The sequence below is a fragment of the Amia ocellicauda genome, chromosome 4 (genome assembly GCF_036373705.1).
Source record: "Amia ocellicauda isolate fAmiCal2 chromosome 4, fAmiCal2.hap1, whole genome shotgun sequence".
NCBI lineage: Eukaryota > Metazoa > Chordata > Actinopteri > Amiiformes > Amiidae > Amia > Amia ocellicauda.
Window position 1 is genome coordinate 27759448 of NC_089853.1, and position 52570 is coordinate 27812017.

The 52570-nt window shown below is 37.0% G+C and overlaps 1 protein-coding gene across 1 annotated transcript; it reads left to right on the forward strand.

Moving 5' to 3' along the window:
• Positions 1-922: 922 nt before the first annotated feature.
• Positions 923-44624, forward strand: cspg4 (chondroitin sulfate proteoglycan 4). The gene is made up of 10 exons (XM_066701695.1): positions 923-1041; positions 24800-24963; positions 25549-29100; positions 30995-31462; positions 33301-33477; positions 35993-36191; positions 37182-37313; positions 37563-37723; positions 39079-39262; positions 39646-44624. Exons 1-10 carry the CDS (start codon positions 972-974, stop codon positions 41541-41543), a joined length of 7005 nt encoding a protein of 2334 aa, XP_066557792.1. The 5' UTR covers positions 923-971; the 3' UTR covers positions 41544-44624.
• The last annotated feature ends 7946 nt before the right edge of the window (positions 44625-52570 follow it).

The following is a 52570-nucleotide window of genomic DNA, read 5'->3' on the forward strand; positions in this document are numbered from 1 at the left end:
CCTTTGTAGTGATACTTCCATTGTGTAATTTTGGTCAACTTTATTTGTGTATCAAGGGAAGCAGGTTTAAAAACTATTTGCAGCTCAACTGAATGAAGACTTCTTTGTGCTTTCAAACTACAAAGCAGATTGCTGTCCGAATTTAGAGGGAGGATCCTCAAAATGTGTGTGAGTTTGGCATATATGCTTGTGGGAAAGCATTGGTAAAGAATTCACGGGCTCTTGAGCTAGTGAAAACTATCAGGTATCAGCCAAAAATTACAGGCTTCTCACTTCTTAAAGCAACTAATTAAAGCATCTGAATCTGCACTCTGAAGTTTTTTGAAAAACACTCTAAGTGTTTGGGGAAAAAAAACTAAACTTTAATAAATAAGTGAGAAGAGAGGACACAAAATAATTTAAACAAATATGTTTTTAACAACTTTCAATCAGTTTTTAGACTTTTTGATTAAAGCTTTCACTGTGAGCATAATGCAGATGACTGCTTATTTCTAATGATACTTCAATATATATTTGCCTAGATTTTGTGGAAAAAGTACTCAATTTTATTAATGTATTGCCTTATTAAACAGACAAATGTAACATGAGAAAACATGTCTTCATTGGAAAAATATGGAGAGCATATTTTATCACTTATTTAAAAAAACTTTATCTGGTGAACTGCATTTGTTTGGCATACTTTTCTAAAACACATTTAAAATTCTCCAAAAGGAGAAAAGGAAAATCCCTCTACTTTAAGTGCAGACAGACTGCATAACATGTGAGACGGTATTTTCTGGCAAGTTTCTCCACAGAGGGCGGTTCATTGCTCGTTTCAGAGGAGGGGAGGGAGGTGAAGGTGGGGTGTGGGGGGGCGTCACTTCTTCTCACTCATATCCAGCCCCCTTCATGACTGAGCAGTAGTGGCGCTCTCACCCCAATTGGAAACAAGTTCTTTGAATGGGAAATGATAGTTGGAGTTACATGCTAGCATGAGATCCCTGTGTTTCGTCCTGTGCTTCCTCTTGCTTCTCCTCTCTTTGGTGGGGCCCAGCTATGGCGGTAAGTGCATGAAATTAGAAAGGCAGTTGGGATCTATTACTGTGCCCTTGTCATGGGGGAACACAGCTGCTGTAGAGGAGCACTCTGCACCATATATATCTGTAAGGCATTCATACTCTGTACTAAATAAGAGTTACTTACTGTGCTGGAGGCAATTTGTGTTTTTGAGTTAATCATGTATTTTTAAACAACAAAATAGTCATTTGTCATTCAAACATGTTTTAATGCTGTTTTCAATACAAAGTCCCTTAACCTCTCCTGATACCTGAAATATGATGTTATGAATTATAAATATTATTTAGTTGTTGTTGTGTGTGTGTGTTTTTCTTCTTCTTTTATGTTTTAACCAAGGAAGTAAAGATCTGATTTTCAAAACAGTCTTAGGACAGGCTCCAGTGCATGCATATAAATTACTTTCTGTCCAGGAAACTATTTAACTGGAGTCAGTTGTTGGTACGGTGGGGAAATATTCAAGAGGGAAATGAGATGCTCAGCACCTGGCTTTCAAAGGTTCATTCATTGAAGCAGGCAGACATTGGTTATAGAAAAGTTTAGTGTTCAGTAACCAAAAGTTTAACGGCTCTCTCTTTGCAAGCACAATAACATGTAGTGTTAGGTGTGATGAAACTGATGTTTTTATTTCATTAATAGCATTTCCTATGAGGGTTTTTAAATTACACATAGCATGCCCACACTAAAGTGACTGTATTATAGGTGGGTAGAAAAAAAAACATGCAATGTGTTGCAAAGTGTTTTCACAGTAAGCATCTCAAAAAGATTGCTGTGTTTCTGAAACTGTGAACTGTGTAATTTAGTAACTTAAAACATGTTGTCGAGCCATTTTGCAGATGTTCTGTCAAAGCCTTATGGTCTTAAAAATGCATTAAGAAGTTCTCTCCAATTAAGCATTGACAAGTACTTACAAGACCACTCTTACTATCAATTAGCTGAAAAGGAATGGTATTTACATAGTGCTATAATCTGCTTGGTGGAGTGCATCAGTGTTACTGTGCTTTTACTTTGATTATTGTAACATACTGCTTAAATTGTACTGTTTTGCAGGTTGGTAATTTCATATTGTACACCTGAATCCCACTAAGATATTGTTTACATTAACTGTATAACTTAACTGTATCGATGAATACCAGAATAATCACATGATCTGCAATCATGGGCCCTAGATTTCATAATATTTAATATATAGATTAGAATGAACTACATTTTGAACAAATTAAACTGAATTTATAGTAACCACAATTTAAACATGTCTTATTTTTTCCTGATTCCACACCTGCTGCTTAAAACATTAGTACATCACATTCTCACATTTTGCAGTGACTGCCAGGGCAGACCTATAAATGAATGGATTATGGGAGGGACCTTGGCCAAACCTGTCAACACTCAACAGGCAAACCGATTCCCTGCCCTGTGAAGTTATATTTTCAAACACAAATGTACATGCTATTTTATATTCCAGGAAGGATAAATTAAGGACGTCATTGTGTACAAAGACATTAGATGGCTCTCTGACTTATAGTTTATTTTACTCCTCTCCTTCTGCTCCCTGAATGTTACTCCACCATGACTTTCATGAGAGCTTTATTTAAGTCACTGTGGACTACCCCAAACTTCCCTGCAGGATAGCCCATGTTTCTTTTGATCTCCTTGAGCTTCATATCATAGTTTGAGCATAATGTGGAAGCAGGCTTGCTCTACATCCTTACATTGGTAGCAGTGTGTGGACTGGCCATTGCTGCACTTGGGTGTAATGTATTTATTTTAATTGTGGATGGCAGCCATGCTTTTAATTCAATACAGGTACATAATTTAATTTTGCTCAGAATGGGAATCATGCTGTTGATTATGATGAAGGTGAAATGATACCCCTGTTCCCATATTTTAAATACGGGCTAAAAACAATACTTCAGAGTGTGTGGTATAAACTCATGACTCTGGAATTAATACACTGTGGAAGAATATCCATAATAACTGGACTGCTGAAAGTGTAATGTAATTTACAACTGCTTCAAAGGCATTGATTGTTCCAAACTTGCAAGTGCTTCTTTAGCACCACAATACCATATAGGATCCAGCTGTTATCTATTTTAATACGCTGTGCTGCCAAATTAGTACAGTAAGCAACTGTTATTTAATTTTGTTTATGAAAACAAAGCAGCAAAAGATTCACATAAGGAAATCATATGTGCCAGAACAGGCAATAAAAAACTTAACAGAACACCAACTGTGCTTGAGGGGGCCATTCCATTCACATAAATAGAAATCAATGGGACAGATACAGATACATAAACCCATTCTTGTGATGGTTCTGATGATCCAGTTTTACAATCTCTGCGCTTCTGGAATTAATACTTCTTTGCTTCATAAATATGCTTGAGGTTGCTGCAAATAGGGTTTCATTGAGAGTCAATCTATGGGCATATACTTGGCTCTCAAAATATAAAAGGTCTCTTGCTTGTTACAAATAGATACATAGTTGAAGAGAGATTGCAAGATTGCACTTTAAGCAAGATATTAGACTTCTGTGTGTGAGGAATGTATTCCCCATGTCTCCAATCACATTTCTGGTGGATTCAGTCATTTTCCCACCAGATGTTTAATGGCATGATGCTTAGTTCACACAATGAGTTTGTTAGCTGTCAACGTTAGGAAATAGAGCTGGCCTTCACCACCTCAACTGGAACTCTGCCTATATTTTGAGGCTCATAATATTTGTGTAATAATAATACAACTTCTGATTCAAAGCTGAGAGTTGAGAGGTGAAAGGTCAAATGCTGGTATATCTACAAATATTTTGTATTGTTCATTCTCTTGATTGAAATAATCTGCCCCCAGTTGCACACAGTAATTGTTAACAATCAGCTGAATTCAAATCATATTTTCTCACTGCAGATCTGTTATTTAATAGTGGCTTGGCTTTCCCAATGTAGAACAGCTCTACTAAGTTTAATGGCTAGGTTAAATGCTTCTATTGGACAATCATTGGGTTTAGAAGTGCATATTAAAACCAAAGAAAGAAACAATGAAGCAGAATTGTTCCAAAAGCTTTTTTTTGTTTCTTATTGTGTATATCATACAATGACTTTGTCTTTAGGGGATTGTTAAACTCGTTTTGCCAGGCTTAGCTACTACCATAATGATATCTCTAAACCTGCGTTGGCAAACCATCTGCCCACTATATTCTAGTGTGTTGAGGGAATCACTGAGAAAACACTGGAAACTGGTGAGTCATTATATAGTACATTTAACTCAATCTGAAAAGTCAGTTTAACATTTGTAGTGTACAACTTTTTCCTACACGTCTTATGTGCAGAAATTATATTTCTTCTCTTCACAGTGCAGGTTGATATGTCATTATAACTTGAACTGGATTGTGATTGATGTTTAACAACTTTTTGTGTAAGAGTGAACTTTGATTTTTCTCTTTATCAGAACCAATAAACTCTAGAATAACCACGTTAGGATGCTAAGTAGCAAACCTATGCACTGCTTATAAAAGGGAATCATGGGTGTCAAAATAAATATATAAATATACACATTCACAATTTAAAAAGAAACAACATAGAAATGTCTAACGTAACCTCCATAAATGTGGTCCCTGGAGTTTACAGTGTTAAATTTCCTTCGAGGCTCAAGATAAATATGTGGTAAAGCAGTGGGTGGAGCAGGGAAGTGGCTGGAGACATTTGTTTTCCATGCAGAACAAGTACACTGACATTGTCTTTATATCAGAGAAGACGTTTGTTCATTGTAGAGTTTTGATCTGGATTTGAATGTTATGGGCAATTTGTAATGTCTTTCTTATTGCATATTCCTGTGGGACAGAATCAAGGGCTGAGAAAGGCCTAGGTTTTCGCAGCTGTGACAGACTTCAGTCGATTTGGTGGATAAATATAGCTGTGATATACACGGAGCTTGACATGTTTCACATGTTGCAATGGGAGGCATAGGAGAGAGGGTTACCTTGCATAAGGACTAGTGTGTATGCACGCTGTCATCACCTCCAAACTATGACAGCTTTAAATAACTTGAGGAAATGTACTCTGATATTTCCCCCATTATATCCAGGCAGTAGCAGTGAATAGTCTGCAGTATGTCTGGGTTTTTGAAATGTCTTGTTCTGCATCATTGTCGTTATTATAATGAGTTCCAATCTGAAATTATGAAAGTTGTGTACATTTAAGATGCACTGATTACTTTTCAGTTCAAATCTGAGAGACCACTAAGTATACAATAGATTGGTTTAACTGGACAGGCAGACATATGAAATGTACCCTACTATACTATATGTGAAACATTGTTGGAGTTAAAGTTGGAGAAGTTGGAGAACTCGCAGAAAAGTACTACTGGGAAGAGGGGTTTATTGAGTCTTCTTAAATCACTGTTGCAGCAGAAGGCATGCATTATGGAGCTTCAGGCAAAACAGATAAGAAGAGCAGAATTGTTTCAGTTCTCCACTTTGGTTTAATCTATAATTAAATCTTTATCCATGTTATGTCACATTAGGGGCTCAGTTAGGTGCCAAAGGAAACATGTGTACCCCCATATTTATTAGTTTCTATTAATTCACAGCACGTGTATATATATTTTTAAATGCAAACTTAAATGGTTTTCATTTAAGATATGACTAATCCACTAAAGTCACGCGAAGGAGTTGTTTTGTGAAGATGCATGCACACATAAGTCTGTTTACTTTCTGGATCTCAAATGTGCTTGAAGCCAGTAGAAGTAGGCTAAGTCTTTACGGCTATATTAGAGGAATATGATTGTGCCAATAAATTCCACTTCTCATAGATGATGAATTTACGACAAAATACTGCAGTAAAATGTGTTCCCGTTGGTTTCACCCTCTTTGCCAGATTCAGCTGTATCGTTGGATGTTTCCAGACCATTGAGGCCTGGAGGGTTCAGATGAATCTAGTATAAACCCACCCTTCTTATTGCAACATTTTAGTGGCAATACTAAGCCCTGTAGTGAGGTTGACTACAGTGCCTGTGAAAAGTACAATCAGAATTTCTAAAGACTAAATCTAGACCCTCTATGGATTTGAATATTGCTGTGCAGTGTATTTTTTTTTTCTCCATTAGACTCCTCTAAAGATAAGCCAAATCAGAGAAGTTAGATTTCACTATCATTGACCAGTATATATTTATGAATGCATGTATAAATCATAGTAATAAGTAATAATTATGATTCCCTTAGGAGACATAACAGTCACAAAAAGATGCATTCATCCTGGTCTCTCCTGCATAGAAGGAAGCTTTTAAACCATTATTTCCAAAACTTTTTAAGGGATGATCTGCTTTAATGTCTTGAAGAGTAAGGCTTTCTGTGTGAATGTTTAATTGTTTCCCTCTGCACTCAATACCAAGGTTTGGTTGTTTATTTGCTGTTTCTTCTTTTTATGTATGTACTTCTTGAAGTGCAAATACCAGTAGACTTATACATAGCATAATATGACATGTTACTTGGCAATATGTAACATAATGTGATATGTAACTGGGGAATCTCATAAAATGTTGGGATTGAATGTCCTACACGTACACTGAAGTCTGAGCACAACACATTTTATGATGCCCTTCAGTAAAAAAAGTCCATAGACTCTCAGATGCATTTTTGGGGGTTATATAACTTCAGAATTCACTGCAGCCATTCCCGTGAAACATTATGCTTATCTGTTGAGTTGTTGTTGTAATTTGTTTTATTTTAGACATCCAAATCGGTAGTGGTAAGAAAACAAAGAAAGAATTAACCAGTCAACTAAATACAGTTCTGAATCTTGATTCTGAGCTATGATTTTACTCTGTAGTGCCAAACTGAAAGTCTTGATTATAGATAACTCCTGCAAATGATTCTCCTCCACAGTAGCTCCCAGCAGTGCCCTGGAGATTAATCTGTAATTGCTGTAAAACCTGAAGCATTGGCATCCCATAGCTTTTTTTACTAGTAGACCCAGTCTTAGGTATATTGCTTGCACAAATACAGTATCTCTCTAAATGTGTTTGAATCTGTTTACTATTCCAGGTTGATCGACAGTATCCATTCCCTTTACTTGCTAACTTATTATCTTAAAATAGCAATTGCAGAGATGGGGGTTTTGGCGGCGATGTGCAGTATGGAACCTGTGTGGCCTATTCTCTGAACTGGAACACACTCACCTAATGTAAGGTTGCTCACAGCAGGCTCTGCCTAATTTACATTCCACAACAATATGGTATGCAAGATGTGAATTCCCAACCCAGATGTATTTTAAATATTTCCATGTTATTAAGCCACTTCCAATAAATACAAAAGGTAGAATGCGAGTTACTTAACTAGCGAAAAGCATAATTAACATCATGTTCACTCCTTTTAATGTGTGTGTTAATAATACAGTACTAGTGTCTGTCTTTGGTAATGAGATCTAGGTAATATGAATTCTCTTAGTGTAGCGGATTACATTGGTGCATTTTTTAAACTTGGGATCTTTATCTGATATTTTCTGCCACTTACAGTCTGGCTGTGTTTCTTCCGCCTCACATGATTGTGGCAGTAATACCTTTTAATAAACCCAAAGGCCAAGGGCATTGCGAAAAGACAGAAGTCCAAAAACTTGAACCACACCCCTGTATGAGAGCAAAAGTAGGTTGGAGAAATTAGGCAAACAGACTTCTAGAAAGATCTTTTACCCAGCCCGGGCCGACATCTAATTTTAAACAGGCTTTGGCATCATCTTCATTTTTTTTTTCTTTCTAATTTCAAGCTGTTGACTCTGTCTTTCCAGTGGATGAACTCATACAGCTTTGGCAGAACAGTACTCAGTTGGGTTTAGGAAACTCAAATGTTAATCATACAAAGGCTCTTTTTAGGGCAATTCTCAAATAAATCTGGTTGGTTATTTGTTTTTTATTTTCAGTATCCCCTACTCCCTGTTTCTCTGGTCCCTCCTGTCTGTCTGCAAAGTATCATGTGTTTCATTTGCCCTTTTCCTCATAAATTGAATGTAAGAACTGCAGTTTTATTCCTTAGAAGCCACATTAGAGTTTGCCACGTGAAGTCTGCTGCAAAGCTGAACTGTAAAATGGACAGAAACTGAACACATTCCCTGCTATTGAGTACACCGCAAAAGTTAACCAAGCATAAACTGGTTGTTTTCCTCAGTTAAAAGACTATGAACTTGTATGCAATCAAACTGGAAATTGTAGGACGCTGAATTTACAGCTTGTCAACTGTCTGGGTTTAAAGTTTAGAGCAACTTGAAGATGTGCTTTAACAGATTAAGCAGACTCCTAGTCTGGGAATCAACTGTCTATATAGTAGATCTATGTAGTTTTGGGGGTCTGGAAAACTGTAGTGCATCTAGCTACATTTTAAGTTTCTGTGCACATCTAGTGTGGTGAGGCAGTATAACTAATGCCTCGTTTACACTACCGTCCAATTAATCCAGGCCCTACGACTATGGATGTGTTTCCACTAACAAATACCGGAGCCGAGTTGGAACCAAACTGTTAATCTCTGGCCTCATAACACATCTGAATCTGGCTCCAGGCAGAAGGGGGTGTTGGTGGGGTTAAGACAATTATTTTAAGTTCTGAAAACACACTAAAAAAAGGAGTAATATTTGCATTGTTTATTAATCAGTAATTTATTCTTAACATATTCTCTACCTACAAAAATATTCCAATATACAAAATCTCACAATACAATAGTTAATATAAATGTGTTTAACCCCTCTGTGTAGTATGTTTACCTATGACTATAATATAACTAGAGCATCATGACCCACCAGAGGAGTCTTTTGCTGTCACATACATAATGCATTATCAACTTGCTACTAAACAGGTTCATTAGCAGCTCACCTTTCCCCTTTTCTATAGTGTAAATGCGAGCCCAATGAGAAACTGTCTGCTAGTCATTAATTTGGAAATCCAATTTATTATGTCATGTTAAATATTGTATTATTGCCTTACTTGTCATTATATGCATATTGTTGCATTATGTTTCTGTCCCATGGTTTAAAACTTGCTAACATCTTGCTGAAACCTTGCTGATACCATAGAGTCGTATACCCTCAGCTATTGATTGATACCTTCTGTGACAACCCTGAGTTGAGCATTGGGATAGCTAATTAGCACTTATTAAAGCACCCCCCCAAAAAGTGTCGACAGATCATAATCATAGTTAAATGCTATTCTAATTAGATTCAGTTAGGAACAGTTTTAACATTTTCATGTAGCTTCTTTAGTTATTATGTAGATGTGATTGTGAAGAGGTGGACTCTTTTATGTGTCTAGAATAATTCCAATGAGGCAGGTTCTCTTGGGGGCCATGTTAGTTTCAATAGTACATCTTGCTTCCCCTGTGAGTTATATTCCTCACATAATGGTAAAGCACATTTCTATTAAGCATGTGTGCATACTTTTGTTATCCTATGCCCATAATACTTCAAATTGAATCCCAATAGTTATAAAAAATAAATTGACATATTTAATGTTGCATTTAAAGCAGACTTTGTCTGAGTAAATTTCAATGGGTATCTTTTTGGAGGTAATGCAAGTATAGATACTCTTTTTCCATATTTTTAGCTTTGCTTTATTGTTAACAATTCCATATTACAGGAAAAGCTTGGACCAGCCTTTCTCAATGTTCAGCACTTTTTGTATGCAGATCCCCTGGGACATTTCAAGCTTTATTGTGCTCCAAATATTCATGTAAAAAATAGAAATTATGTTTTAAGTGTTTAAAAAATTATAATTTCTTTATTAGCAGACGCCCTTATCCAGAGTAACTTACAGTTTACACAAGGTGCATGCATGTGAGTTTAATTGCTGGGGGAGATTGTATGTTGTATGTTTCTTAATTGTTTGGATTTCAGGTCTTCAGAACAAAGAAAAGCATTGTGTATTTTGGAATAAACCAAGTAAACTTTGTTTTATATATTTTACATTCAGTGTTCTGGATCAGCACATTTTTATTGTCAAACAATAAAAAATGCCCTCTAACCATTCAAAGCATATTTCTGTCAATGTAGTAAACTGATGATATTATGGTTTTTTTGTAAGCCACAGACATTTAAAAAAATTGCTGAAATAACTAAATAGAGAACACAAAATTGTGGTCTTGTCTGACAACTGAATGGCATTTTGTTTAAAGTGTTAAACTGCAAATTAAGATGTTTTATCATCTCAAGTTTAATTACTGTATTTGCAAGACTTGTGTGAAGGTTACATTTTCACATACTAGGATTTAGAATTTGATATACATTTTTTAAAGGATTGTACATTTATCTGTTGCAACATACACTATGTTCCAAAATTTAAAAGACCACAGTCTAGCAGAGTTTGGACTGTGTGAAGGGCATAGTACATATTGTGATATCTGCCCACCTTATACGGCCCACGTACATTTAGTTTTATATTCAGGCACATGTTGTACATTTACCAACATAGTAAGGTGCCATGTCCATTTCCAAAGAACACTACTGGGGTGTGAAATACATTGTACATTTTTATTTTGTGTGTTCGCCCATCACATTGTTATAAAAAATTGCGAATTTGCCATTCCATCAGAAATGTTTCCCTCCCTCCCTTGCTTTCTCAGGTTTTTGCAGCAACACTAAGGTGGCCTAATTATTTTCTACACAAAAATAGAATAGTGGCCCATGTTGAACAGCATTTGTGTTTCTCTACACAAGATTGCATTATGTCTTGCTTTTATGGGGATTTGTGTGTGTGTGTGTGTGTGTGTGTGTGTGTGTGTGTGTGTGTATGTAGGAAATAAAACAAGAGTACTATTAATCATGGTAATGTTCTTGTGAGACCATGTTTGACCTTCCTTGGAATTAAGCATTAGTACAATTTATACACTGTTCAAGCAAGGCAGTTTAATTTTAAAAACTCATAAAAAGTAATTACAACAGCAGTCCACAATCTTCTGGATGACATGTTATGAATGGATAATTAAGGAAAACCATAGAACCCAGAGTCTCAATACAAATTAACCAAGTAAATTTCAGCATCTTGACTGATATATTGGAGCAACGTGAGTAGAATGGTAAGGAGCATCACTGCGCCATATTAAATCGTATTTTCACCTCGCACAAGCTGTAGCTGTGAACTATTAATCAGAATAACTTGTATGTGTATATATATATTTATGCATGCTGTTGATTTATTAGTTAAACTCTAAATGAGTGCTGGTGGTTTCCTGTGGTTTCTCTCAAATGTATTTTGAATGAACTCGAAAGAATAGGTAATGTAATGTAGCATTGTTTTCTCTACATCTTACTTTCTTGAGCTGTAAAAACCTGGGCAGAAATATACATAAATGAGAGAACCTCCCAACACAATGCCTGAATGTGTTAATGGTTCCACCTTTAAGAGAGCCTGTGAATATTCCATTGGCTTTCTGGAGCTCATAGAACAGCAAACCCTTTCCTTCTGAAGGCATATTCATCGGTAATTGTAGCCTCAAATATTTTAAAAACGTAAAAAGGAATGAGTCAACCATTACAGCCACCATTCACCTTTAATAGTATCTGCATCCTGAGTGGGCAGTTCAAGGAACTGCATCTGTCTAACCACCTGTCTGTCTAATGTCTGTCAAAACCAGTCACTTATAAATCATCTTATTTCTTTAATGCAGGGAAGGAATTAAATTAACAGTATTACATAAATTACTTTAAGGACATTAAGGAATGTATGAAACAATTTGTTTTATTTTCATGTTTTGCCATTTCATCTTCAGTTCAAAGGAAAACATTTTTTTTTTTATCTTCTTGACTGACAAAGTTATAGCCAATGTTATGCATTTGAATTCCTCCTATTGCTGATGTCTAAGTTTAGCTTTGTGACATTTGTATTTCAATGCACAGAAACCAAAGCTGCCGCTTGCATTCTGAGGTACATTTAATTTTTATTGTCCTCCAGATGTGACAATAAAGTATGTGCAACATGTGCATAGTATACACTGTAATATGCTTTAGTATGCAATATGTATATGTCAGTAATTGAGAGGCAGTGAGAGAGTGTAACGCTAGGACTGGTAGAGCAAACAGGAACAGGACGAAGACGAATGCAAAATACAAAACATAAACAAAAGCACATGAAAACATGAGAGAGAGAGAGAGAGAGAGAGAGAGAGAGAGAGAGAGAGAGAGAGAGAGAGAGAGTTTGATTTATTCCCTAAAAAAGCTCCCAAAAGACTGTTTTGTTTCAAATCATTATTACAAATTATAAATACTATCTTACAAAGGTGTACTGATCATTTATAAATAATGACTAATTGTTTTATAAACTATTTCCAATCATTTATTAATGACACCATAACATAAAGTTTTACCAATATTTCTATCAGTCAGGTTTGCTGAATCATTCTTGAACCAGCTGCACCACTTTTTCTTTTGGAAAGCTCCATTTGTGTATAAATATTTAGTATTACCGAGAGCAGAGAACATGTTGGCCCTTGAAATAAAAGGAAGCCTTCCATATAAAGTCAGGATATGAGGCTGGAATGTGAGCAACTGATATTTGCTAATGATAATAGTATCCTGTAAGGGAACGTGAGAGAAGATCCATTTATTTCACTCCAAGAATAAACACGGTTGGCTAGACATGCCCATATATCGTACTGTGTTAGAAGACTATCACCTAGTAACATAACAAGCTTACATTGTTTTAATTGTTTGTAGTCTCATATTCTAATATACTGTTATAAAGTATTGAAATACACTTACAGGTGTCCAGTAAATACTGAAACAATGTTATTCACGTACATGTAAGCTGATGTCAGTAAGAACATTTCTCATTAATCCTAACATCTATTAGTTAAAATGTTCTTATGAATTAACTTAAGTAAGACTCAGGGGTCCTTATGGAAACTATAGGCAAGCTGTTTGCCCAAATTAATTCCAATCAAAAGAAATTGCTATTCTGAAATTAGATGGTGAGAAAACATTGTGATCATCATATCACATGGTGCTTCAACCCAACTGTAATTTAGAATTTCCTGTCTTTTGCTTAGTTTTAAGTATTTATTTAGTTTAGCTTATTTTGTATTTATTTTATTTTACCTTCATTTTAGGAAGTAGGAAGAAAAATGCTACAATCTAAACTAAGTTTCCACGGGTGATATGTGAGATAGGGATTGCTTGTATAAACCTTGTCATTTTTATTTATGAGGATACACTCCTTGCTTGGGGATGCAACATCTGTTCAGTCATATTTAATTTGCCAGATTTTGTTTTTATTTCCTGAGCATTTTGGTCCATATTTACCACATTTTTAAATGTGGTATGTGCGTTTTTATTTGAGTCAGTAATTGTGTTTTATTATTGAATTAATTAAAAACATTTTGGGGCGTTTATTGCCTATAAAACCACAAAGAGTGTCTTTAATGAGCATCTTAGTAGGCTGGACACTCCTTTTTGTCCCTCTTAGTAAAAGTACTTTTATCCCAGATTATCAGGTGGAATATGTGCCTTGCCTTTCGGTACAGGGATCACAGTATCTGTTGTTTAAGTCAGGTGTACAACCTGGTGTACATCTCAACTCACAGATTGATTGTCATGCTTGAAGAGATACCGCTTTCACCGGTGCCAAGAATATTCATCAATATACGCATGATGGTGGTTTTAAGAAACTTGTTTATTCATGTTTTGTGCATTAATTATTACCCTTGCTTTGGTAAATTAGACATTTGGCCAAATGAAAGCAGCAATTACTTTCCTACAGTGAGTTAAAAGAGGAATACACATTGCCTCATTTGTATCAATACATCAGTGGGATGCTTATAAATAGATGTGTGGTTTACCACACCTCCATTGTTTGTGTTCTTAATTTTACTTAATTAACAGTTTAACAATTAAATTCATTCCTGGATTAACATCAGATAAAGTCTTCTTCAAAAGGATAAATTTGTCTCAAGCAGTCACAGACTGCATAGTGGGGACTGCAAGACCTGTCCAAAAGGCAATTGACCAAGGATTTTGTTGAGAAAAAGAGGGTGGAGATAATGTTCAGAGACTGTGGCCTATACAGTATGTAGGCTATAATGCATTAGACAGTGCAAGAATTAAGTGTTCGCAAACAGAAGAACAGTTTCTCCCATAGGAGACATATCTGCACTAGAATAATTCCTACAGTGGAGATTAATGATCATCCACCAGCTGCAGAGACATAAAGACTTCCAAAAAGCCCTTTCAGACACCAAGAAATGGAAACCATGTAGAAACACCTTGTCAACAGGCGTTAAGTGAAGTATTTGTGTGGTACAGAAGTGTAAGTACGATGGATGTGGCATTTCCAAGCCGTATGGAGTTTGGATGAAATATGTTTCATCTATAAATGTCATGCTCATTTTTAAAAATGTTAACCAGAGTATACGAATTAAAAAAAAATATATATAGTAAAAAAGAAAAAAAGAAAACATGGAAATATTTATTGATTTATTCCAACAATAAACCAAATGTATTTATAAAGTCTTCAAAGTCATAAAGAACAAAGGCATCCAAAAATGAAATAGTCAATATAATAAATTAAATGTCAGATTAAGTTACCCACTCAGAACTAATACAAAATAATTCAGATAATGAATATTTAAACAGTTGCATTAGAGACATGCATAAGAGAGAGTGCTGCATGCATAGGAAACCTGTAGGAGAATCTGTCTTGGTAGTTTTCACAGCATTTTAAACAGAGACCAAAGCATCCTTTTTCAGTCCCCCAAAAAATAAAAGTATGTAATTTGTAATTCAACTCAAAGCCAATTTTTAATGTGCTGCTTAACTCTGCTATTGGTAAAGGCAAAAGTAAGCATTTTTTCTTAAGAAATACTTGAGGGGTGGATAGTGCTTTATTTAGTCTAGGATCCACTTTGTAGAGCAACAGCAGACTGTTATTTGAATCCATGATGTTTGTGCCTCAAGCAGTGATTGCTGCAACATTTTTCAATGTAAATATCTGTGGCTCAAATCAGTAGAGTTCAGAGTCTTGTATATAAAATGTTTAACAAACTGGTATCACCAAGGTTCTCTAAAAAATAATGCATATTCATCATTAGTTTATGAGAATGACAATAGTATTTTGTAGAAGTATGCAAAAATCTGTATAACTCTATGGGGATCCGAAGAATGTGTTCATAAATCTACACAAACCAATAAAAATGTCAGCATTTGTATGTAAAACTATGCAGTTTTCATTTACAGAAGCCTGCATTTATGCATAAATATGCAGGATTCTTCTCTAGGTATCGTATTCTAAATATATTAAAATATTGAAATATATATTTTTCACAGTCATAAATTAAATTAGAAAAGAGAAGACTGAGGATCATACCAGGGCAACATGTGCTTATTATGTGAAGAGAAGAGACCAAATTATGTAAAGACTGTATTGAAAATAGACATATTGAATAGAAAAGTCACGGCACATCTTTAATCTGACCAAACTACATGGTTCTAACTAGCTTCACAGGCATTGTCCATCTGGAGGGAAATTGAATAACATTATTACAGAATACCTTTGAAGAACCAAACCTTACTGTTTAGCCATGAATGATGACAACATTAGAGCAGTTAACCTTCAGTGTGCATGTAATTAATTCTGCTGATTTAATAGCTGAAACTTCCATCCAGTTTCAATTCAAGTCTTTAATGCAATACATATTTTCTCCTCTGATCTCTGCAGTGCATTGAAGGCTAAATTAATATCTACAGTTTTTGTTCTTCACTATATCATTTTTAAATTTTGAATTGTGCTTCATCCAATATGCAACCCCTATACATTCCTCTCCTAACCTTCTTTAATTAAGGGTTGCTCTGTGGTGTTTGACATGGGATGGACTCTAAGGTATAAATAACAGGGTTGTCAGTTCATTTCAAGATGACTTGTGGCATCTAAATTGGATTACAACTTGGATTTTGTTATTGTTTTGTTTTGCTTTACTTTTACAGCTGTGCTTTGTTAAATCTTTAAGGTCTGTTACACGTCTGAATTGTTTCTAAATTGATTTTAAACTATGCAAAATCCCTGTTCTTTCCTGAAGTGCTTAAATGCAAGAAAACATGCCAAGACATAGGGAAGCATTTAACCAAATATATGGGATGTGAATGAGGTGTACACGTGTGGAAGTGGGAACATACCTTTTGGTCATGCTAACAATAACGAGTCACCATGAATAATAGATGAATAATGGCAAAGATTGTTGAGTGTCTAGTCATAGGAGACCCCCTCAGGAAACACATGTTGTAGCTATTATCAAGAAAAAAAATGGCAGAAAGCAACTCACATTTATGTTTAAAAACAAAATTGAAACTAATTTTGTTTGGGTGCTTAACTGTGACCTAATTTCCACAGTACTGCATTTCTGTTTTTTGTTGGTATTGCACAGTCATTTGGGTATTATTGCCTCAAATGAGCAGAGCATTTTGATGATTCCTATCAGTGTAACAGTCCTCTGTGCTCTATAATTTGATGTAATAAACCTGCCCCTAAGAGCTTATACAGGCTTACAGTGATTTTTGTGCATGTATGCATTTTCTTATTTTCTAGGGGAAAGAGACCATATAGGGTAAAATAAGAACACAATAAAGTAAATTAATTAGTTATTATTATTATTAAGAATAAGAAGACGATGATGAAGAAGAAGAATAGTAAGAAAACAAGACTAAGCTAATGTGCTAAGATTTTCTTTTCTTTCTTAAGTGAATCCTGGTCTCCCAGATAATTATATACACTTGATGCATACTAAGTGAATGTTGGTTGCAATTGACTCAATGGGTCAATTGCAACAAACTGAAAGCTGCGCACTAACTGGAGATGATCCCATTTTTAGTACGCAGCTCTGTACTAAATTAGTCTGCAAGTTTAATACCCATTGCAACAAACTCGGCAGCTGAAGTTGTGGACCCCAGTTGTGGACTAAAAAAGGTCTCCATTGCAACGAACCCCAAAACCACTGCTGTTGCCTCTAGAGGAGACTAACTTATAGTCCTGCTCCAGCTACGGACTAACTATGGATAGTACTGTACTAAGGGCAACAAAATGTGCAAAATCACAATGTATTGACAAGTTTTGTTACTGATCTACTCATAACTCGATTCATAACCACTAATCATTTTGTTTTACATATCAAATAGTTACTTTTTTGTTTTTGACATTGACAAAATGTAATTTATTAATAATGCTCTGGTGTACACTGGTGAAATTAACACCACAGGTAACAAAACACATAATTAAAATAAGAACCATTGTACTAATTGTCACTTGAAAGGTTTTATTAAATACTATGAAATACCTGAGAATATATTGAAAGCTCTACAGCAGGGGTTCCCAAAGTGCGGCCCTCGAGGATGTTTCGGCCTCCCAAAGCCAACCTTCATCCACCCCTTTTCTGAACCGTTACTATATTTTTACACTTTCTGGAAAAAAAATCAGTTACAAATTGGACATTTAATTTTGGGGGAAATAATAAAACAACAATTAAAGTTAATAAATGTTCCCTAATAGAAATGTATAGGAATTAAAAAGGTATGATTTGGGACATATTTTGTCAGTGGTTCATTTTCTACTGCGCATCCCATGCAACCTCCGGAAATTGGCCCTCCATCACCAGACATTGAGAACCCCTGCTCTACAGGAATTATTACCTAAGTGGAACTGCAATGCAATATTATATTAATATTATGTAGTTATAATACAATTGCGATGTATGTAGCCTATAGCCGACTTCGTATATTAGTATATGGCGATATAGTATATTATTACACCGTGCCGGGCAGGGTTGTGTCAGCGCTGAGAGCTGCAGCTCGGACCGCAGCTCTGTACAGCGGGGCGTTGTTGGGCTGGTGTTGGAGGCGCCGGGTCCGAACCTCGTCTGTGCATCACACCCGTCATTTTCTTTAAAATTATTCAGACCACAGTATTAAATGTTTAGTCTAGATAATGTTTTTGGGTCTCTTTGGGGAAATAAAGTGCAATGGGAAATGCAATTAAGCTTTAGCTATATATTTTTGTGACATAAATAGGTCTTGAGTTAAAATTATTAAAATGTGTGTGTGTGTATATATATATATATATATATATATATATATATATATATATATATATATATATATATATATAGATAGATAGATAGATATCATCAAACCCCAAAAAAACATTTCTGCAGAAATTGTATTATCGATTATGCTACTAACATAAAAGTACAATTATATCGTGTTGTTATATGGCAGCATTAGCATGTCAGCACTGGCGCTCTGCTCAGGTCACTTCACGTTTGGTAGCATAACAATGACCTTAATCCTTAGTGCGGTACTAAACCTTGGGATCAGCTAGTCTCCAACTGTGCTCCGCCTCTTTTTTCGTTGCAATGGGCACTAACTTTAGTCCGCAGCTGGGGATGATCCCCAGATAGTACCATACTAACTCTGCAAGTTCATTGCAATTGACCCATAAAGCTTAAGTTATAACTCTGTTTACTGAATAAAGGGGCTGTTATTGTTTCCCCCTGAGAATTCCCTATAGAGGGTTTGAAAAAACCACAGGCAAGTTCTCACTTTGAATTGTTAAACAGGAGGCCCTTTAATAACAGAAGACATGAATAGTAACACTCTATCACTGAAGTTAAAACAGAGAGCTCACGAATGACAGGAATGCATTACAGACACGCAGATGTGATGGAAGCAGGCGAGCAATATATATATAATATGTGAATGAGAGAGAAATAATGTTAAAAATGCTGCTGCATTCTGACAGAGATACATGATGCAGAAAGTATTTAACTGAGATTGGAGAGAAGCATACCAACAAGATAGTTGTAAATAAAGGAAATATGCCTTATTTATTCATTCATTGGATGTACAGTATACCTGCTTATGTGCTTCTTGTGCTTACTGTGGTTACAATGGTTGATTTTTCTCACCAAATAGCATCTGAAAAAATATTTTGATGGAAGAAGTGTACAGGGGCGGAAATTAGCCTGCTGCAGTAACGCAGATAAATCAGGCTTTCTGCTGCACAGGCAGATAGAAGGAAGCCATTCTACCGAGTCCTAGAAAAGACCCCACAGTTTCACAGAGAGAGTCAGCCCAGTTACCAGAACAGTGGATATATGTTTTAGGCAGTGCTTGATCCATTCTGCTCTCGGTCTGACAAAACTACATATGAGTTGAGCATGAGACATTATGCGCTGAATACATGGCAAATAATGTCACAGCTCAGTCCATTCAGGCACTCTATTGACATGATGCCCCCAGGGTAATATGACTTAATAAACCAGTTCCTGATACTCACCATGAAATGGCATTTCTGTAAAATAAAATGGACCCACTAATTGATTGATTGTTTGTACAATTGGCAGTGCTGTCTGTCTGCATTTACCCTCCATAAGAATTGATTTCATTAGGCTTCTGTGCTTTTCATCCTTGTGTACTCAAGTATGTTTTTACATCTCCCAAATGAAAGGCTGTTAAACTAGGGTGGGTTTGTGAACAGTAGTGCAGTGGAAACAGTGGCAGATACAACTATAATAAGGGTGTGGTGCAGCCCAAATAGCTGGCTGCTGTTGCGACAGCTATAGGTCTGATTGCAAATTCATGGAAAACTAGCAGTGTGAAGAAAAAAAACAGGAAGCAAGAAACCTGGCTGGGAATCAGCTGTAAAATCATTCATTTGCAGCCAAAGTGAGGGGGGAGCAGGGGAGCAGCACAGGGAGGGGGCAGCTGTGGGTGACATTGAAGCCAGCCAACCATCTTGAGCCATAGAACTGATATACAGTTTACCCTCATCTGCTATAGATTAAGGCCTCACTCTATTGAAGACGGCTCATCACATAAACATTCGCTTACAACCAGGCAACTTGGCAGGGAGGTTCTTTTATATACTCTGTCTGCTCCAGTGTGCATTCTGAGCTGTCCATTTGTTAAGCTCTTCGTTCCTCAGAAACTTCTCATTATCCCTCCTACTGTCTGAATTTCTGTTTTCACCGCCCTCAATCACAGGAGAGCTCCAGTTTTGTGCTGTCTCAACTCAGCTTCCCAGTAGACGTGAGACTGACTGTTTGAAATGCCGTTATCTAATAAACTGAAGATATTTTACTTTCACAATTTAAAGTGCCATGTTTCTAAAGACCAAAGGGTCATTCCATCTCATTATAACCCTGGGATCATTCTATAGCTTTACATAGAAGAGCAGATCCCTGGATTGTAGACTAAAATGCAATGGAAAAAAGGTACCGTCTGCTGTGAACGTGTTGATCTTTCAGTGCATTGCCATGTTTCAACCACGATAGCCATTTTGATCTTTCTCAAAAGTATTTAAATCTATTGATAGATTAACATTCATTGACATCTTTTAAACTGAAATATTTCAAGTTCTCATCAGAGCTTAAGATGCCCAACTATTTAACTTTCCTTTTTTCCAATCTCCATCACGGACACCTCCCCTAACTGGCAACCTGCATTGAAAGAGATGAAAAATATATGCAAGTTCAAGTCTAGCAATGGTTTGGAAGAGAAACAGCACAGTAAACACTCTCCTCTTAAGAAACAGCTCTTTCTCTCTTCCCTGAGAGAGTCAAAAGTTCCAGCTTGCAGTGTAGAGCGTCTGAATGGAAATATGTAATTGACTCCTCAGGAGCCATTTATTAGTGTGTACAGTTACTGTTCTGGGTCTTAATTTACCTTTACAGGAAAAAAGCATACACACACATACACCCACACGCAGGTTCGTTGCTTTATGAAGTCTGTGTTTGTTGAAAATGGGGTGGGGGGCTCTGATGTCACAGGAATAATTAAACAGAACCACCCAGAGGACCCTGAAGTTGATGGCTTCCGTACTGTGCTGGGGTAACACAGGCACTCTTTGTGCTGCCTGTTATAAATCGTTCTTTCTTCTCTACTCACACAATGTGGCTGTTGAGACGTCTATTTTGTTTAGTCTGTTATGAAACTATTATGGACACCCTTACATTTTGTTATTAAAATTAACATTTTCATTTTTTTCTTTTAATGGTATGTGTGGAACTTGAACCAACGGGTGTGCTGTGCTAGAGGACTTCTCGTCATTGTTTATTTCAGATTATGACATTAACAGGATCAATATCTGCATGATTTTGTTTAATTAAAATAAATGTTGTATCAAACACAGCCAGTTTAACAAAGTCCAAAACAGGGGTCTTTTCAGCTACAACAGCTTTGGGAATTGTATTGGAGGCTACATGTGGTTTCAAAGGTATCTTAGATTGCTCTTAGTATGCCATTTCATTATCAAAATGGCTTGAACATGCTTTTCTCAACCTTCTCAACACTTTTAGCCGAGGCCCAAATTTACAATTGCCATTGAAAAAGTTCAAAATATGTATTATGTCTGTGTGCAGCATGGAAAATCACTCCCATTTGCAAAATAAAGACAACCATCCTCTGGCTAGTTTTCAAAAGAGTATGTCAGAGGGACTATAAAACATAGGATAGACACAGACACTGTGGTGTGCCACAATAACCTTTACCTTTACTATGTCTTAATACAGATTTGGAAGAGGCAGCTCTGCCTGTTTTAATTAAAGGAGGTTAATTTATGTTACTACATTTGCAAAGCAGATAAGAAATGTCAAGGGGAATGTTGGTGTACCTTGCTTTTTCCCTTTAGTTTTCACTTGGAACTTGGAACTTGTTGACTATTTTTATTTTTATTTTTATTTTTATGATTATTGTGGTGCAGGTACCTAGTTACAGAAATTAACATTCTGAAACTGCCAGAATGCCAAAGCTTTGTTTTGCTAATCAAAGCAAAGAAGAATATCTTTTTACTTTTTATGTTTTGTTAGTGGAGCACTATTTTATCACTGTCATATTGTTCATATACTATTAAAAAAATTGACAAAAGAAGAGCCCAAGTAATGTGAAAATAGGATCACATACTATGTTCTATGAATCACTTATGAGGAAAACATTTTTCTAATTATATCAACCTTTACTGTTGCCATTAACCCTTCATAGTCTCCTGGCTTTGTCTTTGTTTTGTTTTTTTTGCGTTGCAAGTCAACACATTGCACAGCTTTCTGGCCATTGCATTAGTCTCCCCTTCCACCAGCTTTAGAATGTAGGAGTCACACATTGATGAATGGAAGGGAAAGGAGGGAAAACACTCACTGTAATACGGAAGGGGAAAAAATTGCAGTCAGTTTCCTTTGAGTACTATAAATAACACTATAGCCAGTCATCAAATTATAGCCATCTGCACTGGACAAAACCCAGCCTACTCCAAGCACACAATAACCCACTGTTTCCTTGGGTGGGGCAAACAGTCTCAGAGCACAACGAACAGCCTCACCCCGATGCTAAAGAAGAGTGATATTTCAGACATTTCAGGGGCAGCACAGAGCATGATTGCCCAGACTAGTAAAAAAGAACGAATCTAACAGCCAAATCGTTTGGCAGTCACAGATATAACAGAATACTAAGGGTCACAAGCAGTCAATCAGAACCACAGCATGATTCTTAATTGAGCTACAGCATGGCAGAAGAAAGAATCTACAAGTAGAAAACATCAATATTCTTTTTATGAAGCATAACTTTTTTTTAATCAATAGGAAAATATGTTCTAAGGATTCAGAATTGCATGGCCCGGAAGACGAGCTTCAAATCACTAACAATCCTAGTTCAAATCATACTGCCAGGGACAAGCCATTAATATCTGTATGAGGCAGCAGGAAAGGAAGGAAGAACTACCCCTACAAAAGAAAGAATGTTACCTAATCAGAAGAAGATACAAATATAGATAGTATCAAACCTAAAATATCTCCTGACGTACTCAATGTTGAACCTTTACCCCAGATAATGAAATCCAGGGCTAGATGATTATTCTCAAAAGTGGACCGTCAGCTCTGGTAATTCCCACTGTGAAATTGCTTCCTTAATGATATTCATCATAGCAGGCCTTCTCAAGCAGACTTCTGACAGCAGCAGAATTAACCAGAAGTCTGGAAGCAGAATTATTTGGCATGAGCATTCAAGCATTCTGTTTCACTATGTGAACAATCCAACAAAGCTTAGGTTTGGAGTTTGAAAGTTGATTATAATTGTTGTCTTTTCTTAAAATTTGGAGACTTGGATTTTAATATGTTTCTAACACAGGCAGATGCTTCATTGGCAGCAGCTTCAGACTTGGAGACAGGGTTGATCTTTCTTCATCTTCTAACATGCATTTTATTCATTAAATTGATGCATGTCCCTACTCTAAATGGGGTCCAGATTGCTGAAAGAGAAAACTATCTTGTGCTTTATTGGATGCTGATGCCTTTGGTCTTCTTAACAAAGACATGGTGACTCCCAGCCAGTTTTCAGAGTAGAATGGTATGTGATTGTGTATTTCAGAGTTGTTGAGATTATGCACAGGCAAACCTAAAAGCTATTCGTGTTACAGCATTACTGAGTTATTTTATTTGGGAGTCTGTAACTTATACAGGATGTAAGAAGATAATTGCACTCCCAAGGTGTTCAGATCAAAGTATTTCTTTAGCGTATAGTAAAAGTATAAAACAAACTGTTAAAATATGTCATAACAAGAATGAAATTATCTCTGTCCGAAGAAGAATATTTGAAATAACACAGTAGAATTCTCTGGGTCAGCAAAACTTAGTCAACCATTAAGAAATCACAAGTTGAATTCTGGTGTTATGCCAAAATCTCCTGCTTAAGTGTGTTCAGGTCTTTGATGGTTTGATTTGATTGACATATTTCAACTAGCAGGAAAGCATAGGCAACCAAACTAATTTCACACTATATGGATTTGGACCCAGTCTTGTTGGTAACATCCCATAATCCTATCCACCCCTTCCAAGCCACTGTGCATGGGCCAAGACTGAATTCCTAGTATCAGATCTTTGTCAATTGTATGGTTATCCATATTGCTAGAAGTCCATTATAAATAGGATTTACTTTTATTCAGTTTTTCCGACTTCTGAAAAATGCACACAGCCGTTCTAAATAAAGCCATCTTCCCCCTCATTTCTCTTCAGGCCACAGCATTGTCTGCTGTTGGATATGTATCAGCACACTTCCCCTCCAGAGCTTTTCAGAGTGACCTCTGACCCTGCTAGTCATCTGGGAGAGAGGGGTTGATGTAAAAGCACTGTCTTTCTTGGCTTCAGCCTTGGAAAACCCTGACTGGGATGAGGCCTCTGGGAGCTCTGACTTTACTTGGGAGTGCAAGCAATGGGAAACAATTGACTTCCTGAGTGCTGTGAGCTCGGAGGATTCCACAAAGGCCATCACGGCCAGGTGGCTGTGTTTGTTTGGTGTCCCAGGACTGAAAGCAAAAAAGACACTAAGGCCTGGGAATAGGGAAGAATTTACCAGGATGCCAATCCTAGTTAATTAGGGGAGATCTACTGATGACACAGTACTACAGAGAGCCCTTCAAAGATTCTCTGCTGATGAAATCATATCCCTGAGAAATTCTATTTCAGAAATACATGGTGGTTAAGTAGTTTTAGCAGGAGTAAATTTGTGCATTTGGCCAAGGATTTCATTAAGAAAATATACTTTTTTTATGAGAGACTTAGTAAAGCTCTATGACTCGGGTCTAAACTCAGCACTTCCTTAATCAACTCAAAAACATGTTTTATATGTTTGCATTAAGGAGGAAAAATATATAATATGATATGCATCAAATAAAATTATCTACAGTAGTGAATATATTATTTGTATGGTGTTCATCAATGTTGATGTGGAATTTAAGTCTTTGAATTGTTTTCTGTGGATAGTGTCCTACTTTGGAGCGGGTTTCTGCAGGATCCGGACTGTCCAAGATGTCCCGTCATTCAGCCTCTCGCTACAGTTTCAGACCAGCAGGAGAAGTGGGCTTCTCTTCCTGGCTGCAGGGATGACAGACTATCTTGTGCTTGAGCTCCAGAACGGGAGATTACAGGTGAAGGGAACAGGGTTCATACAAGCCCATTTAGCAAATTCTCAATAATGGATACTCGTTCTGTTTTTTCCCTCTTTCTTTGCATTCTGTAGTTTAGGCAGCCCTAGCATTTGTCATTTATTATAGACCACCACATCTTTATGTATTTATTAGTTAATGAATTAATTAATTTATGTACACATATCTTCAGAGTCTCTATTTCAATTAAAAATAAACTTCAATACAAAGTTATATGGAGAAGGGGAAAATTTAAAGTTAACATTAAAACCAGCATTTCAAATATATTGTTGGACATAACCTGAGAGGTGTTTAAAGCTCACAAAATGCCTCAATGTATCTGTCTGTAATAAAGACTGAAATTGAATCCTGTGAGAAACAGAAATCCCACCAGGCACGTGGTTGTAAACATTGTACCAAATGTTGGATAAAATAAAGGATAAACAATGGATAAACAGAAGTCCTCTTTCCCATGACACACGCATGCAGAACTGATTCAGTATGAGCTGGTATTGAATGTCTTAACCTTCAGTAATAGATGTTACAATGAGTTCTCCTTTTTCTTTTTGTTGTTGTGTGTCTTTATAGGCACGTCTAGAAATGGGATCTGGTGAAGTTGTCCTGGAATCCATCCAAGGTCTACAACTGAATAACTTAGTGGATCACAAAGTGACAGTCACCCTGCAAGGTGCCAGTCTGGCCATGATGATTGATGAACTTTACTCCTCCATTGTCACACTGGCTAATATCCAGGAGGAACTCAGCATAGACTTGGGTTTTTACTTGGGTGGGACTGGGGATGAGGAGATGACTTACCTGGAAGGATCCACCCCCCCGTTCCGTGGTTGCATGAGCAACGTGCAGTTTGAAGTCGACAACCTTGACATGTTGGAATCAGAACAACCTGCATGCCATGAGACAAAAGAGGACTGCAGTAGTGAGTTTCAGGCTGCAGATGGAGACACAATCAGCCTTATTAGCCCCAAATCATTTATTTCCTTACCAACATGGAGTTTTTTGGAAAGCCGCACTGTTCAGCTGCTAATGAAGACCACCACTGAAGATGCACTCTTGTTTTTCCACCTTGGCCAGCAGTCAGATTTCATAGCTGTGGGGATAATGGATAGCTATCTCAAGGGTGTTGTGAACATGGGGAATGGGGTCATCATATTGGACAACACCTTGGTAGAGCTAGATGATGATCAGTGGCACAGAGTCGAAGTACGAATTGATCCAAGTATTTTTGAAATTACTGTGGATAGTCAAGCCACCACAGTACCTTTGAGTGGTTCAGAAAGCTTAGATTTGAAGGGGAACCTCTTTTTGGGAGGTCTGGAAAAGAAGGTGAATGATGAGCTAAGAAACACTGGGATTTTATCTATTATAGATAAGAAAATATCAACTGAGTCCTTCATTGGCTGCTTGGGCGAAATAAGAATTAATGAGAAGGAGAGAAGCCTACAGGATGCTTTGGTTACCAGAGACGTTCATCTTAACTGCGAAGGGGATATCTATGATTATTCCAGCTATTTGTATACAACTGCTTCCCCTGTAGAATTCCATACTGTTAACTTTAACTCTATTGAGCAGCATTGCTTTCCCACTGTTGACATGCCAGAAGCCTTTCAAAATCTCACAAAACTCCTAGACATCAAGCCTTTAATTGTCCCTGAAGGTAGTGAAGCCTTTCTAGACATAAATAACATCAGCCCGACATTAGATCTAAGCAAGGCAGGCATCAGGCAGTCACAGATAGTCTTCACTCTACAGGATAAATGGCCGTTGTATGGACAGATGGATTTCAATGTTAATAACAAGAAAACCAAAAAGTTTACCCTTCTGGATGTGGTCAACCGAAAAATCAAATATATCCATCATGGTACGGAAAGATATTCAGATCAGATAGTTTTTGATGTGGTTGCCCACAGCTATAGTTACCTTCCAGAATGCTTGAAAACTCCCCAAAACTACATTCTCCCTGTACAGATAACACCTGTTAATGACATACCTCAACTCAATGGAGGAGACATCTTGATCTCAGAATATGCACGTACACGTCTGAGTGCAGACATCATCAAAGTTGTGGATGCAGATACGAGATGTGATAAATTAATGCTTACAGTTACCTCTGGACCCAGCATGGATGAGGGATATCTAGAAAATGCAGGGCAACCTGGAGAGAAAATTGAGGAGTTTTCATGTAAAGAACTTAAAGATGGAAACATTTACTATGTCCACCAGAGTGGGGTCATGGGTGAGTTAAGGTTACAGGTCTCTGATGGACACTCATTAAGTCAGCCTGCCATCTTCAAGTTGTTAGCACATGAGCCTGAGATGACTCTTGTAACTAATACTGGCCTTATTCTTTATCAAGGTGAATTTTCTGAGATTGGGACAAATAACCTGGCTGTATCAGCGACACCTCAGAATGGGGACATTGTGTACCTCATGACTGAGGCCCTCTATTTTGGAGAGCTACAAATGCTAACACATGATGGGGAATGGAAAAAGGTGAATTCCTTTCAGCAATCTGATTTGCAACAAGGACAGTTGAGGTATGTCAACACAGATACCCAAAATCATGAGGAAATGATCGTAGAGCGAGTCCAGTTTGATGTACAGCTCGGTCGCTTGATTCTGAGGAACAACACTTTCTTGATCAAAATCAAGCCCTCTGAAGTAATGATGGCTAAGATGGTACCACTAAAAATAGAGAATGGAGGGCAAAAGGCTATAAAACAGACAGAACTTGAGGCAGTAGTAAAAGGGAAAAATGTGGTTTCCAGTTCCTTGAAATATATGCTTTTGAAGGCTCCATCTGAAGGTAGCATACAGTTACTCGGCCGAGACCTTGTGGAAGGAGACACTTTCACACAGCAAGATCTGTTGAATGCTCATCTCAGCTACAAAGTAAGGATTCGCAGAACTGTAGACACAGAGGATCAACTTAAATTCCAAGTCTTTGTTGAAAACCAGCACTCACCTATTTACACCTACCCAATACAGATCCTAGCAGATCCAGATGTTCCTGTATTGACAAATGAAAAGCTGACTATTTTGGAAGGTGGGGAAAATATCATCTCTAAAGAGCACCTTTGGGTTGAGCATAGAAATAAGACCGATTTTGTGTTTAGGGTAGAGCAGGACCCGAACCATGGTCGTCTTATCAGAGAGTCTCCACCAGGACAGCCTAGATTTGAAGGGGCAATTAAAGTGTTTAGTAGTGAAGACATCCTTTTGGAGAGACTCATTTATAAGCATGATGGCTCAGAGAGCAGTGAGGATGAGTTTACATTCCTTGCTTTTGAGCAGCCTAAAGACAGCACTCCAGCTCAGGCCCTATGGCAGGAGTCCATGAATGGAGTGTTTAGAATATCCATACAATCCCACAATGACCACGTGCCATTGCGATTGGTGGACAAGACCTTCAACATCGTGAGAAATGGACAGCGCTTGTTAACCACAGATGATATCTTATTCAGGGATGATGATTCTGACTTTAATGACACCCAGCTGGTCTACATGCGTATGGGCATCCTTTCCGGTAATATAGTCTCAGCTGAGGACACTTCCCAGTCTCTTTACCGTTTTACTCAAGCAGATCTGAAGGATAAAAAGGTACTGTTTGTGCACCATGGTGCTGATCGTGACAGGTTCCAGCTACAGGTGTCTGATGGATTACATAAAACAACCGCACTATTGGAAGTTCAAGCCAGCGACCCATACCTCCGGATTGTTCAGAACTCCATAGTTGTTATCGACCATGGTGGGTCCAAGACCCTGGACACTACTGTGCTCAATGCAGAGACCAACATGGACATTAAAGATTTCAGTGAGATCAGATATGAGGTGACCTCTCCCCCCAGAGACGGGATGATCTATCTCAGTGGACAAGAGGTCACTTCCTTCTCCCAGGAAGACATAAAGAAAAAGGTGCTTTCATATCAGCATACTGGTAAAAGTCTCAGGCCTAAAGACCAATTCAGCTTCACAGTACGGTGTAAACAGTTGTCTGAGGAGGGCATATTCAGAATCAAGATCTTTAAGCAAGGCTATTTATCACAGCCAGATGTGGTCACCAACGAGAAGATCTACTCCTTTGAAGGAGAACAAACAGAGATAAATCGGTACCATCTTGAGGTAGGAAAATGTTTTATCGTTTCACAGAAATGTTGACCAAAAAACAACCATGTAATATAGTTTGCTGTGCATTAAGGCATAGCTAGGTCATTTAATAAACCACTGCCACCTTTAATACTCATGTTTTTCTTTTACAAAAAATTTAACAGCAAATGTTGTGTTTAATTGCCTTTGCCTATGAGACTGGACTACATCACTTCTCCTTCCTAAAACAGGAAAAACATAAAAGGCAATATTTTTCAGCAATCTGGCAGAATTCCCTAATATCATTTAACTACGTTCCATATAAATATTTAAATTTGAGCCAGCTGCCTTTTTTTTACTTTAATTGTTAAAAATACCTTGGCTTTCTTCCTCTCCTTGATTTCCCAAGCTTATCAGCCTGTGTATTCATAAATGCAGCATAGGTAAACTCACCTATTAAAATATTCCGAGACTAATCAAGGGTGACTACTATTAACAATTCCACAATTTAAATCCCAAATGTAAATGACTGAATTGTGTAAATAGGTAAATTTAAACATTTAATTTATTTAATTTATTGAAAGTTTATTTACATTGAGTTATGCCTATATAAAATCATCTTACATTACTAAATAACATGAGATTAACTTGTCTGTCTCCTAATGCAGTCTGATTTTATTTGTTTATGTATTTAGTTATTAAATACATTTATTTTAAGACTAGATGGGTGGTCACACAGCAGTTGTATGAGAAAATTGCTTACGTTGCAACTTCCCACGTTATTATTTTATTTTGATCGTTTCTTCTGTCAGATTTCCCTAACTTCACAAGACCGTACTCATTATTGAATTCCAGTTCAGTAAACAACTTGGCTCAAAGCTCTTTTTTTTATAGTTGTGGTATGAAATAAATTAACAAAACCAATAGGGTTTCACTGTAGTGAAATTCTGACTAGACATAGAAATTACCCTGTAAATTGGAGTTACAGATATAGGACAAGTAACTCTCAGGATAGTTCTGAAAATGATTGTTCCATCCCAATTGTGAAATATTCTCCTTTAAAAGAAATGCTATAGTATGCTCAATGTACTGTATGCACTGAGGGAAGATTGCCTAGGCCTGAGGTCAAAACACTGAGTCAGTTTACAGGGAGGTCTCTCTTAACATGGTAAGTGCTTTCTAGAAAATTACAGTGATAGCTGAAACCTTGTAAAACGAAACCCATTTCTCCAGAGGAATACATGTTATGAAAGAAGATGCTTTCTAATGAAAGTCAGTGAGAGATAAATAATGTTAAATAAGAAATATGTAAGAAACTAAACAAAATCTAGCAGGTTCGTTGATGTCAGTGTCAGCACACCCCCACCCACTCCCAGACTATGTTGTTCTGAAACCTTGACTGTGCTAAGTGAATTTGTTCCTTTATTATTTTACCATGTTCTGAAACTGTGGTAATTGAAACCAGGTTAAGCACGACCTCCCTGTACTTACAAATCCACTCAGAATGTAAGGGATATTTTGGGATGTTAGCATTGCCATACTGAATTGTACTGTCAAATGGAAAGTCAAATGAACACCAGAGTAGACCATTGTACTACACCTATAGGATAAATTTTTAGTGCAAACAATAGTCAGGGCCCCTACCCTAGCAAACATGAATATCTGCAGCTAAACACAATGCACATCTAATTGCATCTAACTGAAAGGTGTAGACAGCTAACTTTAACATAACTGAAGTCTAAGTTCACTGGGATTTTAGCCCAAACTCTAGCCAAAACCAACACATAGCCCTTATTTGTTTACTAATCTTAATTTAAGGGTAACATTTACTAAGTTACCCCAGATACAGTTCTAAAAATAACCAGAATGTAAATGTATAAGTGCTGAATAACTCTTTGGTGCTGCTCCTTTAATTCAACGTGTTTTCCAGGTGGAACAGCCTGATATCCTGCCCTCTGAGATGCTATTCACAATTAAAGAGCCACCTCGCCTAGGACACGTCGTCATGCTAATCAATGACTCCGAAAGCATGGCACCCCCCAGCTTGAACTACATCCACTCCTTCTCCCAGGACGACGTGAGCAGTGGCCGCGTCCTGTATGTCTCCATGCCAGTCCCGGGCAACGATGTGTTCACTGTCGATGTAAGCAATGGCTTCACCACTGTGGAACTCAAGATCGCCATTGAGATTGTGCCAAGAATGATCCCCGTGCAGGTCAGAAACTTCACTCTCGGTGAAGGTGGGTTTGCAGTCCTGAGCCAGGACATCTTGAACATCTCCCACCCTTTCTACAGCACAGCCAACTTAGACTTCATTGTGGAAGATCCCCCTAAACATGGTGCCATTAAGTACTGGGAAGGAATCGAGGATGGGCTGCAGACTTTCACTTGGCTTGAGGTGAGGACATTTTAACAAGCAGATCTTATGACAAGCTTCAACTGTGAGGTTAACAATATGATGTAAATTATGGATTTGAATGATCAGTTATGGTATATATTTTGCTGCTGTGTGTGATTCTCTAATAATCTTTATAGGGGCATTTTTTTCCAGCTTGCTGATTATTAGGATATGTTTGGTTAGGATACATTATGGTTATGCTTTGATCTCTATGCCAGTCTGTCTTTTCTCCAAGTAACCATGCAATGAAAGCTTCAGTGCTGTACATGTCATTGCCAAGTTCAAAGATCACCCAAGCGTTTTTATTATTATATTTTGTATTGTGCATGGTCTGTGGGTTGCTGTGGGGCTTTCTTAAATATTCATTTTTTTGTTTGTTTCGTGGTCTACAATTTTTCAGTGTGGTATAACACAAACTAGCCATTGAATACTATTCTGAATGTGTGGTTATTCATAGAAAGCCATAATTTTCTATGCATATATCACACAACTTAATGGAGTTCTTTAGTCACTGCACTTCAGCAACATGAAAGATTTTAATATGTAGTTTGCCATTTGCCTATTTTTTCACTCTGTGGAAAATCTGATGCTAACGCTTTAGTCACTGGCGCCAAAATAAACTGGCCCATATACTCCAGTACTATATGTAAGTACAACTCCCAAGTTACTTGGAAAAACAGGTTCTCAAAGACTACACTATATTTTACAGTACTGCATGAATATACATTTTCAGTGATATTCTGACCCTTCATATGAATCAGTTATATGGCAGTTCATTTAGTTAAAAAAACATCAATTGCAGTCAAATGTTTACAGATTTCTCTAGGCTGAATCAATGTTCACCAAAATCAGTTAATATATAATTAATCATTATAGCTGAATTAACATATTAACTAAAATACATCAATAATCAAATAACATTGTTTCAAATAAAGGGTGTGAATACTTTCTGCTGTAAGTGCAGATTAATTCTGAGCAACCTTTATATTTACCGGAATTTAATTCTGCCGTCTGGACAGTGCTCAGACTATAAGTATAGGTTTAACTATAATTGAATTAACATTTAGTTCAAAACCCAAACTAGTGACACTAAATCTAATGTCAACATGAATACCACACTGAAAAGTAAATGTCTGAATAGTGTTTCCCTACGCCTGTGAACAGCATAATTGGTGCTACATTAAAGTTAGACGTACTTAGATTTAATTTGGACTCTCTATCGTCGTTCATGTGAAACGAGTGGTTCCTTTTAACCACCTGTCATGCATCACGATACAAATGAATTATTCAAGATAAGACTATCATAAGGGAGAAATAAACAAAGATTACGCGATTTTAGATAATGGTGGAGGTCAGTAGGAAAATTTAAGTTACCTCGATCTCTCTACAAAAGAAACAACACCAATGAACTGACGAAATCTGAAGTCTGTTTTCTCAGCATGTAAACAGCAAAAGAGAGTATTATTAGTGTATATTGAAGTCAGTAGAATTGGGCGGGGGACCATGAAATACATGAAAAAATACACCTAATTGCAGCCCAATTAAGACTGAGACAGACTGTCTGAAGTCACATATTTTAGTTAACAGCTTTTAAAATGTGATGCATTCCTGTTATCTAGGGAAATTAGCCTTTCAGCCTTCAGTACACAGATGTGTGAAGTGCCAGGAAAAAACAAGCAACAAAGGACAGAAAAACATGGGAGCAAATTGGAGGGATTGCAGTCGTATAGAAAGCACTGTCAAAGCAAACCATGTTATTAGACATTCAGCTCAGTCTTTAAATTCTCAGTCTTCACTACTGTAGTTTTTTTTTTTTATCAATGCTGCTTTTGTTTTAGGTGATGCAAGGACAAATCCACTACCTCCATGACAGCAGTGAGACAGAGTCAGACAGCTTCACTCTCTATGTATCAGCATTTGAGATTCAGCGGCGAAGTCTGTCAGTCACCGTTTCCATTACAATCCTCCCAGTCAATGATGAACCCCCAGTAGTGGCAGTCAATGCTGGTTTGAAGGTAACTTATTTATTTGAAATATGCTCTTTTAAAATGTTTCTCTGTGCTTCGCATTAGAACCCAAGTACTGTCTGAGTGGAAATGGTCATAAAGCAAGATTTTGTACTTTTACCTTATTTCAAATTCAACAGTTCAGTTTCAGCTTCCCATTCACCAGCTGTTGACAACAAAGTGTCTAGAGAAGCCTTTTGTTATGGGTAACATTTTGTTTTAAGCTAAGTAAAAGGTATCAATTATGAGTTAACAGCAGAGTATATAAAGCTAACTGATTGAACTGCTGTTGCAAAGACAAAGCATAATAAGCATGTACTGAGTTGAAATTAAGAAGTGTGTGCTCCATGTAAAAAGAGCCTTTACATACATCATTATATGTTTGTAGTATCAAAGAAGATGAGCATATCTGAATATGCAGTTTCTCAGAGAGAGAAACACAGGTTGAGTCTGGGGAAATGGTCACAGCATTATGCAGTACATTAGAACCACATGGCTTCACCCTCACAACTGTCCATGCATCCTGTTGTATTTCACTGGGATTTATTGTATCCTTGACTGAATAATTAGCCATTTTCAGCATTTATTTACTATGGCACTTTCGATTTCTTTATCATCTTTCACATTGGAAAATCACCAAAGCAGTCATATGCAGCCTAAACTTATTTATTACTGTTGTACTTAATAAAGTATTGAAATTAAGTGTTTGTTCTATCATAATAGAAAATGCCATTTAACAGAATGGGATTTAGAAGATCAGTTCTGGAAAACAGGCAACAATTTTTAAAATACCATATATTAACGCTCCCCTTGTAAATATCTATATAACCAGTAAGGGCTATCCATTCATACATATGGTTGCATTAATGTCTTTTGAAAGTCTAGCTGGAACAAGACTGGTGCAGTGGTCAAGAGTTGTTTTTAGAAGCCCCGCTGTTCTCTGTGTCTGTGGTACAAGATTTGCTTGCTTACGTTTGCATAAAAAGCCTAGACTGTGGCACAGCTTCAATTTATCTTCATGAGCTGTTAGATGATCAGCATCCTTCTCCTGGTAAACCCAGACATCTTCAAGTTCCTTCTATCTGTAAGGCTTACAGTATTTTCCCTACAATCCAAAATATATGATTTTCTAGCACAGCTATCATATTGTAAAGAGGTTTTCTGTTATAATTATTAAACCTGGGAATGATCTTTGACTCAAGGCAGGAAGTATATATGTTATGTATATGTATATGCACAGCTGCATTTTATTAGTATTTTGCAACCCCGTTGAATTCTCTCACAGTGTATGAAGCCCCTGCATATGGCTACCCCTAAAAATGTCTTGTGACTCCCATGGGGGATCCCAAGTAATAAAGCTAACCTCAAATAAAACCTAAAACCTTATCAAAAGCAAAGGGCCCCAGAAACTGAAATGCTGTTTATGTTGAAGACATTTAAATTGTTTACCAGTTATGCACTGTGGATGAATAAAACTCAACATGCAGTACATATTATACACAAGTAATGTGTGAAAATGTGACTTTAATAAATTAAAGGATTGCCACACCTTCTTCTTTTTACAAACCTCCTTAGCCTAAAATGTACATTTCAAGAAGAGCCAATGTCTCCACCTAGTGGGAAGTCAGTGTGATCAGAATTGCTTACTTAGAATATCCACTAGAGGGAACCACAGACTAGTGAAAGGAATCCTAAAATCCAGTTTGATCGTGGTTTTTATTATTATTTGAATATTTTCATAACTTATATACGTCTATGACAAAATTGTATTAATGCGCAGAAAGAGTATAAATAAACATAGCATGTAATGCATGATACTTTCACTTTGAATAACAGAAAATCTACAACCTCAATATTATCAATATTGCCTGAGATTTATTGAAGGCAAAGATTAAACAAAAAATAAAACAGAGAATAAATCTACAAATCTACTAAGGGTAACCTCCAATGTGTTCTGAAAAAATGTATATACAGTTGGTGAACTGCATATTGTAAGTGTGTTAAACTCGTCCAGTACTACCCCAGTTCATGGTACCATCTCCTGTCCTCGGAGTAAATGTTTTCAGGAGTGAATATGCTCTAATGAGGGATACTGAAATAGGAACTGAAGCAATCAAGCCAGACTTTTTGCCACAGGACCTCAATTCTCATTACAGTGACAGACTATTTAAGTACACTTTCAGATCTGCTTCCTTTCTGTACCATTAATGTCCATTTTAGTAACTGGATCACATTAGATGTGCATTAAAACTGTGTCCTGGGAGGCATATCTGGAGTGTATCATACTTAATCGTGAGATAATAGGAGAAGCGTGCATCACAAACAACAGCAGATACAGTCAGCTTCATTCCTCTGGCATCTCTAGAGGACAGTAGTGAGGAGCTACTGTAGTTCATAGTAGCCAGATTGGTTCGCAATGATGAATCTACCATTCATGCCAAACGTTATACAGAATCTTATTTCATACAAAATTAAAGTGTGAGTATATTTTAATTGTTGTCTCTTTTTGGTGTCTTTGATTCAGCTGCGGCTAGATGAGACTGCTGAAATCACTGCTAGTCTGTTGCATACCAAAGACCTGGATACCCCTGCTGACGAATTGGTATATGCCATTGAAACACCTGCCAATGGGCACGTGGCACTGAAGTCATTGCCAGGCAACCGAATCAGAGGTTTCACGCAGGGACAGATTAATAATGGCGAGGTTATTTTTGTTCACAAAGGTGGGTCTTTGGCAACGTGCTGTGGCAAACAGCTGATGTTCTTTGTTGGAGATGTTGTTCAAAGGTGGATCATTCATGCTGTGCCACGGTCTGCTCCTGTACATTTTTCTGGCTTCAGACAGTTGACACTAATGAAAACCCCGGTGGTTTCCAAACTGCTCAGTAGCCGTTACGAATTACATTAATTAAAATGTAATTTTCTTCTGTACAAATAAGAAATGTCGGGAAGACATTGTTTGGCCGGTTTTAATTAATTCAAATCTCATTTCTAATAAACTAGATATAACCAGGATATGAGTATGTTACTCTGGGAGTGGAAGGACCCCAGGTGATATCCTTCAACCGCACTAGACCAAACAGCATTCCAGACTGGCAGTGTGTGCAAGCTCAGGGGGAAAGCCCACATGTTCAAAGTATATTTCTTCAAAGAGAACTTGTATCTTTTTGGAAAGATAATGCAGAACACTTTCCTTGAAGTTCTCCTTCTCTAAGATTGTAGCTTCTGCCATGGGCTTCCCCCCAATCGCTTGATCCACACAGCAGCATTACAGACACTAAATAACCCTTTATCTCCCTAATGTACAAGAAATTCTGTATGCTCATTGAGCTCTCTGTATTCCGAGCTAAACTGGCTGACCCCCTTGTCCCAGGTTTAATGTTGCTTGTATAATGTTTGCAAAAAATAATGCTTATAACAAAATGTCATGATACGCAATAAAAACACCATGTCTGTATATTTCATTAATTTCCCACAGTAGCAATTTTCAAGGAATTTGTTATTGTAGAAAGTATATTGAAAACTAAAGAGCACTAAAAATATATTTTTCAAATTGAACAAGTAGATATATTTAGTAAGAATCCATGTCCAATAACTTCACGTACTCTATAAGGGGAAATAATCTAATGTTTTTGATTCTATTTTGACACTTTATTATTGTCACTGCTTGTCAGGAAAGAATGGCTGACAGTTTGTTGCTATGTTTCCCTCAGGCCCTCTCTTTGGTGGTTTCAGTTTCACAGTAACTGACGGAGAGCACACTTCTCCTAAGCACTTCTTCAGCGTTACTGCTACGCAACTCACTATCACCGTAGAAACGGAGGAGGAGCTCCTTGTGTATCCAGGTGAGTATCTAACAACCTAACCCCAATCATTTATTTTAATTCACATACTGCACTAAAACCACATTAAAGTATAAGTCTCCCATGCACCATACTCCTGTTTCAGAATCCCACAGTTACCTGTGCTTTCTCTCAGAATCTGGTTCAACTCAAATTATTAGAAACTAGGGATCATATTCATAATGGGAAGTATAAGAACAACTCTGAGACAATAGTTGATATTTAATAGAGATCCTTCTTTCTTTTCACAAGGAACATCTCAAGCAATCACAAGTCAGACCCTGCAAGCAGTGACCAGCGAGGGCAGTGATGAGATAACCTACACTGTAATAAGGGCGCCTAGCCTCGGCAGACTTATTTCAGCCAATCAGAGAAGTCCATCAGAGGAAGTCTCGCATTTCACCCAATCAGAGGTATGGAAGAGTATAATACTGACATTTTTCCAGCAGTGTAATTCTCACTCTTTGAAAAGCTCTCTTCTGCAATATGATGAAGCCTCTAATCTCACTGATGCATTGAACCATGAGGGCTGTCCCACACCTGATCTTAATGCCATGCCTTATTTATGACTGATTACAGACATGGTTGTTCTAAGATGAGAGTGTATGATTCGGGTGATGAGATATTGAAGCAGCCTTGTCCTGTGTTACAACATCTGTGTGGTTCATTGTGCATTTATCAGGAAGCCTAAGATTTCAATATACAGTAATAGTAAAACTGCTCTTACTTATTTAATGTTATATCTCTGTAAATATTCCAGATTTTATACTGTACATGTTATTTGACAGTTGTTGACATCTTGACAGATCCATTTTGCATGGGTACACAATTTGCAAATGTTTCTGCACTTAAAATGATGACATTTATGCAAATTCTTCTTAAGAGTTGTTGCCTTTTCATAATTTCTTATGCAGATAATTGTGTCCGTGTATGTCACATCAGTCTAAGAATTCAGTTGCCTTTAGCCTGAACACTGCAATGACATACTATCCCCCTAACCTTCAACTACAGAAAAACGAAATAAAGCGAGTTAAGTTACACTGACTCCTATCACAAGCAAACCTTGTTTAATATTTAATCCTCAGTGATCTTCTCATTGTGCTGTACAGAAGGAAAGTGACTCCTGCACTGGGTGTAACAGTATAAGATACAATCTCATTGTCAGGTCTCATCACCTCAAAATGATTATTGCAGAACAAGGGGGTGATCTGCACATGAGTGCAATGGAAAAATCAAGCCGTGTATGGGCCTGGGGGAAAGGGGCTGACTACTCCTTGTCAAACCTGGGATTCAGTCTAAAATTAAGGGCTGCAGAGTTTACACTTTCACTGCAGGATTTGTGAAAATATAACAAAGAATGAACCTCGGTACATTCTGAAAAATATAACCATAAAAAGTGATGTTTTATGAAGGCTGCATTATTTTGTGGCTGCATTGTGAGTTGGAACTGCACTGAAGTGTATTCAGTTTCCAGTTCCAGTTCAGAACTAATGGTAGTCTTCCAGACCAACCTCAATCCAATCCAGTATTTACAACTGAATAGTTTACTTGATCCATAATTAAAGCCATTCAGCAGCAGATCTGTATCTCTAATATTTCTTGAAAGCCTTGGTTAACTTGAAGTTAACTTTGTCATGTGATATATGTACCGGTATAGGCTTTGTAGAATTACATTACACAGAGAAATAAATATATTTAATCACGACTCTGGACTCTGGACTTCTGCTTTTTCTTGGTTTCAACTCTTTTTTGTTTCTATTGGAAACAGCTGCAGGCAGGGTTAATCTCCTACCACCACGAGATGCCCAGCGAGTCTTTTTGGGTCGCTGAGGATTCCATCGACCTCATGCTGACCTCACCTCCTGCTACAGAGCTGGAGCTCACTCTCTACATCACCATCTCCTTCCAAGTGCAGAGCCAAAACGGTTCATCACAGCTTTGGAAGAACACAGGTAGGACTTTTCAATGTCTGCCAAGAACAGCAGATAACACACTGAGCATATTGCACACGGAGGTAATAGTACACTGGAAAAACTTGTATTCACCTCCAAATTGCCAAACTCATAGTCAGAATTGGTTGGCATGCACCCAGCCAATCAATACGCAATGGGGGAGGACTGTCAAGACCAGTAAACACTCACTAATGCCTTACTTTTTAATGCTAAGGCAAAACAAAAACATTTCCTCTGAAGATACACTCGTTCAGGCTGTGCATCTCAGTGAGAAATCAAAAATATCTCAAAATAAGTGAGAAAATACAAAATTTCTCCTCCATAATATCATATGTGCCAATGTAATTGAAATTCTAGATTAAAATGTCTGATTTTTTCTTCAGGACTAGACATCCTTCAAGGTGAGACTACCACAATTGATCACTCACGACTGGATGCTTCAAATCTCCTAGGCAGTCTTCCAGTGTCCCAGAGACAGTCTTATGATGTTGTGTTCGAGGTGAAGAAATTTCCAGCTCATGGGAGTCTTACCTTGGGTGACCTACCCTTGCCACATGGCTCGCCATATTTTCTACAGGAAGATGTGGACAATGGAGACCTTAAGTACCTACATGATGACTCTGAGTCATTGTCAGACAGCTTCTCCTTCCAGGTGAGACTTTCTCAAGGGAGAAGCCTGGTGGTATTGCCAGTAACAGGCAGCAGTTTTATCCTTGAGGAAACCTTCAACATCTCACTCAAACTCAGAGATTACAAACCACCAGAGTTAGTGAGCACGAGTCATGTCTTGGAAGTATTGCAAGGTTCTACCCTGGTTCTTTCCAAGGTACACCTCAATACCATGGATGAAGATAACATGCCTAATGACATTACCTTCACTGTCACGAAAATCCCTTCCAATGGTCTTATTGTTAACACAAACACCAAACACCAAATCAGCACATTTACCCAAGAAGACATTAACACTGGCCGGGTGGCATTTGTCAGTGATGGGACTCTGTCAGAGGGATTGATAGAATTTACCTTATCTGATGGCAAGCATCATACACCTTCCTACACAATAAACATTGATGTGTTATCAAGAAGCCTAAATATGGTGCGAGCAGAGGAGATCCAGGTAATGCAAGGGAATGAAGCGATACTTATAACAGAAAACATTCTTAAGGCAACAACTGGAGGGACAAAGGAGGAGGAGGTCATCTACAAGATAAGTGAGGCTCCAATGCATGCTGCCATAATGGTTGATCACAAACCTGCATCTCAGTTCACACAGAAACAGATTGGGGAGGGGCGAGTCAGCTTGCTTTTTGTCAGTTTCACTTCCCCAATGGATAGTTTGAGGTTTGTGGCACAGACCAAGGCCGCCAATGCCTCAGGAATGCTGAATGTCACCGTCAAGCCTTTAGTAGTTCTGCCAGAAGATCCTCTTTTGCCCAGAGCAGCAACTGTCCTGATAGACACCAGGATACTTGATGCCTCAGAACTAGCCAACAAGACCAACAGCGTTCCATTGTTTAGAATAACCCAGCAACCGCAAACTGCCAGATTTGTTAGATTAGGAGGAGGAACAGAAGCCCAGCCATTAGAGACATTCACTCAGAGAGACCTGGAAGAAAAAAGGGTAGCATTGGAGGTAATTAACCAAACTGAAGCAGGGAATCAGGTACAGACAGACACATTTCAATTCCTTCTACAAGCCAATGGTGTCCCACCTGCTCAGGGTTCTTTGTCCTTCAGGACAGCTCCTTACAATTCCTCTGTTATTTACGGGGCAGCTTTACTCAAAGTTCCTCCCATTCTGCCAGAAGTTCCTCAAGACAGTAATATACTGGAAACCGACGACTCTCATTTTACCACTCCAAAATGGCAAAGTGTAGACAGACCAAATGGAGTGAACCCAACTACCCCTCTTGTACACACAGGCTCCCGTAAGAAGCACTCTCGGAACGCCTTCGAGAATAACATCTGGGCCATCATTATCCCCATCTGTGTTATCATCGTACTCCTAATTTTAGCAGCTGTGTTGGCATACTATCTTGTTCGGCGTAACAAAACTGGAAAGCACGATGTCCAAATGATTTCTTCCAAGCCCAAAAATGGGGAGCTCAACCAAGAAACATTCCGGAAGACCGATCCTGCACACAGCATACCTCTGTCAAGTATGGGCCCAGACTCCAAAGATGGGTTTCAGGGCACAAAAGGGACAGAACCTGACCCAGAGCTACTTCAGTACTGTAGGACAACAAACCCTGCTTTGAAAAAGAATCAGTACTGGGTATAAAAAGTATTGACTGGCCTACATGAAGGATATAAAAGCTTTACAGTTACCAGTACTAGCTGTAAAGACTATGTCTAAGTCATTCCCTATAGTGTTATGGACCTTTATCAGTATTTAGACTTTGAGCAATTTATATTTTATTAGTGTTTGGGGCTGTTCAGAACACAATCTCTGTACCTTTTCTCAGGTTATGCATAAATAGGTTTCCATTGTCATACCGCATTTAATAGCACCCCAGTATAATTAACAAGACAATAAATCCTTGTATTATGTATATAGAATTTAAAAACATCATGGAACAAAACTGCAGTTCACAATAAAAATAAAATTTGAAACCATTTACTCAGTTTAGTTAGAATTAAATTAAATGCAAATATTATATTTTTAGAATGCTTAAAGGGACTTTTGTGTGTATATCACATTTGTTAAAATGGCAAATGTGCTTATTGTAAATTATTAATATCTACATTACTGTATGGAAATTAGTGTTATATGCTTTGAAAAACTGCAAGATTGCCTTAGTTCTGTGTCAATTTATCTCTTCATCCTCATGCATATACTTCTGTCTACCTGTCCACCTAACCTGTTGACTCTTCTATCACTCAGTTTAATCTCCTAGTTTTCAATTCATGCATCTCTTAAAACTCAGTCCTGTACATCCGTTGGTCTCTCCAAACCAAAGTCTTTCTGAGATCCACTGGATTGACTGCACTGAGGAAGTTAATTACTTAAATATAGATATAAAAATGCCTGGAAGACAACCACATAAGATGGGAAGATGAAATAATAAACTTTGCAGGCATCACATGGAAAAAGGAAACTTTAGATCGAAGCATCTGTGGAAACATCTTGGGGAGGCCTTCATCGAACAGTGGATCTATATGGGCTGATTATATACTTATATACATACCTACAGGTTCACTCACTGGAAGCTACATTAAAATCATTATCCTTGCTGTCACACTAAAATTATGGAATTAAGCATTTGAACTTAATATCCTCCATTCCACCAGAGATATCCAATACTGCCAAACAAAGATTCCCCATTTAACAATTATTTGTTGTTATTGTTGTTTTGCATTCAATTTAAGATTCATGGATACTGTGTCATATGCTAGATAATTTTGATGGGTCAGACCAGAGTTATGGTAAGCTTCATGTTCTGTTTATTTTTTTGTATGTTTCTAAAAGGACATCTTGAAAATATTTGCAAGTAAATGTATTAGTATAATTTTGTTGTTTTTATTGGAAAACAGGTAGGATGTATATTATTTATGTTATTTGTATTTGTATATCCATACATTTAAAACCATGTTTCCCAAATTAAGAAGATGCTCGTTTTGTTATTGTTGATCTGTTATGATAATATTTAAAAATATGCAATTGTATTTTCATGAATTAGATGGAAGGATGTTGAATGATATTGTCTACATCTTATTGCCACATATGCGTCAGGTTATCTGTGGCATTTTTGTCATTTAGTACCAGAAGTAACATAATCAGAATCTTTAGTGATATAGAGTGAAGAAAGTATGTCTGAAAAATATGAATTCATAGAGATGCTACAGGGTACATACATGTTCATTTGTATGGGAAGGTTGCACTTTTTTCAACTTAATTTTGATATTTGAGCTGATTGAGGTAATTTGGTCAATCATATTCCAGTACTTATTATCTGCATTATGTTTATATGTGATTTGCTTTAGATATCTATGTGCTTAAAATGCAATTCTCTGTGAGATTTTAATCCAGCTGTGGGAAATTATATCAACAAAAGTTCTACCCACTATGACAAATATGCACACTGTTTTTTTTGTTTTGATTTTTGTGAATAAGGCTATATGTAATATCATGTGGTACTAAATGCAAATGTATTCAAGGATAAGCTACAGTTGTCAATGTTTGTCCTACACTGTAGACTACTGTTTTTGTTTATTTTATTGCTTTACATTTTCATAACCTGTAGTTTGACCATGTGGATTTTACATCAGAACCAGTGATGGGAATCTGAAATCCCGAAGTTACCTTTAATGAACTGGACAATTGACTCACCGAGCTCAATCTGAGCTCAAGAAGAAGAGGACATGCAGTTATTCACCTTGCCTTATAAACTCTGAGCTGATGTATCAGGTGCTGTACAGAACTAATTTATTTTGGACCATTGATGTATTTTTTCTGTTAAAGGTGCAGTACAGTAATCACTTAGTATGCTGTTTGAATGTAAGCATTCAAATGTACCCTGTTGTATGGTAAGCAACATTCATAGTACAAGCCCTGCTGTCTGATGTGTGACATTGGTCCAGATGGGTGCATTGCTATTAGATTCTTTCAGATTGTTTTTTGAGGGGAGTTTGGTAGATGAGAGGATATCTACTATATTTTTATATTTCTTTCCAAGGGAACCCTAAGAGACAACTTTCAGATTTAATTGGCAGTTGTAAAAAGTTATATTCATGTACATAAATATTTTGTATCTAGTTATCACCCTTTGTTGTCTTGTAACACCAGATATTAACAATTAATATGAAGACCATTAGGGAAGTGTTAAATTACACTATCGTTTTGTAGATATCTCAGGGTTGTCGCTGTTTTCTGATGAGGTTTCTCCTTTTTTGTTTTTAAGTCTTCTATTTCTTAATTGAATGCTCTTTCATATATATATATATATATATATATATATAGGACACAAACAGAGACCAGTTAATATTTCTTATGGGTTAGTAGACTTGCTATAATCTAAATTCAAATATTTTCAAATTGAATAATGTAAATCGTTGAAGAAGAAAGATTAATTAATCATATCCCTCCTGTTTAAATATTTTGCAGAGGGTTAACATGGTTAGTGCCCCAGCTAACTTAGATCATTTTGGATGCTGCAGTTTTGCAAAATATCAATTATATATGCTTACATGTTGTACAAAATACTGTTTTTGATAGATATTTGTTTTTGTTTTTATTTTTTCAATCAGCTGAAATTTCAATTGTGAGAACACTGGGTCCTTTAAAGATTTATCTAAACAGTACCCAAGAAGCAAAGTCCTTGCTGTAAAAGCCAAAATGCCAAAAATAAAGAGATGAATCATTCTCAAGTGGCTCTGCAGGTTATTTCCTCCATATTTATTGTAAAAATGATTTTCTGTAAGTTTTTGTATTCCTGCATCTTGTACTATGTCTCTGTTTAAGTTGTGATTGAGTACACTGTTCTTAGCACCTTCTGCCTATTTTGGATGGATGCTATACATTCAAATGTATTATTTGTATTATTATTATTAATAATAATAATAATAATAATAATACAAATATTACAAATATTAGAGCAGCAGCTGTATTAGGTTAGGTTTTCACAATACTGCAAGTGTACATATTAATGTGTGAAATAAGCATTTGATGACTGGAAAAAACATTCAAGTGTGCTCTTTTTTGTAGAAAAACACTGTGCTTAGCTCTTAAGACACACAGCATGAGAACATTTCCCAAGGACTGTGCCTTATGTAAACAACTGATAAAGCTGGGATGAGAGACAGCTGTTCTAACAGTATAAACGGCTTAGTCAGCATTCGACTTGAGATGAGCAAACACATTATAATTTTTTTTTTTTCTTTTCAGCATGTAGAAGGTAACAGCAGGAAATACATATCTCACCAGCCCCTTTGGTGCCATCCTGTGAGCGTGTGACTCTCTGAAAGGATGTCATAAAAATATGTACACTCAAGCAAGCCTTTGATTTTTAAAATCTTCAGGTGGTGTTGTCTGAAGGCATTTATAGAATATAACACTGAATATTAACCAGAGGTTTTGCTAATCCCAGAAGATAATTAAGCAAAGTGTTAAAGAAAACAGGATGGTTATGGCCAACATCCTTGGGTGGTGAAGTAGCAGTTGATCCTGTTGTTTACGGTATTTAACTGTTGACTTGATGTGCCCTCTGCTCGTGTGCAGAAACCTCTAGAAATTCAATCACCAGAAAATATTAACTGATAGCATTTGCTAATGTTTACTTCTTAAAGCTGCGAAAGTCAGCTCAATTCACCTCTGCAGGACTGATTAAATTAAACCCAATAAGGGTCTCTGTGAATACATCAGTACATAATGTTACCACTCCAATACTTTCACTGAGAGGAGATCAAGGGAAACCAGATATTTCACCTTTAAAATACCAAATCAAGTGAGTTCAGGCTCTGGAAATACGCCACTCTGTGGGCATCACAGCTTTCCCTTTCAAGCATTGAAGAGAATATAATGAGCAAAACAATGAAATGCAACACTTTGTAAACACAGCTATGGAAAATATGTCTGAAAAACATATTGGTTTGTCAGTCTGGCAAGAAGTACTTATCCTTTAATCTAAAAAAAACATGTTCAAATGACACAGCCTTGTAAAACTTTCCTTCTTGTGTTAGTGCAACTTCAACTAGCTCTAATTCTATTTTTCATCAATATCAGCAGGCTCTGTGTTGAAACACAGCAGCAGTTATGTATGTGATATGACAGGAGGTGGCGCCAAGCTGTGATCCAGCATTAGATCCAGGAAGTATTGAAAGAAGTTCATGAAAAACAAACTGCTGTTAGAACTTAATTGCTCCTGTTGTCTGCTCTTTTCTTTCTGTAAAGTTAAGATTCAACAACAAATCCTTTTTTCTTAAATCCTGTTAGTAGAAATATGTGTTTCTTTACTTTTTCAGTGTATGATTCTTCAAAGCATCCACCTTACTTCGCTAAGTAATGTAGTGTTGAAGTTTCGGAACTAACAAGAAAGCCCTGGCAAGAGGAGAAACTATTTTTTTGATGTCTTTTTCTTGTGCATTCCTCACATTAACCTGGCTACTTTCCATCAAGAAGAGACTCAATTCTTAGAAGGTTATTTAAAGTCGCCCCACTACATTTATAATCTTCATATATTCTTGATGCTTTTATGATTACTGTGTGAGCAGATTAAAGGACAGGCTACAAATAAACTATGAATTGCCATCATTACATATGTTGTAATGATAATGCTTTGTTGATTGTGTGCTGCTGGCGACAGGTGCTGGGAGGGTAGAAGCTGTCTGTCTATAGTGCTAGTAAGGATTTGACAGTTGTAATTGACATGATGCCAATTAAAAACAAAACTTTTTTAAAACACATTTTTGCCTTAACGAGGCTGGAGAGTTTTTTTTTCTCAAAAGTCAGGAGATTTATATGTGCATATCTATCTATCTAGATAGTTATTTGTGTATTTATTTATTTAAATTATGCTAGTTAATTTGTATATTAAACAACTCTCCAAAGTCATTATTTCAAGGGCTTGATAACAGTAGCACATTCTGGGGAGCAGAATACATTTGAATACATGAAATACAGTTGGCTGGGGCGCAGCCAACTAAGATCCAACATGTAGGGAAGATTTTGCAACGTCTCCCACACACCTGTTTTCTGTTAAGGTGGGGCATTTGGAACAGGTGAGTGCATTCTTAGCGTGCCAACGCAGTCGACTGACGAGTGACTGTGGACTGAAAGGGTGGGAGGAAAGGTTTCACTGCGTTGTTCAGGTTGTATGTATTATAGCTGTTTCCATATTATAATGTTTACAACTCTCCTGTCATCTAGTCTTTGAAGTATTAGAAATAGTAATGGGCCGCTGCTTATCACAATGAGTTTACTATTAGTATGCATTCCTGGGTATGAATCTGTAGTCTCCTATAGAATGGCTTTGAGGACTGCAATTAAAATCTCATGTGGATTTGCCCCAGATCTGTTTCATGATTACAAAAAATAGAATAAAAACAATAATTACTGATGTAAAGGTATCCTTTCCATTATGCATTCATAGATACACAGAGCTAGACCAAACCCAAACTTAGACATACCCGATTTACAGGTGGGTCAAATTTTGATTTGGTCTAGCCCATAGTCCATAAACTAAACCACAAATGCTCTGAGTAACAATAATTATAATTTGTATTAAATTTAATAATTAAAAGACATTTAAAATGTGTTGTCTTTTCAAATTAAAAAGCAGGTATTTGGTCCATTTAAACCCATCGATTTTATCCCCCTAGATTTTTTCTTGTAATTGTAATATACCTTTACTTCAGGTGAGACATCAATGTGGAGGCTTTTCTAGTTATCATAGCTGAGAAGGGCAGAGCTGCATTGCATTGCTCTGATGAAACAGCTGTTGAAAAAGCTCTGAAGGGCAACAGAAGCTTTTGGATGAGGATCTCTTGTCCAAAGAACAGTTTAAACACCCAGAGAGACTTTTTATTGAGATGCATCCTGATTTCAGGTAATAATTAATAAATTAAATAATTACTTTTGGTGCATTTCACCCAACAATGTAACTAAAACATGGTTACTTGCTGGTTATTAGTTCTTTGTTGCTATTTAAATTAGGAAGATTTTGACTTTTAACTTAAAAAAAGTACAATTATTATGCATAAAAGGAAACTATCTTAGATTTTATTTTTTCCATTGATGATATGTAGATTTGTTGTACCCGTGACAATGTATAGGCATAGGCACGACTATGTTTTTGTCAAATTGGCACATTGTAAAACATTTTTTTTTCTTAATTAGATAAAATGTGTGTCAAAGTAGTAGTGTTGTGATTAGTACAAAGAAATTAGGCAACTCTGGGAAAGCTAACAATCAGGAATTGTCCATGTCTTTAAAAAAAAAAAATCCATAACATGTTAATGGTATGATGATGGTAAGCTTTATCTGATTTTATCAGGAGTTTTAAAATAACAATTGAATTCATAAACAACATGTAGCTGTAATACTTTCATTTTCACAGTCTTCAAGGATATTGTAGAATTTTGTATTTACTGACATATGGAGAGGACTTCAATTGATGTAATGACTTGTTGGCACAATGGTTAGCGCTTCGGTATGGTAGGTTCGGTATGGCAGGCCAAATTATCATTTATAGACATATTTAATTAATTTAAAGATATCCGCAAATATTTCAAGATATCTCTAAATAATTTAAAGATATCTGCAAATCAATTAGAGATATCTGCAAATCATTTAAAGAAATCTAATTTAAAAGTACATTTATAGATATCTTTAAATGATTTGCAGATATATTTAAATGATTTAGAAATATTATGAAATCATTTAGAGATATCTGCAAATCACTTCCTGTATGTAGCCCAAGATTATCACTTCCTGTTATCTTGTTCAATCATTTCTATGTAACTGAATGAGGAAACAGGAAGTGATAATCTCAGCCAAAATACTGGAAGCCATTTGAAGATTGCAGATATCTCTAAATCAGGGGTTCCCAAAGTGTGGCCCTTGAGGGTGTTTGGTGCGGCCCCCCAAAGCCAACCTTCAACCACTGCTTTTCTGAACCTTTACTATATTTTTACACTTTTTGAAAATTTCTGTTACAAATTGCACATGTAATTTGGGGGGAAATATTTAAAACAACAATCAAAGTTCAATTCAATGTTCCCTAACAGAAATGTGTATGTATGATTTGGGACATATTTTGTTTTTATTGATAGTTCATTTCCTACTGCAGCCCCCCAACCCATGCAATCTCCAGAAATTGGCCCTCCATCACCAGACATTTGGAACCCCTGCTCTAAATGAACAGGAAGTCATTTGAAGATATCTCAAAATGATTTAGAGTAATCTCGAAATGAATAGGAAGTCATTTGCAGATATCTCTAAATGATCTGCCGATATCTCTAAATCATTTTAAAATATCTTCAAATCATTTTGAGATATCTTCAAATCACTTAGAGATATCTGCAAATCATTTAGAGATATCTTTAAAAAGCACCTAATTTAGATATCTCTAAATGGTTTGCAGATATCTCTAAATTATAATTTGGCTTGCCATAATTTTGGTTCCAACCTGTCTGTCTGCATGCAGTTCGCATATTCTCCCTATCGCCGTCCTTTCCTCCCATCTAAAAACTTGTTTGTACTGTCTGGTGATGGACTGGTGTCACATCCAGGGTTCACCCTGTGCTAACCTTCAACCACTTCTTTTCATTTTGAGGCATCTTTGGCCCATCGTGACCAGGGAAGGTTGTAGATCAATAATCAGTTCTTAGATATATGATTGCTTTTACAGTTCAAAGTATACTAGAACAACAGAGGCTCAGAAGAAAGTTGTCAATATTGTTATTACCGAGAAAAGGAGCACATTGTGGGAATTAGGGGCAGGAAGCAGATTCTTTATAAATAACTGCACCTTATGGAACTGCACAATTACACAACATTATATTTATACATTACTCAAGAAATACTACACATTGCAACAAAAACTTTTCAACTCTTTCCTCTTGAGAGCCAACTGTATTAAATGTATTTCAACTCGAATAATGTCATCTGCTCTTATCTGGTAGGTTAATCATCTTCCTGTGGGTTAAAATCATGAATGTCAAACTGGAATGAGGACTTTCAAACCTGTTTATGTAACTTGTTACTTGAAAACTGAGATAACAGGCTCGAAATATTACATAACATAACTTCATCATATCTTGTCAAATGAAAAATAAAAATAACAAGTAACATGTCATCCAATTTGCTCCAAGAATGTCAGTCCCACAATCATGCTTACTTGCATTTAAAGCATAGCACGGATCACTAAAGCAACTACTCATGTCACAGTCAATGTGTATGGATACAAACTAGGCCTCATCCCTGGCCTATAGTTCGAATAGTTCCCCTGGCAACATCACTTTCCAGGGCTGGAAAGGGGACGGTTTGCCAAGAGCTCTGGCTGCACTCTGCAGGGTGTGTTCTGTCAGATTCCGGACGTTACCCAGTCATTTGGATGACACTCAGATGCATTGTTCGTCATGCCAAAGCATACAAAATCTAAGTGAGAGAAAATATTGCTCCAACATTTTATTCACAGTGAAGAGAGGTTTACATTACAAATTGTGGCAGGGCAGTGAAAAAGAATGACAAGCGCAGAGCATGATTGCATTGATGAATATTTTGATGACTGGAAATGAGTGTGAAAATAAATGACACACTTCTGATCTGTTCATTAATTCTAATTAAAACAATGTCTTGCATTTTTTTATATATATTTTTTTGCCTGTACTTTGGTTTGCTTTGTAGTGCAGTGTGAAGAGCAAGCCATTTGAAATGTAACAAGGGAATAATAATCCAAAAGGAAAAGCATAAATATCCTTAAATAGAAGTTGTAGTAGAAAAAAAGTTTAATATTTGATGCAGCGCACAGATTGTATCCTGTGCCTTTAATTGTGTGTGAAACCAAAGCAGTCTCAAAGACACACGCTTTAGCTCTTGTGCTGGAATCTGCAATTAACAAGCCCCCCACCATGCACATGTGTGCCAAGGACCAGAGTCTGCACTGCAGCACTGCATCATTAGGATTGGATTCCATGTTGCAAGGACCAAGAGACTAGGATTTTCCTACAAGACAGAAATTACAGCAAGACAGAGGTCTCTACAAGTAAGCTTTACAAGGGAGTAAGCTTTCTAACTGTACCTCAAATTGGCAGTTTCCTTTCCAAGGGGAACATATAGAGGCCTCTGTAATGCATTCTGTGTACTCTGTCATTTGTGTCCTCCTCTCTGTCTAGCATTTCCATTTGAAGTCCTGTTGATTCTTGGCTGAGGTGAATGTTCAAAGACATAGAGTCCAGTCTTGGCCTATTTAATCTCTTCTTCCAAATCGCCTTTTGCAAAATCAATTTGCAAAAGCTGATGAAGTGGAAGATGAGGAAATAGATTAATATCAGTGATGTATCATAAAAAAAAATCTATCAGTGCAGTTTTGCTCTTTCTAGGGTAGGAGACTTGCTGTAACTAAATCCCAGCTGTGCTGGTGTTGGGGAATGGATTATTGTATTAAATGCAGCCGGATGTCACTTAAGCATAAATAAGGCATCTGCTAGAATGTTCTTTGTCAGACAGGGACACACTGTTCTCCATGTGAAGGAACAGATCCTTCACAGAGCAATGAAGCAACTGGGGGTATTCTGGGTGCTTGAGAAATCTTTGTTATCAGATTACATTCTCAAGTGGGAACAATGGCGGCATCTGAGTCTTGTGTGTACATGTCTGTACGTGTGTCACCGGTGAAGGGATGTTGGCTTGCAGGCATTCCCCATGCCTCACATGACGTGAAGCATATTACTACTGAAACATGTGCATGCTTCAGCACATTTCTGTGTGTGAGCTGGCTTTAAGAATTTGTAATTACGATGTTAAGTGAGAGGGCATGTTTTTTGTGGATCTCAGGCTGTGGGTCTGTGTGGAAAGCTGGTTCACAAAATACCTGGCTTTGCTTGGTCCTTATAGTGCATTGCTGGAGAATCACTAATCCTCTTTATTTTGATGACCAATAAATGTTATCACATATAGCTATATTATTATATCCTGTTTATGTCACTTATCAGAAAGCACATTTTATAATGTTCTGCTGGTGCAGTGCAAATTCTAGGGAAGTGGAACTAGACTTTCTCTATTAACTGCTGATGGTCGATGTATTTTTAAATTGTGCAAAACACAGGGCTTTAAGTGCAGTATGATCTATTTAAAAAGCACATACTGCTTATTGTATAATATCATTAACATCAAAGTTCACATGTGAAACATGAACAGGCTGAAGAAAAGCCCTGTCAATCAAATGTAAAATAAATTGAAATTTAAAACCAGTTGTAAATAAAACAGGGACATTCTTTTATGTAACAAATATTTTTGTCTCAAGCAAACATTTATATTGTTATTAACCTGAAAGGTACAGAAGTCGAACCCTAGATTACAAAATCAGTTCTTATAAATAAACACTACCAATTGTTATCCTCATGATACCAGATAAAGAGCTGCTGTTTCCATTAAACTGCAAATGTCAGTAGTGTTCTATAGTTCATTGCCCCTTCTGTACTAAGCCTCTATTTTGAGTACTTGCTTGGTTTTGTTATCTGTTGAGATTTATACAAAAATTTAAGAAAACGTATACAATCCAAGGTCTTCTGTATGGTGCAGAGTAAATACAAAATCAATAATACAGGCTAGATATCACACAGATTTACTAATATAGTCCCCACATTTAT

What these genes read in the sequence shown, in the direction of transcription:
- cspg4 (XM_066701695.1), top strand. Translation starts at nt 972, where the DNA reads ATGAGATCCCTGTGTTTCGTCCTGTGCTTCCTCTTGCTTCTCCTCTCT. An exon ending in GGTGGGGCCCAGCTATGGCG is followed by an intron (nt 1,042 to 24,799) that starts GTAAGTGCATGA and finishes TTCTGTGGATAG; the next exon opens with TGTCCTACTTTGGAGCGGGT. An exon ending in TAAATCGGTACCATCTTGAG is followed by an intron (nt 29,101 to 30,994) that starts GTAGGAAAATGT and finishes CGTGTTTTCCAG; the next exon opens with GTGGAACAGCCTGATATCCT.